Source organism: Juglans regia, chromosome 3 (genome assembly GCF_001411555.2).
Source record: "Juglans regia cultivar Chandler chromosome 3, Walnut 2.0, whole genome shotgun sequence".
Classification (NCBI taxonomy): Eukaryota; Viridiplantae; Streptophyta; class Magnoliopsida; order Fagales; family Juglandaceae; genus Juglans; species Juglans regia.
In genome coordinates this window covers 6,385,645-6,457,733 of record NC_049903.1, presented here as the reverse complement: position 1 = coordinate 6,457,733, position 72,089 = coordinate 6,385,645, and the positions used below count along the sequence as shown (strand labels likewise).

Below are 72,089 nucleotides of genomic sequence, written 5' to 3'. Positions count from 1 at the left end.
TGGGTATTTTGAAACCTAGATATTTCAGAATTTTTATGGAGATTTTATTAAAATATTTATTTGGTGTCCCTGTGGAGGAACAGATAGTTTGGATATTTTGAGACATAGATATTTTAGAGTCTTTATGAAGATTTTAGTTTATTTTATTAAGGTATTTCTTTGGTACCTCTGTGGAGGAATAGATAAAGTAATATTTTATGGAGTCTTTGAAGTATATATAATTATGTTATGGTAGATGATTTTAGATAACAAGAACTAACTTCCTGAACTTCTGAGACCGGGACATTACATGAATAAAATCCATACCTTTCTTATCATAAAACCGGGAGAGGGGGGGTTGGGGGGGATGGTCTGGGAGGGAAGGAGTAGCCATTCCTCAAGAACTATTAAACGGGCAATGCTAGATTTTGTAATGAACCCAGTAAATCTATACTGTGTTGTAATAAGAAATGGTAGAGTAATGAAGTAAGGGCTGCTGTTGGATAAAATGAATAAGATAATCACAAAGAAGATGAAGATGGAAATGGTTACGCCTTGGGGTATTCGAGATCCCCAATTCCTCCCAAATGAAAATACAAATTGTTTCAACAATAATCGATTCCAGATACCCCTCCCGCAAGGACGACTCAGTACATATACTTAGAGCACCTCTAATCGACTCTAACCAAAATGGACTGATTTCCTTCTCCACTACCTAAGCCCCACGGGCCACTAACAAATTAACAACTCAAATACAATAAAATGGTAACAACTAATTTGGAGGCCCATCAAGTTCGGCCCAACTTAATTGGGTTCATTACATTATCCACCCCTTCAAAGAACCTTGTCCTCAAGGTTGAAATATTGATGCAACTTTATAGCATTGGTTCCAGTTTAGCCCTTCATACTCAGCTTGCTCTTCTCCACCCCTTGCCAAGTGCCAACAGCTACCCTAGTCTTCATTGCCATGGAGGATCATAACATCCTCCCCCCTCAAAAGAACCTTGTCCTCAAGGTTAATAGCAATGACACAATTGTCACCCACACTCCAAACATTTACACCACGCAATTTAGCAGCCAACTCTTTCAAATATTTCACTTCCTCCATAAGTTTGAAAGGAGTAGACTCTATTGGAAGAGGCTTTACAGGATTGACATTCGCAATATCTTTATCCACAAAATCCAAAACAAAAAGATTTTCCAGGGAAGGAATAAACCTCTGACCATCCTCACTCCTCTGCAACCAAACGTGCACCAATGGCTGGTTTGAATTGTTCACCATAATACTAAACTCTTCTTGCGGCCTCCATATCGACGATATATAAAAAGGCACCTTAGATTTCGAATTTATTTTCCCTCCTCTATCAAAGGGCTTAAACACCACTTTAAGTGGCAATATATCAAACAGATAATGAACAAAACGTTTCTTACCGATTTGTAATATTGAAGGTACAGCCCATAGCCATGGCACTTGCCCAAACATTGGTATTTCAACGGGTCTGGTACACAATAAGACCAATGTGGCAGCAACCATAAGCTTGTCAGCTACTGGATCTGGAAATGCACCAAATGCCAATCCTAGCATCATCTTCCGAGCAAGATAGCCCTCAAGCCAATCACTGATATGATTGAGTATAGGGTCCAGAAAAATGGGATAGCGTTCTAGTATCCCTTCTTCAAGGGCTAAAGGATCTAAGATTCCCCACAATGATTTGATTCCATTCAATCCACCGAGATACACATTATAGCAGGTCCTGACTACATGCACCAAGGAATCGCCCCAGATCAAGACTCTGGGGAATCGAACGGCGGAAAGGAAAACATGGAGCACACCCAGCTCAATGGCTTCCTCTCCGAGACCAGCCGACCTGCACAAGCCGTCAATCATCTTGTAAACAGAGGATGTGTTGTTGCTACTAGGACTGGGGCGGTCAATCTTGGCACAGATGGGGTTGAGGGAGAATAAGTTGAAGGTGCAATCGAGGACAGACTCAACGACCTTGGCGTAGGTGGAATCGAGGGCCAGAATGAAGGGTTGGAGGAGGGAATCGGCATGGGAGGAGGAGTAGAGATAATAAAAATAGACCCCACCAGGATCAAACTCCCATCTGGTGCCGCGATCCATCCTGATGGTTGGGCCATCTTCTGTCATTGTATGGTTACTGCAAAGTATGACTGACGAAAATGAAGGAAAGAGGAAGTACTTTCTGAGAGGAAATGAAGGGAAAGACAATCGGAGATGGAAATCCGAGATTTTAGAATTTAATTTTGGGTTTGGATTTTTAAGAATGGATGGAGTGATTTCTTTGGGATCAGTCTCTGTTGGCATCGCTACAATTTTCTCCTTCACTGGTGCCTTTTCTATTCTTTCTTCCACGATCTCATCTACATTCGTCGTTCCCTTTTTTTCCTGCACTATCCATTTTTGTGAATATTCGATTGAAGCCATAGCTCCCTTTTCAACTCCCTCCTCTGCAGCTTGGTCTTCCCAGGCCAAGAAGGATTCCTCAACTTGTTGCTTGTAAACCTTGCAATTTGCGTGCATTCGATCAAATAATTCTGTGATGTGTAACATTTTTTCAAGAGCTTTTTCCATCAGTGGCAGCAAGTTTATTGGCTGGTTGTTGAAGGTTATTCCATCCATGGAAGAATCGATGGCTCTAGATACCAATTGTAATGAACCCAGTAAATCTATACTGTGTTGTAATAAGAAATGGTAGAGTAATGAAGTAAGGGCTGCTGTTGGATAAAATGAATAAGATAATCACAAAGAAGATGAAGATGGAAATGGTTACGCCTTGGGGTATTCGAGATCCCCAATTCCTCCCAAATGAAAATACAAACTGTTTCAACAATAATCGATTCCAGATACCCCTCCCGCAAGGACGACTCAGTACATATACTTAGAGCACCTCTAATCGACTCTAACCAAAATGGACTGATTTCCTTCTCCACTACCTAAGCCCCACGGGCCACTAACAAATTAACAACTCAAATACAATAAAATGGTAACAACTAATTTGGAGGCCCATCAAGTTCGGCCCAACTTAATTGGGTTCATTACATTATCCACCCCTTCAAAGAACCTTGTCCTCAAGGTTGAAATATTGATGCAACTTTATAGTATTGGTTCCAGTTTAGCCCTTCATACTCAGCTTGCTCTTCTCCACCCCTTGCCAAGTGCCAACAGCTACCCTGGTCTTCATTGCCATGGAGGGTCATAACAGATTTTCATTGCAGGTTCTACTGTGCATACCATTTATTTCCGAAGCATTACATTGAAACAACCGGACCCGGCTTGAATCCTCAAGTTCCAACCTAATGTTTAATTAGAAAGCCATTGAATATCACAAGGCATACCATTAGTTGTAAAAGCATTTATTATATTGAATGAATAATTTAAGTAGATGAAGCCTGCCAACTAAATTTAAGAGATTGGTAATAAAAGCCTACAAGCCAGTTCTTAAAAATGACGCCTAATTCCAATTGACTTTAACTTTTCGCATGAATTAGTTGGAGGTTGATCCTTATGAATATTATTCTATTCTTCTTTTGAGATTATAGCAGGTGTCTTCAGTTTCAGGTATCTCAGCAATATCTCTCCCATAGACCATCCTCTATGTTTGACAAATCGAGACTATAGCACTATGCCAGAATAATGGAAAGCTAGATACACAGGAAAGGCCAAACCACTTTTAACTCAGAAGAACCTGAAAACCAAAGGAATCACCTAGGACCAACCTAAAGAGTTAAAGATGGGATAATTCAATTAAGCCCAGGCGGCAACATTACAACAAGATTTCATAAACACAAGAAGACATCTTATACTTCAGTAAGCATGAATTCCAAAACACAAAGCTAAGGTCACTTAGAAAGCCTTCCAAATACCATGGGAGGCAATAAATTATTAAGAGTAAATAAAATTAAGCACGAGTAAAATAGGATTAGATTAAAAGTAAAAGAAAATATACATGAAAGTCTTATACCAAACACTTCTACTTAATCAACATATGATTTATCATTTTTACTCTTCTATATTAATACTTAAATATGTGTTTGTTTAAATAGAATGATAAAAATGACAAATCACATGTTGATTAGGTAGAATTGTGCGGTGTAAGGCTTTGTTATACATTTCTTGAAGTAAAATCTTTAATTCAATAAAATGAACTTATGAAGTTAAATATGATTAGCTCATGTTTAATATTTTAACCTCATGAGATTTCATGAAGAAGAAAAAAAAAAAAAAGGCCCAGTACTTCAGACTTCACTAGGATACGCATAATGGACATTCCTAGTATTTGTTTGATGGCAGTATATGACGCCTTCATTTAAATTATATTAAAATTTCTAAAATACCTAAACCCCTATTTTTTTTTTCCAACGAAGTTTACTAATTTAATCTAATAAAAAAGCGGTGGCGGCCAACCACCCACAGCCCATGCCACCCCGTGGCCTTTGGGATGGCTTTTGAAAACCCATTTCGGGTTGGTTTGACCACCTCTAGAGTTTGGTAGCCGCCCCCAATAATTTTTAATTAAAAAAAATTATTTTAACAAAATGAGTGATTTTTTTAATATTTCCTAATCTAACTTTCAATGCCTCAATGATAGCTCTTCTTATTTTTAGAGGAATAGATATTCTTTATTTCAAGGAAGGTGTATTCTTATGGAATAATTATTCCCCCTTATAAAATGGTAAATAAATGAGAAAAATATTATAGAAACAAAGATATTTTACAAAAACAAACTTAGAAACTGACATGACTTCATATAACATGCTAGATTTACTTTAGAATAAACTTTACAATTTGATTTACCATATTAACTCATATCAGTTTGTGAGTTTATTTTATAAGATTCGGCTAAAACATTTCTCAAACAGATTTAAGGGATAATTAATTCCGTGTACCAAAAGAATGCGGACCTCATATGATAGTTACACCTGTGTGATAGAAAATGACAGGATATCCCCACACCATCCACTTCCTCCATATATATATATATATATATATATATATACACACACACATATATATATATATACACACACACATATATATTTTATTTTCTTACTTATTTCTAGGCACGGAGATTGATACAAATCATTTTTCGTTGTCCAGTCTTTATGGCCAAACCGTCCCATTTCAGAAAGAAATTCTGGAAATGCATAATAGTATATATGGGTATAAGATCAGACTTCGTATATGATTTGTGCCTCTGCTCTCTGGCCAAAAGCCAGTAATTAAGTTTATAAACTGCCAGCTTAGCTGGGATTAAAAACGTGTGCATAGGCTCTGCCTATTATTTTCATCAATAATTCTTGATTACATACATGTACACAAATATATAAAGAGTGACAGAGAAACTAGAGAAGGTTTCTTTTATATATATATATATATATATTGCTACGAAAATAGAGAAGGTTTCACAGTCATAAATTCATAATGCAGGCACTTTGTAGTTCGAAATAAAGAAAACTGATAACCTACAGTGTAGAGAAGGAAATAAAACTGAAACCATTAAACAGAAGGTGTACCTAGAGCTTTGAAACAGAACTGGAAAGAAGAGAAGCTGAAATCCAATGATAAGTGGGGGATCGTGGGGATCAATTGACTGTTCTGCAGTGGGGGGAGCATATCACAAAGAGTCAAATAAATCTTCGTTAGGGAAAACTTACAATTGAAACTTATTTTGTTGCAAGAGACACCAAATAGCTTTCACTTCTGTTTCTTGGCTCTTCAGGTGGTACTATGATGCCCCTTCCCTGACACACTACACAATTGACAATTGAAAGCTTTTTGCAGTAATCACATTTTGTTGTAAAAGAAGAATTGTTACTTGCACAAAGAGGTTTTACAAAGTAATATTACAAAGTACAAACTTACCTTACTTTTGTAAAATTTCTCTGTGGCCAAGGCTTTTAGTTCTGTTTCTACCAAGAAGTTCCTTGACTAAACATTATTATTTTTACTATTTCGTAAGCAAATGTTATTATAATTGAGAAGACAAATGAGTTTTACACACATACAAACTTAATACGTTTCGAAAATGAAAAATGTTCTTCATCTTGAGTGCTAACATCTTCAAACTTACAAAACATTGTATCATTTTCAGTCATGCCAATTGAGATGCATTATATTTTAAGTGATTTTTCATTTAAGTAATTCACATATGAATTTTTTTTTTTTCCTTTTTTTTTGATAAGTTAATTCACATATGAAATTAAAGTCCAAGAATAGCATTTGTATTTGAAAATTTTCCAAGCAATGCAATATAGTGCAGCCCATCTATTAATGAACATGATTGTTTGTCAACCCTCCTCACCCCCAAGATGAAGGGGAAAAAAAAGAACTAAACAGAAAGATTTTATAAGAATTAAAAAATCCAAACATATTATACAAACGCCTGTATACAATATGAACTTCAAAATATACTAAACGAGTCATTGCATTCTGTGAAAGCCAATGTGCAAGAAATATACTTCATAAACGAGCACGCATCCCATGGATTTAATAAAAAAACCAAAGAACTTGAACCTGTTATTTTTTTTTTCAAAAAAATAAAAATAACAACTATCATACAGGAGAATGTTTACTCGGGGCATTCATCAACGTGCACAGAAAAATGAATGTTAAAATCAATCCGTGAACAGAAATAACAACATCTCCACCAGAGGTGGAACTGTATAGAAGGTAGAGGGGCGGTATTTTCTCCAAAACTTTTACTGAAATTGCACCCCAATACTCACGTAGCCCCCAAATTTTAAAAAAAAAATTAATATAATATAGATGACTTTCACTTCACTTGACACCCTAGACTCTTAACACCAGACACCCTAGACTCTAACATCCTACAATACTCACACACTCTCACTCTAACTCTAGTGATTTGACATGCTACTAACTGAACACAATTTTTTATTTGAACACAGCCTTCGGCGTGGGATTAATCTAATATTTTGACTTTATATTCTGACACACTTGCACTGTTACTCAATCCATCACATATATGATACCGTGTATCTCTCTTTCTCTACTACACAACCTGTCTCTTTTAACCTTTCTTCTCATTCTCTACAACATTAACACTAGAGCCAAAACACAGCTGCACAAACCATAGTTTCCGGTTGGTTTTCTCCTAAAGCAGTCCCCACCAATAATACTAGATTTACAGTTCCGGGTATGGTAATCTAAACAGACGTATATTATTATTATTTAGTTGCAAGAACAACTCTATTTTATTTCCTTTCATCTTCATTTTTAATGCTCTAAATCCATGGATCTAGAAGTTTATGAATCATGATGATTATAATTTATCTTGAGCATGAGCCATTGATGAGCCACAGGTTTTTTTTATTTGTGATGAACCAGTGATTGTAAATTTATTTGTGAGGGACTCACATAATCACATGTTTTTTTTTTTTTGTTCACTTACTTTTGTGAAATTTATTTGTTATTCACATGTTTTTTTTTCACTTATTAAAAGTGTAATACAAACTATACAAAAAAAAAAAAAAACTAACTTTATATCATTACTTATTAGATACTTCTCAAATTTATTATTGATCTATAAATTTTTCTTAAAGTAAAGAAAAATATGAGCAAGCCGAGAACAGTTGATTCTTTTTTTAAAAAGACGCGGACAATTTGGAGAGTAATAGACGTTTAGATAGTTCGGTAACAACGGAACGTGATGCTTCTATCACTGATGAGCGTCCCTCTAAAACTTCAAGAATTCAACCTGAAGAGATGGATGCTACCTCTTTGGAACATGATCCAGGATTACATTCACAAATATGGAAATTTCCTACTAACCTACAAGATGAGATCTGGTGTGCCTATCTTAAAGCTGGTCCATATCAACCTAAACTTTTAGAATATCCATTTTTAGGAATAGGCAATCAACATCGCCGATTCCAATTTTCTTGGTTTCAAAGATATTCAAATTGATTGGAGTACTCACCATCGAAAAATGTTGTATTTTGTCTTCCAAATCGGGGATGCCAAATTTTGTATTCTCATTGACGAAGCTCGGGATGAGTCCAAAAGAGAACAGATAGTTATCATTTTGAGGTTTGTTGATAAAGATTATTTTATTAGAGAGCGATTTTTTCATATTATGCATGTCAAAGATACTATGACACTAACTCTAAAAAATTATATATGTGTTCTTTCTCGTTACGACCTTCAAATTGAGAATATTCGAGGTCGGGGATATTATGGAGGAAATAATATGCATGGTGAATGGAATGGAGTACAAGCTTTATTTCTTAAATATTGTCTCTGCATATTATATGCATTATTGGGCTCATAAACTACAATAAGTGCTAAAAATAATATGTTGTTTGCCTCCAAGAAACCAAACTAGATTTTATTGACAGGAGTATAATTTGTAGTTTGTGGAGAGGTTCATTTGTAGGTTGGACATATTTAGCTTCTTCAGGTGCTTCTGGTGGAGTTTTAGTAATGTGAGATAGTAGGGTTGTCGAGATGGTCGAAGATTGTATTGGTGCTTTCTCGGTGGCCTGTGTTTTAAGAAATTTGGAAGATGGGTGGACATGGGCATTCGCAAGTGTATATGGACCCAATAGGGATCGGGATAGATAATTGCTGTGGGATGAAGTGTCAGGATTTTATTCTGTATGAGATCTGCCTTGGTGTATTTGTGGAGATTTTAATATAATCCGTTTTTCAAGTGAAAGGGAGGGTTTATCTTCTATGAACACAGCTATGGAGGATTTCTCTCAGCTGATTTTTGACTTGGAACTGCTGGATTTGCCACTGGTGGGGGGTGAATATACGTGGTCTAATTCTAGAGGTGGTTCAACACTGGACAGATTCTTAGTCTCTTCTTCGTGGGAGGCTCACTATCTGAAGTTATGCCAAAAAAGATTGTCAAGGGTATGTTCTGATCATTTTCCCATTGTACTTGATTGTTGTGGTATTCATGAGAGTAAACGGTATTTTAAGTTCGAAAATATGTGGCTTGAAGCAGAGGGCTTCGTTGATAAGGTGAGAAGCTGGTGACTTTCTTATCATTTTGAGGGGACCCCTGGTTTTGTTTTGGCAAGTAAACTTAAAGTTTTGAAAACTAATTTGAAGAAATGGAATAAGAAAGTTTTTGGGAATGTAGAGCTGCAGAAAAAATCCCTTTGGGATGAGCTTTAATCCTTGGAGGTTGAAGGAGAAAGTGAGGTGACTTCGACTAGGAAAAAATATCATGGAGGCAAAAATCGAGAGTTCTATGAGGGGGACAAGTGTACTAGCTTTTCCATAATTTGCTATCCACACCTGACGAGATTCAAGAGCATCTTGTGCAATTTTATAGTTCTCTCCTAAGTGAGACGGAAGCTTCGAGACCCAAAATTGATGGCTTGAACTTCAAAGTTGTGGATGCTTTTTCAGCAAACTGGCTAGAGAGGCCTTTTGAAGAGCTTGAGGTGTATGAGGGTGGTTTGTGGGATGAGGAGAGACAAAGTTCCGGGTCCGAATGGGTTTTCTATGGCATTTTTTCAAGATTGTTGGTAGATTGTGCAGGAGGAGGTGATGAAGGTACTGCATGAATTTTATGAGTTTCAAAAGTTTGAGAAGTCATTGAATGCCACTTTTATTGCCTTAATCCCAAAGAGAGTGGGTGCTTCGGAGTTGAAGGATTTCCATCCTATTAGTTTGGTGAGTGGTGTTTACAAGATTATTTCGAAGGTGTTAGCAAATCGAATGAACAAAGTGATGGAGAATATCATTTCTAAACCTCAAAATGCTTTGGTTAGAGGTCGAAAAATTTTAGATTCGGTGCTGATTGCAAATGAGTGTTTTGATAGTCATATGCGACAAAGTGTTCTCGGAGTTCTTTGTAAGCTGAACATGGAAAAGGCATATGATCATGTAAACTATAATTTTCTTTTATACATGCTTAGAATATGCGATTTTGGTGATAAGTGGTGCAGTTGGATAAGACATTGTATCTCAGCTGTTCGGTTTTCTGTTTTAGTTAATGGGCAGCCTTATGGTTATTTTTAGAGTTCAAGAGGCTTGAGGCAAGAGATTCCATTATCTCCTTTTTATTTATTCTTTTTATGGAGGCTTTGAGCCATATGGTGGAAGCAGTGGTAGGAGAAGGTTTTATTTCAGGTTTTTCGATGGGATATAATTCTAATGGCTTCATTTCCATATCACACTTGCTTTTTGCTAATGATACTCTTATTTTTTGTGATGTTGTTGGGGAACAGATTCAAGCATTGAGGGCTATATTGTTATGTTTTCAAGCAATCTCCGGACTAATAGTTAACTTTAAGTATATCGAAGATGGTCCCGGTTGGAGTTATGCATAATATTCATAACTTGGCAAAATTACTGGAGTGTAAAGTTGCTAATCTGCCCATGAAATATTTGGGACTACCGTTGGGGGCGTCATTCAAGGCTAAGCATATTTGATGGGGTGGTTGAAAAGATAGAGAAGAGGTTGGCGTCGTGGAAAAGAGTTTATTTATCTAAAGGGGTAGAATCACCCTTATAAAGAGTACCCTTTCTAATAAGGCATTGCTGGAAAAAAGTTTGTTGCCCAATTGTTGATAGAGGATTGGGCGTTCACAGCTTGTGTAGTTTTAATAAGGAGTTTTTGGGGAAGTGGTTATGGAGATATTATGGGGAAGAAAAAGCATTGTGGAGGGGGGTGATCGCTCGGAAATATGGAAGTGATTGGAGGGTTAGTGCACCAAGGAGTGTAGGGGTTCTTTTGGAGTGAGTTTATGGAAGTTTATTAGGAAATGATTGGATTTTTTCTTGAAACAAGTCAACTTTGTGGTTAGTGATGGTTCAAAAGTTAGATTCTGGTTTGATGTTTGGTGCAGAGAAATCGAATTGTTTAGAGCCTTCCTAGTAGTTTTCAGATTGGCTATTAATCAGCAGGCTTCAATTTCAGAGATGATGTGATACCCCATATGATAAGGATAAGGGTAGATGGTAAATGAGACCCTACATTGCATGGGAATGAAAAGTTTTTGCTCTTTATAAGGATCCAATTATATCATTTACTAATTCTTTTGGAGTATAGACCATGTGGTTTGAGCCTTCCATTTGGACGTTACAAATGATATCAGAGTCTATCCCAACCAGAAATGTGGGACTTGAGCCGTGCCACCCACAACGGACAGGCTCGATGAGAATGTCGGGAATTTAAGTGGGAAGAATTTGATACCCAATATGATAAGGATAAGGGTAGGTGGTGAATGGGATCCCACAATATTTGGGAATGAAAAATTCTTACTCTTTATAAGATTTCAATGAGACTCCAATTGTATCATTCCTTTTAGAGTATAAGCCATATTGTTTGGGTCTTTAATTGAAGCGTTACAAATGACGAGCTATTCTAATGGAAAGGTGTTTTGGGATGTTAGTTTTTCCAGACCTGTTCAGGATTGGGAAATTGAGGAGGTTACTATTTTTTCAGATTGTTGTACACAATGGATACTAGAAGACATGGCAGGGATCAATTGTGCTTGAGACATACAACTTCTAACAAGTTCACAGTTAGTTCATTTTATTAGTTATTGATCAATCAGCAACACATTTGTTTTCCTTGGAAGAGTATATGGAAGGCTCATGTTCCGTCAAAGGTGGTTTTCTTTGTATGGACAGCTGCAATAGCAAATATTCAGACAATAGATAACTTGAGAAAGCGTGGAATGATTGTTTTGGATTGGTGCTTTATGTGTAGCAAAGACGCGGAATTAGTGAATCATTTATTTCTACATTGTGATATGGCTAAAGTGTTGTGGGATGGTGTTTTTAGAAGCGTTGGACTGATCTGAGTTATGCCCAAAACAGTGGTCGATTTACTACCAAGCTAGACCAGTCTTCATACTTGCTCCCAAGTGGCAGCAGCATGAAAGATAATTCCTATGTGTATTATGTGGTGCATTTGGTTGAAAAGGAATGAGAGGTGTTTTAAAGATAGGGAACGCAATGTAGAAGAACTCTTGAAATCTTTTACAAGTTCTTTACTTAATTGGTTTTCTGCTATTGTACTCAATAGAGGGGCTGTCAATGAGTTTTTGTTGTTACTTTTTTAGTTTTAAAATGTAACTAAGTGTTTCTTTTATATACTTCATGTGTACATGGGTTTTGCCTACTTCTATTTTGATGAATAAAATTTTTACTAATAAAAAAAAAAAAAAAAACTACAATTAGTTTTAGTTGCAACCTCTAGAGAAGCCAAACATGTTCATCAGTTTTTTATCCATTTGACATTCATTATCAATATTGTTGTTGGTTCTTCTAAACATAATCATGAATTACAATATGCTCAAACTGCTGAAATTAAAAGTTTGATCACTTTCAATGAGATTGAGACTGGAAAAGAAGTATATCAAATTAGTATGCTACAACGAGCTAGAGATACTAGATGGGGATCTCATTTTCAATCTGTTTGTAGCTTGATGAGGATGTTCGGTGCTACTTGCTCAGTTATCGATACTATCTCAAATGAGGGATCAAATTATTCTCAATGTGGTGATGCTGAAGCGACTTACATGGTATTAACATCTTTTGAATTTATTTTGATATTACATATAATGAAAAAAATCATAGGAATCACTAATGCACTTGGAAAATCTTTGCAACAAAAATCCCAATATATTGTGAATGTCATGAGCATAGTTTCAACTACAAAAGTACTCATTCAAAAGCTGAGAGATAATGGGTGGGAGTCTTTGCTTACTGATGTTAAATCATTTTGTGAAAAACACAAAATTTATATTCCTGATATGAATTATCAATATACTAGAGCTCGAGGCAAATCTTGTCGTCAAGTTAACATCAATGGAGCATCATTTTAGAATTGATATATTTACTGCTACAATAGACTTCCAATTGCAAGAATTGAACAATAGATTTAATGACCATACAATGGAACATTTTATTCTTAGTGTTGCTTTAAACCCTAAAGGTACATACAAATCATTTAGGACTCGTTTGGATAGTGAGATGAGATGGAATTATTTTAGATGAGTTGAATAAAATATTGTTAGACTATTATTTTTTAATATTATTATTGTTTTGAGATTTGACAAAATTGAATTGTTTTTATATTTTTTGTGAAAATTTGAAAAAATTATAAAGATGAGATAAGATGAAACTATTTATGTATCCACACAGAGCCTTAAAATTGATAATATATGTAAATTGGTTGAGAAGTTTTATCTACGGGATTTTACTGAGCAAGAAAAAATCTTTTTGAGAATTCAATTGCAGCATTATGAGCTTGATGTGCTGACGCATCCAGATTTTCAAGATGAGAAAACCTTTAAACCGGTCTTGTTGTTCTGATTTAATAAACAGCCCTCCAATAATAGACATCCACGTAGTTCTTTCACTTTATATCACACATTGGACTAAAACCCATAACAAATGAAAAAAGCTTCCTACGAATTCGAAACGCCTCCCCTGCAAAAAGTCATTGCAAAATAACGACTCTCACATGAGCAAGAGAGATACAAAATTAACATGAGCCACTTGTGGAGAGACCAAGGGGTGGCAGAGGGAGTGAGACCCTGGGAGGGAGCATTGACAAGAAATACTCTAGTAACAAGGAACCTCCTAAAGAGTTTTGATGCTTGGAGCTAGATGGAACAAAAAAGAGGTAAAATTGAGATCAGCTTGGGCATGAGCGCGCTGGGAGAAGGAGACGCTCCTCCACAAAAAAGGTCATAGTTCTGAACTAGTTGCCTCAAAATTTCACAGAAACACCAAACTTCAAGATTTTTTTATTTTTTTTTCCCTCCACTCAAAGTTTTCACGAACTCTCTCTCTCTCTCCCTCTCTCTCTCTTGTGGTGATTGTTATTTACTGTAAATCATAAAGTTGCGTCTAGGCGAGAGGGAGGGAGGGGTGAGGTATCTGATATGGGCGAGAGGCTTCCATGGGTGTTCTCTTTCTCTCTCTTTCTGTTTTCATTTGTTTGGGTTTTAATCATGTGTGTGTTTCAGTAGTGTATATTTCTCCATTTTCCAACGTGTCTAATTGTTATTGGTGGGCTGTTTTTCTCCTATAATCAATTGGGTTGTTCTGAAGAGGAACTCTTTCAATCCTACGTGTCTAATTGTTATTGGTGGGCTGTTTTTCTCCTATAATCAATTGGGTTGTTCTGAAGAGGAACTCTTTCAAGATATGTCTACATTATCTAAGCTATGTAGAGGACTAGCAATTTCAGAAAAGTCAAAAATTTATTATTTGATTGACAGGTTAATTCGTCTAGTATTAACTCTTCATGTTTCTACTGCTAATACGGAGTGAGCATTTTCTGCCATAAAACTTATAAAAATTAGATTGCATACTCAAATGGAATATAAGTTTCTTCCAGATCATTTGCTAGTTTGTATTAAGAAATAAATTGTCAATAATTTCACTTCATGAAAAATCGTCGTCGAGCTTAATTTGAAAGAAAAATCATATTTTAGTTTCTTTACTTTTTGTAATAGTCTCTAACAAACTACGAAAATCTTAAAAAAATTATCTTATAAAATGATTTATAGACATGTATTTTTTTATACAATTTTACGACGTATGATTATTATGTTTTATATAACCACTTGCAAAAAACAAATATTACTTATACTCAAACATACCGCACTTTGTCAATCACCTACCAAACACCAAATCCTAGTTTCACCCCTCATCTCCACCAAATACCCCAACAACCATCACACTCGTCACTTTTCACTACCTAAACCACTGCTTTCACCTAAAATTTTTAAAGATCAATAATAAAAAACTCAGATATAAAGGAAGAAAAGAAGAACTTTCCTTCTAGACCGCTTTCGGGTCGGCTCCGTGCTGCCAAACATAGACGGGTTCGTCCCAGCCGGTAGTGGCGAGCAACCCCTCCACAAGCAAGGCGAACTCCGAGTGGTGATCCTGCCACCCCAAGACCGCGTCTTCCACCAAACGGTAGAGCCTGTGCAGCGAGAACATCACCTCCCTCACCGCGTAGCCGTGCCCATTCAGAACAGGTGCCGGGGACCCTGTAGCTCCTCACGTCCCAGACCTTGATCGTCTTGTCCACTGCGGCCCTGAACACGCAAACTCGTCGTACTTGTTCCAATCGCAGGACGGGACATCGAACTCGTGGGCGGGAGCGATCGTAATGGAACTAGGCACGCGCACGTCGCGGGAGGAGTTGCGGGGATATAGGATTTTGATGTGAGATTCTTGCTTATCCGCTTGGAAGTTGTGCACGACTGGAAAAGTAAACTATTTGGTATTGACCGATGATTCTGATCATAACACAAGGGGGAATGCCACTCTCGAGAAAAAGCTACCGAATTTTTTTTATTATTTATTTAACGATTAACGGAGTCTAATTGACCAAAAAAATTATTTTATATTAAAAGAAAATAATACATCTAATCGAATGTATAAAAATATATATATAAATAATTACATATAGATTTTTTAATTTTTTAATGACTTTATACATTTTTTAAAAATATTTAAAAAAAAAAGAAAAATACATTGAGTGAGAATTCTCGATAAAGATTATTCGTGAGTATAGATGGCATTGCCCAGACACAAGACAGTCTTTTTTTTCTATAAGATAATATAATTATGTGAATAATAATAAAATAATTTATAAATAGTAATGAAAGAATTTAAATTGAGATATTTTATTAAATTTTATGAAATGAGAAATAAAAAATTAAATAAAAATATAATATAATTAATATAATTTTTTAATATAATTATGATTTTAAAATTTGAAAATTTTGTAATATTTTTTTTATGTTTTGTTTAAACTTTAAAAAAATTATAATAATTAGATAATAAAAATTTGAAATTAAAAGATATTTTATATTTAAATAATACTTGAAGAGAAAATTATAACAAATTTTGAAATCGTCTCATCTAGATGCCCAAAGGTCCCAAACATTTATTGCTCACGTGACTTTATCATTTCTGATTAAGGGCTGGTTTGGATGTTGTAACTTGTAAGTCTCATATCTCATTTCGTTTTATCTGAATATTCAAATACTATAAATATAAATATTTTTTTAATTTTAAATTTTTAACTTTTATTTTAATCATTACATAATCATTATAACTTTTCAAAATTTCTACACAAAATATAAAAAATAATTTAACATTTTTAAATTAAAAAATAAAAATTATATTAGAAAATTATATTCTAACAATATTTTAACTTTTTAATATTTTTAATTTAACTTTTTTCTCTCATTTTCCAAAACTCTATAAAAACATCTCAATTCAAATATTTCACTATCATTCACAAATTATTTTACTATTATCACATATCATCTTATCTCATCTTACTATCTAAATCAAGCCTAAAAAGAATTTCCCTTACATAAAAAAGGATGGGAATAATTGATCTTGAAATAACGGATTATTTCAACAAAACATATTTTCACCTATTTGTTACCTTTCTAATTTTTGAGTAGAAAATCAGAATCCCAATTTGACATTTCTATTTGCCAAGAAACTCTAAACATATAAAAATAATATTCGTAATTATTTTAATGGTTATCTTTTTATCACAATCTTGTGTGACATTAAATTGATTGAATGTGAAATAATAAATAATTTAATATCAAATTAAGATTTGATAATTCGATTAAAGAATTTGAAAATACTATCTATACTTATAATTTTATACACATAATTATACGTGCGTATCAATTATTAAAGTTGTAAAACTTTTAACATTCGAAATTTAAAAAAAAAAATGATAAAATGGTGTGGATATCTAATATGTATAATATTGTAAGTAAAATTGTATATATATATATATATATATATAACATTAATCTAAAAAATTTATGAATAGTACTTTTTGACGACCTTTTAGATCTGAGTGCATGAAACAAGTGTCGTTCAAAGTTCAAACTGATGAGCTATTTGCTTGGGAAAAATAAAAATAAAAAGATGTACTATTTTCTGCAACTGTTGAATGGGCCATGGACTAAGTCACTAAACTAGTTACGGGGCCAAGAGTGGAACAAGATATCGGGAACTATATGCAGGCCTTATAACAAGCAGAGTCCATTTTCTAAAACGTGCCACCCAAGTTTGTAAGCCATCTAGGTCTGAGATCTATAATCCTTATTATCCGGCCCTAAGCGAAGACTTTGGACTTGAGCATTTGAGCTCAAATGGCGTTCCTTTGTTTAAATGAGTATCCAAAGTAATTTCACTAATAATAGAACCATATTCGTAAGAAAAAAAGGGTCTAGTTCATATGCCAATGACATGTCGGTCTAGTGGCACCAACATGGCCGACCGTCTAAAGTTGCCGGCCTCATCACTAGCATGAAGGATTGAATAATAATGGATCCTTCAATCGATCTTAGTCAATTTGCCTAGAATGCGTTCAAAAATTAATCGCTATTTAGATTTTTATGGTAATGCAAAGTATTCCTTGAATTGTTTCTTGGTAATGGAGTTGATGAGGGCATGACACTCGATCCTCGGACATCCCACGTGAATAAATAAGATAATTAATCATTAATTTTGTAATAAAAATGACTGAATCATGTCTTGTCATGTCAATTAACGTCACGCATTTGGAAGATATTTTTCAAAGTTTGTAATTGTAGCAACCCTCGTCTCAATTAGGACAGCAGAGATGTGTTACAAGTCATTGAAGATCAGCAACTCATGGAGCCCGGCGGAAAATCCCATAAGCTAAAACTTGTATGGATGGAGATGAGAGAGAGAGAGAGAGAGAGAGAGATGTAGAGTTGCAATGACAAGGGGCTTTCTTCAGGGGCTGCGAGTGGGGTACCAAACATATTTCCCTAACTTTAGAATGTGGTTAAAATTTAGGTGGACAGAGTTGGAACCTTCCCAAAACAGCCTCATTAAATATGTCTGTATTTTTGTGGACTCCATTATTGTGGCATAGTGCCCACGCATTCATTTAAAATCTAATCAGAAACTTGGGATAATAAACCCTTCTTCTCTCTTCAAGTGGATGACAAATCATTTTTGTGACAACTTTGAAAAGAGACTCAACTTTTCCACTTAAAATAAAATTAAATTGCAATTTGCCTTTTCTGAAACATGATCATATGGCTAATTAATGACAATCTTACCTTCTTTTGATTGGATAAATATTGAAATCATAAAGTACATTTGTTGCTAAAATTGAGATCCATAACTACCTATTACTTAAAAGCGTCTATAACGTTACTGTTCATTAATGTTCATCATGAATAGTAAATCTAAATCAGCCTTTTTTTTTTTTTGGTCCGTATGAATGCCAATGTGCAACGTAATACCGCAATCGTGTGTAGGAAATGAGAGATAGGAAGAAAGAAAAAGTAGAAAAAATATTGATTTTTGAGTTATAAATGATCAACAAAGAAGCTATTTTTTTTTTCTTCGCATATTTTCTTTGCATATCCTATTACTGTTTATTATATCATACGCTAAAAATCAACTTTAATTTATAAAATACTAATTTTTTATCATTAAATAAATGATAAAATTTTACTGTACATTTTTAAGAGAAAAAAACTATCTAATTAATTTAAATTTTTAATATAATTTAAATTTCATAATAAATGATGAACATAAATAAATAATAATTTTATTCTTATACATTAGACTATTTTAATATTTGAAATTACACTTTATTTTTTTCTTCAATTTGACAGATGTGGCAAACATGCTTTTTTTTATCAATTAGAAAATCTTACGTCATACAGGATTTTACACAAGTACCACTAATTTTAAAATAACCTAGCCATTTATAAAATACTAATATTTCATCATTAAATAAATAATGAAATTTTGTTAAATATTTTTAAAAAAGTATAACTATATAAATAATTAGAGTTTTAACATAATTTAAATATGATAATATTCTTAATTAACTAAAGAGAACTGCTACAACTAATAAAAAATAACCTGAAAATATGTCATGAATGTGTATTTCATTTTTTTATTTTTCTTTTCTTTTTTTCATGTATTTTTTTAATCATCATAAACATTTTTAAAAAAATAAAAAATTTACAACATCATTGGGTCAGGAGGGAATTGACAATCTATCTCTTCCCAAACAAAATTATTGAATTCGAGGAAGAGATTAATAGATTCGTAGGTTTTCAGAAACTTTTATATATTTTTTAAAATATTATTTAAATATAAAATATTTTTTAATTTGTTAATCTAATCATTACAATTTTCTTAAATATAAATTTTTTAAATTTTAAAACAAAAACTACATTAAAAAATTATATTCCAATAATATTTTAACTTTTATAATATTTTTATTTTAACTTTTTTTGTCTCATTTTCTAAAATCAAATAAGACATCTTAATCCAAATAATTTTATATATTACTATTCACAAACCATGTCACTACTATTAATACATCGATCCAAATCATATCTAATGATATGATGTCTACGTGTGTTGTTTTTTGAAGGACGAGGCTGCTGCTGGTATAAAATTTTTAAGATTTAAATCCAACCCTTCATTTTACCACTTCTAATTTTTTTTTCTTCGGTTGGATTGCTTCGATTTATGCAGTGAAGTACTATCACTATCACAAAAATTCTCCACATCTCTTAATTTTTTTCAAATTCTTGCACAAAATATAATAAACAATTCAATTTTTTTAAATATCAAAATAATAATAATAATAAAATAATGTTTTAACAATATTTTTTTTAATTTTTATTTAAAACCATCTTATTTTATCTTATCTTTAAATCCAAACCAATCTTAATCACAAAAAGAGTCGTGAAAATTATTATGTATCTATTATTACTCTTTGGTTCTATTTCAAAGTAGATGTCGTGGATCTGCTGAGAACGTGCATAACTTGGGAGCCAGCTAAGTGCACTTGGAATGCTATAAGGTGGAGTAAGGTCGATACAATGTATTTGGTACATCCCATAAGTGAGGATTTTGAGACCATTCACTTTACAATTATAGTTTGTCCATGGGAAATTGCTTTCAAATGTTCGAAAGCGGCAGCGATGATTTTTTACTGTTTTCAAAGTGGTTTGCAAAAGAAGGGGCTAAGAGTATTGGTAGTGGTTTATGCATCTTCATATGCAAAATCATCATTTTTGAAGAATGATTTTGTATATGAAAAAAAACTCTCACATTGGTTTATGCATCTTTGAACCAAATAATAATAAAATATTATTTTTTTTATTTTTTATTTGTTTTCTAAAATTATTTTTTTATATATATTTTACAATTAACATCCACTTTGTATTATCAACTTAATACAAATTTTATGTATCAAAATCATCTTAATATAAATTCTACAAAATTGATTTTAAGGGTAGGAGAGAGAAAAAAATAGTAAACTAATGTTTGAAGAATGAACAGTGCTTCTTCAAATTTGAAGAAGTGCTATTTATAACTATGCAAAAAATTAGAGATGCATAAGCTAATATAGATGAATTTAAAGACATATTCTTTAAATTTGAAGATGAAGATGAAGATAGAGAAACCATTATCAATGCTCTAAGGGTGTATCGATCAAAGGTTTATTCTGATAGCCTTTAGCTTGAGTAAAGGCTGCTTAGTGGTTAAAAGTGGATCAGAAATTTTCGAATCATCTCTGTTAAAATCTGAAATTGGGGATAGGTTAAGGTGCATCATTAGAGCTCAAAAACCAACAATTTTCTGCTTAAGGTTTTCATCGGAGGGCTATAGCCTATAGATTTATTGACTTCAAGGCAAGCTAATATAGCCAGATGGATTCTAGGATAGAAAGCAGTTTCCATATCAGAACCCTTTTTATGGGCCCTGCCCTCCATTTCTGCTCACATGTTACCCACTACCATCTATCTACATCTGAACCTATTTAATTGGTGGGCCACATTATGGATGAGACATAACTAAAAATAAATAGGCAATCAAAGTACTTAAAAACAGTGTTAACTACCTTGTTTTCTTGTGGGAAATCTTTATGGTAGCTGACAAGTAAAATAGTCCAAGGTCAATATGAAATTATAGTCATCAAATCAAATCATATGAACACTTATCTTGAGAGATTAGCATGAAGAATTTTTCTTGGTGTCATTACCTTACTTTTGAATTCCATGGTTTACTTCCAAAAGAATCTCCTAACTTCTGCAACTGAAGAAGAAAAGAAAACAAACATGTAACAACCACCCCATTCAAAGTTTTTAGTCTTTTTTTTTTTTTTTTGTCAAATCAAATGTTAGTGCTTTTATTTGGTGATATTTTTAATTACCAGGAAGTAAATATTTGGTTGCATATATGGGAATAAAAACATTAAGGACTCAACTTTTGCATGTTAAGAAACTGGGAGAATCTCTCTCTCTCTCTCTCAATTGGGATACTAACTCAACTAATTAGTAAAAAAAAAAAAAATTGACACGAGCTCTGAGAATTTAGGATATGTTTAAAAAATGAGTTGAAATAAAAACTTTATGAATAATAATAAGATGATTTATAAATAATAATGAGATCGTTTGAATTAAATATTTATTAGGTTTTGAGGAAAGAGAGATAAAAAAATTGAATAAAAAATATTATAAAAATATAATATTATTAGAATATAATATTTTAATATTATTTTTATTTTGAAAATATTATATTGTGTTTATTATTTGAAAAATTATAATGTTTAATTTGAAAGTATTTGTATTTAAATATTATTTATAAAAAAAAAATGGGATAAGACCAAACATATTTCCAAACATTACCTTAGTATTTACCTTGTAAATTGGCTAGTAGAGACAGCTTCACTGAAGTCAAAGCACCTCATGCACAGACCTAAAACCAGAAGAGATAAAAGTAAAAGACGTCTTTCAGACCTCACTTTCCAAAGAAATCTACAACCCGCATGATCTTGCTTGGGGTATTGAAAGATCACAAACCCTTCTCAAAAGAAGATTTTCTCCATGCCCCCATTTCCCACCCTCCCTTCTCCCGATTCAATCCAAACAAAGCCATCTCTCCCTCGTTGACCCTACACTATAGTAGCCACCACACCAACTATTAGCAGCTCTTTCATTAATCACGTTTGGCCAGATGTTGCATTCTGATTGAAACACGCAGGCCGGATCACCCCTGGCAAAAGGGTCTTGTTTTAGCTTACTTGGCCGTCCAATCGTACACCCACATGTGTCACCCATGAGTCCCCCCCAACCTTTCAAACCCAACCCCAAATTATTGAACTTGGTGAAGGGAAGAGAGGAAGGGGCCGGGGCCTAAATGATGAATCCAAAAGGCAAAGCTGAGTGAGATGAGATGCAATTATTCATGCCATAGATTTCATCCTAAGCAATTCCGAAACAAAATTCTCCCCCACAAAAGCAGAAAAAGAGAATGGAGAGAAAGAAAGCATAATATAAACATCATTTGCTTAAAAAAAAATTTAGGTGACTGATTCCCACTCTCATTGGGATAGGCATAAAGGAAAAGACCCTTCCCCCTCATTTTCTTTCCTTCTCTCTCTCTTTAGTCTCTTTTATCCTTCTTCCACTTCTCTTCCTTTCTCTCTCCATGAGACACCTATAGAGGGGAGAGAGTGTGAGAGATAGAAAGAGGAGCCATGAAAAACACCATAAGATGCTGTATCTCTTGCATTCTACCATGTGGAGTTCTCGACGTAATTCGCATAGTTCACACCAATGGCCGCGTGGAAGAGATCAGTGGGACAATCCGAGCTAGCGAGATCATGAAGGCTTACCCTAAGCACGTCCTCAAGAAACCCTCTTCTTCCTCGGACGATGGCTGCGTCCCAAAGATTGTGATAGTCCCTCCTGACGCAGAGCTTCAACGTGGAAAAATATACTTCCTCATGCCTGTGCCTTCAAACCCAGAAAAAACTCGATCAAGATCATCAACGAGAAAGAAAAGAAGAGAGCCCGATAGCAACGCCAACAACGCTATGGCCATGACGAACCTATTGATATCAGATCAATACTTGACTGAAATACTCTCGGAGAAGATTTCCACGCAAAGAGATCGTAGGCGAGGTCGTGTTGGCGTGTGGAGGCCTCACTTAGAGAGCATTTGTGAGTCACCAAGTGATGTCTAATGGCGGATTTTGGTTCTTCTTGTGATTCATATTTTAAGGTTCATCCATTAGGGTACTTCATAATTCCCATTTGTTTCTTTCACTTCTTTTTTTTTATCGTTCTTCTGCTTCTGCTGCTGCTTCTTCAACCTGTTTTTGCACTTTTGTTTATGGCTGTATATATAGGCATATAAAAGAAAAATAATGCAATATTCTATCAGAGTTCAGAAATTATGGTTAGTACTACGAGCAGTTTTGGTAGGATTTCGGCATCCGATAAGGCCATAATCAGGTCACCGTTACCGGAATTCGGATTGTGATGTAATGAAAGTGAGATCAGAGGGAAGTCCAAAGCATTGTGGGGTTTGTGTTTTGATATTGAAAGAGAGTTATCAAAGGTATAAACACTGTTTTTGAGAGAGACCCACTTTTACTGTTCACTAGTGTACATTTATTCATCACATATATCAGCATATGAATAAAAATTAACGGATGGTGATTGCGCTATATATGATCATTGAGATAATCTTGTTGAGCATTCAACAAGCAGATTAATGCGGTAGTTTATTTGCAATATAATATATTATTGTTGTATCCACGGACATGGCCTGGCTACATTCAATTCAATAAGCAGATTAAAATGGTAGTTTGCAAGTACTGGTCATCCTGGTTGTATCTGCAAATTAATGATGCAATCCTGTGATCATCAACTCCATGATTAATGGAAGAATATAACTCTTTCCAGTAGTAATATAAAATAAACATATCATATTTGTAATGGGGAAAAGAGAGAGAGTTGAGGGAGATCATATAAAATGCCATAGGATCACTGGTGATGGTTTTGATCATTAATTTTCATCCAGTCATTGGTTTCTGTGAAACTAAATTCAGCCGATTTTCTTCCGTGAATCCTGGCATGATTCCTGTTAGAAAAATACCCCATATCACAGAGATGATTAGATGAGGAGGAGGGCAGGAATTAGCATGCATCAATTGCTGTGTTCTCTCTAGACTCTATGAAATCAAGAGTCAAGACAGACAGGATCATACCCATATCATATGATGTGATTACCAAACCATATCAAAGAGATCAGACCAATCGACTGCATATGGATTTTGATAGAGTGCAACCCCATGAGGCAGTTCTCCATAATATTAATAATCAAATAATATTTATTTATTAGGATAAACAAAGTCACTTTCGGGTGGGATGAAATGAGAGTCCCCACATTGCTTTTTTCCACCATAGAATAATGCAACTCTAGCCTTGCACTAACAAGTGGGCATGTCTTTAAGCATTTTGTTCTCTCAGAGATGATTAGATGGTGCCAATGGCATCCTGTAAAGCTTAGGTAATTACAGTAGAGTTTGACCCCCTGCATTGGCTGGCTGGCTGATGGTTGAGCCTTGGATAAGCCCATACGTGCATACATACATTTTGCCGAGCAGTTTTCTCGAGTCCCACCATCTGGGCCAACAAAAGGTGTTACTCATCGGCTTCAGATATCATTGCAAAGTGATCAAATAAAATGATCTATGGCATGTCAGATGTACCTCTAGCAGTGGGTCACTTCAATACAGATACTCCAGCAGACTGAAGAACCCTCTCTCTCTCTCTCCAAAATATACATGTACACAAATTTTTCAAAAGCAAAATGACTTTATATGATTTTCCGAATTATTTAGAACATTAGTATTAGATTGATCATTTTATTCTTTAAATTTTAATTAATATATAATTTTTTTATTTTTAACTAATCATTCAAAATTTAAAATCTACATTAAATTAATCGTCACACTCTCTATAATAATAAAATTTTATTATTTTTTATTATTTATATTTTTTAATTAATTTTTATTTTATTTTCATAATTTTCAATAACCTCCAACAAATCATATTCATTTTTATTTTAACAATCTATAATATAATAATCTTATATGTATATAGATGGTAAAATCTCGTATAAATAAAAATCTCATATTTATAATATAATAATCTCAAAAAATACTTTTAGATTTACTATAGTTATTTTCATATTCGAAAATAAGAATGAATTTACTATAGCTTATAGTTTGGATGAAAACAATTTATCTAATTCAATGTGAAACAAATATAAATGATATTTGCTAAATTTGAAGATGAAAATGTATTTGGCTAATCTAATGTCAATGCTCTTAGAGAAATCCATTCTTATTTTCGAATATGAAAAAAACTATAGTAAATCTAAAAGTATTTTTTAAGATTATTATATTATAAATATGATATTTTTATTCATATAAGATTTTACTATCTATATATATATGAGATTATTATAAATATGAAAAGAACTATAGTAAATCTAAAAGTATTTTTTAAGATTATTATATTATAAATATGATATTTTTATTCATATAAGATTTTACTATCTATATATATATATATGAGATTATTATATTATAGATTGTTAGATTGTGAAAATAAAAATGAATATGATTTGTTGAAGGTTATTAAAGATTATGAAAATAAAATAAAAATTAATAAAAAATATAAATAATAAAAAATAATAATATTTTATTATTATAAAGAGTGTGATGACTAATCCAATGTAGACTTCAAGTTTTGAATGATTAGTTAAAGGTGAAAAAATTACATATTAGTCAAAATTTGAAGAATAGGATAGCCAATCCAATACTAATGCTCTTAAAAAAGCTGAGAAGTTTTCGAGAAAGGAATATGCATGGAAATCAAGTTTTTCATGAAAGGAAAACTATAAACTGAGATGGCAGATGAATGTAGTGAGTTTTTGTAAAACTTATCTTTAATTTTGATTTAACTTTTAATTGATGATTCATCATTTTATAATGCTTTAAATCTTAGAATATCTCCATCAATATTACTCTCTCATTGCTAAACTCTACATTTGTTGATTAGAGTGTGTAGCTCAACTCTAAATTATTTCGATGGTTTAAATAATAGAATTAACAAGTAAACATTTTTTCTTTTTTTTTTTTTTACCATAAAGCCGAATTAAAGCTCATTTAAAATTTTTTAAATAAACATAGGTCTATACCAAAAAAAAAAACAAAAAAAATAAAAAAATAAAAAAATAAAGAAAGAAAGAAGATATTTTTTTTTCATTGAAATTGACCCGTACCGAGGTTGGCCCAAAGGTCTATTGTAAATGTAGGTCCCAAGTTTTCAGGCGGTACTGCCTCCCACTTTGGCCCTTTGCATCGATTGTAAGCCTTCATTTGTTTGCTGAAATCAGTTAAATTTAATCTAATTTTAAGTTAAATTTAATATCTAAATATTCAATTCTCAAATTATTAAATTTATCTCAATTCAAAATCTCTTTACACATAAGATCTATAACTTTTTTCAATTTAAAACATCTTTATACATAAGACACGCAATCTTTTTCAAGTTTTCATTAAAAGTATTAAACTCATCTCAACATCTAAACACATTTTAAACTCAGTTTAGATATACCTCACATAACTCCCTCTACTATTCAACTCACTACTATTCATAAAGAGCTGAGTTTAACTCAACATCTAAACACAGTCTAAGGGTTGTTGTCCTCTGCCTTTTTTCCTTATGAATGAGAAATAATATTTAAGTTTTGGGCACTTTAAATTTTACAAATTAAAAAATGTTGGAGAAATATGATAAAATTATTTTTTTAATAGTGAATCTCACTTTTTTTTAAAATAAATATATATAGCTTGAATATATTAAGTCTCCGTTTGAAACTTGGACTTCTTAGTTCCATTTAATTTTAAATTGAGTCTAATATCTAAACATTAAACTCTGAAATTACTAAACTCATCTCAATTCAAAACTTTTTTATATGTGAGACTCGCAATATTTTTCAACTCAACACCTATTTACACTCAGAACCCATAACATTTTTCAATTTTTAATATCTAAATACATCTAATGATCTAAACTTATTTTAAGTAAGTTTTACAAAATTTATTATATCATTTTAAATTACTATTTTTCATGAAAAAACTCAATTCTTCTTAATATCAAATGGAGCATAAGACTGTATATCAATTTTGTCCACCCTACAATACTATCTTATTAGACTTATTTTGTCCCAATTTTATATATTTTCGTTACTCGTATTATTTATTAACTTCTCACCATATATATTATCCTATTACCGTGTGCATACTTTCTCTACGTCACGGCCTTATCTTGGAAATTCTTTTTTCTTTTTAAATACCAAAGATAATTGGCCCCGTACTACTGCCACGAGCCTCATAATACCCTTTGGAAAACCTTTCTTCTATTGTTTTTTCTTTAAAGTTTGATTTTTAAGTTGATGTATAGAACCTTAATGAGATGTTTAGATTTTAAATTTTAAAAATATATTTTAAATTTTAAATTTTATAAATCAATTCATTAAGAAAATGATACACATGATGTAACCATTCACACAAGTCTATTTTAAATAAAAAATATTTTTTTAAAATATTTTATAAAAATTAATAACATTCTATAAAAATATGGTCGATTTAACATATAATTTTGCTATAAATTATAAATATGAAGTCTGTCTGTGAAACTGAAAAAACAGTTTGATAAACTGTCGCTCAAGTTTCAACGTGACAGGCAAGGTAAAAGCGGAAGAAAACATAGTAAATTTGGTATCGAGTTTGTTGAAGTTTATTTAGTAAATTCCGAAAAGAGAAACTAAAAGGAAAAAAAAAAAAAAAAACAAGAGATTGAAGTTGACGTGGATGTGGATGTGGTCCACACAACAGTGGCACACTACCTGTTCCCCACACGCAATACGGAACCTCGTGTTTAGGATAGGAGGGAGGGTTTTCAAACTCCAAAACAAAAAGCAAAATTCTCCTATGATGAATGCCTCAACATTAGTCAATATTTCACCAACCCTCTGCCAACCAATACAAAGTCGAAACATTACTAATTTACTTTTTTTTAAAATTATATTGGATAAGTGAGAATATTTCAAATATTCTTATTATTATTTTTTATTTTATTATTATTTTTATTTATTTATTTATTATTTATTATTTTTTACTTAATTTTTATTATTATTCAATATTTTATTATTACTATTTACAAACATTCTCAATATTTTTTAATACTTCTCACTATTCAAACGTAACCTAAATTATGTATGACAGGTTATTTTCATTGTCTGAAAAAAATAATAGATATTACTCGTTAAATGGTTTGGTTGATTTTTTTTTATTATTGTTTATATATAATAATATTATCGTTTTTATATTTTAATTTCAATCCACTTTTATTAGTTTACAATAACAAAATTATTTAATTTTTTTTTTGTATTTTATTTAATTTTATTTATTTAAGTTTCTAAAATAAATATTTTTAGTAATTTGAAAAATTGACAAATAAAAAAATACCAGTTATGTAACAAAATTAAATGAATAACATTAATTTGTTAGTCTATAAAAAATAAAAAAAAATGCGGTGAGAGAAGTAGCCTACTTCAAGTACGAAATCAAAACGGAACAAGCAACAGCGGAGAGAGATCAGAGGCCCACTTGAACCGACAAGCCAACGTACATGAGTTAAAAACCGCACTTCTGAAAAGATTGTACACACGGTAATTGCCAGCTCGACGGGATCTGAGCCGAGCCGAAACTGTACAACAGCCCAAGCCGCTAGCGCAATGCTCGACACCCAAACGTCACGCGCCCACCCCCGGCGACCCCTCAACGGCTCGACTGTACCGTATGACCCCCACCCCCCCTTCCCCTACACTTACGGCTCATGCGCCCGGCACTTCATCGCCGACCGAAACCCCACTTTTCCCTCTTTTCTCCTTTATTCCCTGACCCAACAAACCCCATCCCCCCATCCGAGAATATCTTCCACAACCACCACCAGAGCTCCGCGATGGGCGACCTTACGGACACCCTAACGACGCCGCCCACCACCCATTCACGCCCTTTGCCCGTACGCGAGGACTGCTGGAGCGAGGACGCCACATCCACTCTGATCGACGCCTGGGGCCGCCGTTACCTCGAGCTCAACCGGGGGAACCTCCGTCAGAAGGACTGGCAGGACGTGGCGGACGCCGTCAACGCCCTCCATGGCCACACCAAGAAAACGCACCGTACCGACGTCCAGTGCAAGAACCGAATCGACACCATCAAGAAGAAGTACAAGATTGAGAAGGCCAGGGTTTCGTCGTCCGACGGAAACATTGTCTCCTCTTGGACTTTCTTCGAACGTCTCGACTCACTCATCGGATCCAACGTGTCCGCCAAGAAGCTGCCCCCTCAACCGTCTCCGTCCTTGTCTCCATCTCCGCCGGTGGCAGTTCCTATTTATTACAAGAAAACGACGCCGCCGCCTTCTACTGCGATCGTGGCGTTGCCGCAGAAGAGGCCGGCTCCGGCTATGGACGAGGGTTTTTTCAGGAGGAACTACTCGGCTATGGCGGCTGCGGCCGCTGCTTCGGCGGAGGATGACGTGGAGGATGAGGATGAGGAGGAGGAGGAGGAGGAGGAAAGAGAGAGCGAGGAGGTGGAGGAGAGAGAGGGGATGAGGAGGTTGGCGAGGGCGATAGAGAGGTTCGGAGAGGTGTACGAGAGGGTGGAGAGGGAGAAGGTGAGGCAGATGGTGGAGTTGGAGAAGCAGAGGATGCAGTTCGCTAAGGATTTGGAGGTGCAGAGGATGAATATGTTCATGGACACGCAGGTTCAGCTCGAGAGGATCAAGCATGGCAAGCGTTCCAGATCCAACGGTGCGGGAAATTTAACATCTTTCTACTATTTCTTTTCGTTTTAATTAATAGATTTGGGGCTTTGGTGCTTATTGATATAGATTTATTAAGGAATTCTATTGAATCGTGCGCACAGTATGGTATTCAACATCATCTTGTTAAAACTCATTGCCTAGTGTATCTCGATGATGCTGTTTTGTGGAAGCTTTATATCATGTTGATGGTTTTTGGGTACAAGGGGACTGTCCCCGTAATTGTTTTTGTTGGTGTGTAAAGGAGGTATTTTATAGGAGTTCTTAAATGCTCTAAAAGTGACAATCGCAGTGAGATGGTGGTTATACTTTTATCAAAGAGGTTAATTGAATGAAAAGTTGTTAATAAATTATTATCAAAGAGGTTAACTATGAGCTGTCACTGTACTTAAAAAAAATCAAGCGAATTTTGAAGGTGGCATTGTATTTCATCAATCGCTCAAGCATTTCGGATGTCAGGATGACAGTAAGTGAAGGTCTTTGTTTTAGTTGCATTTGTTCTCTTTGAGGTTCTGGACTCACCACGATAGGGTATCAGTGAGGTCCTGACATTGTTTGTGAATTAGTGGTGATCTTTTGGGCCATGAAGCATTGCAGGTGCTTAATGGTTGCATGTTTGAAATTATATATGGCTGTTTGTGTGGGCAAATGTTCATTTTTCCTATGCATTGGCAGGATGGTGTCATTTGTTCTTAGAATTCTATATTATCTAACTATTCAGTTAGTTGTTCTCATGTTATTGTGGACGGATCCTTTCAGTTAAATGTCTTTTGTAGGTTGGGTATTTGTCCTGGATTCATGCATCAGTTCTTGACAATGAAACCTGCTTCTCTGAGCTTTGAAATGATGGTGTTAATCATATATGTGATTGCCTTGTCAGGATGGGGTTTTGCTTTAAGGCTTGTTCAGTGTATGGGATTAGACAAATGTACTTAACCTCTTAGAAGTGCTTTCTTGTTATGTATGTTTTGGTGACAGTCCTTGTGAATCTTGGTATTGGCTGTCAGCTATGTCTTTGACTGGTCTGCTTGTGTTGTATTCAGATTAGGTGGAATTATGAAAGATGGTTTCTTTTATCTATCAGATAAAGGGTCATGGCTTCGTTTTTTGTCCCCATAGTTGCATTGATTGGTCTACTTTTGTTTCTTACTTGCCTGATTGTGCACTCATCCTACTTACTACTTCTATTTAAATTGTATTAGTTTGATGCCAGAGCCATATGGTTTTAGTGTTAATGTTATCGAAACTTGAAGATTCAGATGAGCAAGGGCTGTGTAGGTTACGAGAACTTAAAGAGCAAGATTATTCTATCCTTCTGTTGAATATTTTGGTGTTGTATGTTTGTTTAATGAGATGTGTCAGCAGGTTCACTCTGCATAAAGTAATGGCACCGAAAATATACAAAACTCTTGACTCCTTTTGAAGAAGCATACCCGAGTGTTTTTTTTTATAAGTGAAGTAAATTGGGGCCAAACTTAATAAAATTCTAATTAATTGTTGTGGATGACCGACCCCCAATGTACAACTATATTTTGGGAGATTCTGTTTTTTGAGAAGTGTGAAATAGATAATGGTTGTGTGATTTGAGTCAATCAGTAAACCTGTTGGGATGGTTGGAGGTGTGTTTTCAGATGGAATTTTCTTTTTTGGGTTTTGGGGCCTTCTCTCTCTCTCTGGCTGGGGAAGAGAGACCGGGGGGGCGGGGGAGCTGAGCTTGTTTTACAGTTGGCTGTCCAATACATGATGGTTGATGGTGTATGCAATTTACTGGCATTTCAAATTGCTTGGAAAATCTCATTCAACATTGTTGTTTTCATTCAATCTGTTCGAGCTACTCATTATTCCTTGGGAGAGAGAGAGCAAGCTTAATTCCTGTCTTGGGGTAATCCTTGTTTAGTTCATCTACTTTGTTATCCAAAGCTGGTGCCAGCAGTAGAGAATGGCAAAAATATAATAGCTGTATTCATATTGGCATGAGTTTGAATGTGAAAATGCCAATTGACAATCATACCTTGCAGTTTTCTTAGAGATGTTGCTGGTTTTCTATGGGTCTCTTGTCGGTATTTCTTGATTTGGTATTGTTGAATTAGAAACCTGTACATACCAAAAAAAAAATATTATAGGAGTGACTAAACAAACAAAAAATTATGTGTATCTAAAGTAACAAGTTGCTTCTGGAGTCCTTCCTGATCGTGCCATCGCATAGTTTCTTTCTTTTCATTTTCTGTGTGTAATCAGTTTTAGTTCTGCATTGATTTTTGTCACAGATATGTATAGCTAGCCATGGGAGAGACAGCTTTGCGTGGGAAGCATGTGTAACATCTCTCGTATTTGACAATTGTTGCAACGAAAGTACATATTGTTCCAGCTGATACTGGCATCTGAAAATCTCCCGCAGATGATGAGGTTAATGTTAGAGCTATCTCATGTCCTCTTTTATCTGAGCCAACCTTTTTATTTTCTTTTTTGCCCACTCCTAATTATAACTTAGTCGGCCTAAGTATGGCCCATTAATGTATTTGACTCTTAACTGTAATATACCCTCTTGATTTGAAAACTACTGCAATTTTTAGCTTGATTTGTCTTTATTATTTATATATATTTAGGGTCGTTCATAAATCTTTTCCAGAGGAATGTTTATTAACGGTTGAATCTTAGTATTTCTGAGATTTACATTTCCATAGCATAGTATATAGATCGGTTATAAAGCCCTATAGGACCACCTTGCCGAAGTGTGTTCTCTTATCGGATAGACATCATCAATATCATCGTCTTTAGGATATTTGTTGCTTTTGCAGTTGTCAATATTTACTAGGTGTCTTAATTAGGGGCCCTGTTTTATAAAACTGGAACTAGGCGAAGTACACAAAAAGGTCAGTCAGGAGAGGGAGGAAGTAAATAAAACTATTTTCAGATATTCTCCAACTATTTTATCATTATTCATAAACTATTTATAAATTATTTCTTAATATTTTTACTACTATTCACAAATCATATGAGATACTTTTAAGGTTGTGTTTGGATGCTGAGGTAATCTCAGATGATTTGAATTGATCTGTGAATAATAATTTTTGTGGATTCCATTGAGAATAATAGTTTTTGTGGATCCTATTGATATGTGTTTGAATGTAAGTAAGTTGAGATATATGTTTGAATGTATGAAATAGGTTGAGATGAGTTTAACTTTTTTATAAAAAATTAAAAAAATAGTAAGTCTCATCAATAATTGGATTGAAATGGATTGAGCTCCCTCTAACAACCAAAATATTTTATGTGCTTGCAAGTCTCTAGACAGTTCTTGCTAGTAATCGTATGGAGTTTATACGTTCATTTATCACGCTCTCTCTCGTCTATTGAGCTCATATATATGTTTTGTTGATACAATGATTTGTATATCTATTATCTATTACTGAACTAAATATTCTCAGCAAACTAAGTTTCTCTGAGGGTTTTTGTTTTGGCTCGCTTAATTACCTTCACGATGATCAGTACAAAGCCCTGAGTGGATCTACCAAAGAGATTGGGAAGTGAAATGTTTTCGTAACCAGATCAGCAACCAAGAAGCAGTAATATTAAGCAATTTGCGGAGGGTTTAGGGAGCCCTAGGACGTTACCCAGGTTCCAGATCGGATATCCGGATAAACCCGGCCAGAGTATGCCCGATTTAAGATCTGGGTTGAAATCCGAATGAATGCGGTTTTTTTCGGGTTTTACCAGGGTTTTTTTTATTTTTTTAACAAAAAGATTTTATGTTATTAATTTATTTCAGGAAAAAATGTTGATTTTTTTTTTTAATTATCAAAAGTCCTTTATTTTATTACAATTTTTTCACGAAACAATGTTGAAAAGCAAAAAGTTTTTATTATATAAAAGCCTATATTTTTATCATTGTCCATAATGATAAAAAAACATCAAAATGAAAAACTAGATTTATGTTAAGAATAGCTAAGGCTATAAACAACTAATTAACTTGTTAACTAAATGCATGTAAAAAAAAAATCTATATGTATATAGAGGATAAATTAACTAAAGTCTACCATAGGAATAATTTAATCGAACATTAGTTTACATTATATTATACTATATAATTAATCAGCACGTACGTACGTACATATAACACCGCGTGATTTCAGTTGGCTTGGGGACGACCTGCCAAAATGGATGAGTTCAATGGCTCATAAATACTGAAAAAGCTCCGACTATAGGTGGCAAATCCTGTTTTCGGGTTGTATTAGTATCATATTAAATTATGAATATTCGACTATATAAATCAATCCGAACTCAATCCGTTAAGTTAAATGTATCAAACTTTCAAATCTTAACTCAACTCATTTAGATAACGTGTCGTGTTGTGTCACATGTTTTGACTTGTTTAATAATTAATTATAAATATATTAACACAACTAGATGTGTAAATTCAAACCAGAAAACCGGTCTGAACCCGACCGGACCAATTTTACCGATTTTGAACCGGTCCGGTCCGGGACCGGTTATCTAAATTATATATAAAAAATAATATTTGTATTATTATATATATAAGTTTTATACAAAATATTATATATATTAATATATATATAGAAGTTTTATATATTATGTATAATCATAAATTTTTATGTGAAATTTTTATATTTATTCATATATGAAATAATTTCTTATTATAATTTATAAATTATTACATAAAATGTTAATACTAAATCACTAAAAGTTTATAACTAATAGTCTAATACTAATAATCTAATATAGACTAATGATTATAGTTATACTTATAATTAATACAACAAATTTTTACTAAAAGTTTATAAGTTTATAACTAGTACTGATATTAAATATATAGTTTATAACTAATATTAATATATAACTTATAACTATACCAATAGTTTAATATTAATACTATTATATAGTCTAATATACTATTTAGCTATACTAATATACAAGTCTATAACTAATAGTTATAGACTATTTAACTAATACTAATAGTCTAATATAAACTATAGACTATAGTTATACTTATAATTAATACTAAAAGTTTTTACTAAAAGTTTATAACTAATAATAATATTAAATATATATTTTATAACTAATACTAATATATAACTATACCAATAGTCTAATATAGACTATAATTATACTTATACTAATATAGCTATACTAAATAACCAAAAGTTTATAACTAATACTAATATATAGTTTATAACTAATACTAATATATAACTATACTAATATGCTAATATTAATACTATTATATAGTCTAATATATTATTCAGCTATACTAATATACAAGTCTATAACTATTTAACTAGTAGTCTAATACTAATAGTTTAATATAGACTATAGACTATAGTTATACTTATACAAATATAGTTATATTAAATCACTATAACTAATACTAATATATAACTATACTAATAGGCTAATATTAATACTATTAGACTATGGTATATTAAATGCATTACAAATATATATATAGTTATATTAAATCAGTATAATCACTATAGTCTATTAAATGTATTACAAATATATAAATTTTAATTATCATTAAAAAAAAACACATTGAAAAGATTTTTTTTTTTTTTGATGAAAAACATTGAAAAGAATTAAACTTTAATTAAATAGTAATGGCGCCGTTTTCAGCTACAACTAAACCCTAAAATTAAATCGTCTCTTTCGTGAATATTGAATCGTCTTTCCGCCTCTCGTCTCTCACTTCTTACTTCTCAGACTTAGACTACATAGCACTCTGCTCTCGTCTCTCACGTTCTCGTCTCTCGCTTTTAGTCTCAACTCTCCTGTCTCTCACTCTCAACTCTCCCGCCTCTCAATCTCTCTTCTCTCAACTCTCTCGGCCTCTGTCACAGTCTTTCTACCAATCTGCCCTCACGGTAAGTTTTTTTTTTTGAAATTACATACTAGCCTACTATGATTTTTGTGATATTGAGATTTTTGTGAATCTGTGATTGTCGATTGGGTTGATTGAGTTTTGTGATATTAGGGTAGGGTTTTTGAATCCGAAATTTAGGATTTTTTGTGATTGTATTTATTATTGTGTTTGTAATATTAGAGTTTTGCGATTGGGTCTCATGGATGTCAATCAGTGATTCTACTGGTTTGGTTTTCTTGTGTGTTCTTGAATCATTACAATGTTTTCTTGCATTGTGTGTATTCTCTATTTGAATTTCTGTATGTGTGTATTCTGTACGTGTGATGAACCCATGTTTTAGCGTGCTCGGTCTATCACAAGCTCAAGTCCCTGGCTGAACTAATAGCCAACCAAAAACAAAAGTTAGAATCTACTTAAGAGGTTCAAACCCAGGAACTATCAATCTGCGAGAAAATGAATTGGACCTAAATATCCTACGTCTGAGCCTTATGATAACTCATACACTATCTTGGTATCATTCAACTCATATTAATTGGACCTAAATATCAATCTTTGAAACTTACATTTTAAAAAAATCGAAAAATCGAATCGGACCGAAAATCGATAAAACCAGAAGTACCGATTTAGGAGGGTAACCGGTGCGTAATCAGTTTTGAAAAATACAAAACCGGTACATACCGGTTCGGTCCTAGATTTTGTCTAAAATTGGACCGGACCGGACCGGTTACACCCTTAAACAACACATGACTCATCTAAACCCGTTTGTTTCATGTAAATGAATAGAATTAAAACGCATAACTCATTTTACCTGATTAACATAATTTCTCATAAAAGTTAAAATCTACATTTATTAATAATTACAATATCTTAAAAAATATATATCAATATTTTTTAAGTTTTAACATATAATAAAACCAATATTATAAACCATACAATAAAAAATATGAATATAGGTTAAAAATTATAATCCTAACAATAAAAACATAAGTATACTGAGAAATATCGATATTACAACTTAATAATAATAAAATTTAATTTTGAAATAAATTCTAAACGGGATTAAAACATATTGATTTCGTATTAAGCGAGTTGACCCGTTTATAAATCGTGTCTTAACGAGTCAACCCGTTTTGACCCGAACTTGTTAACATCAAAATTACTAATTTCATATCGTGTTCGTGTTGGGTTCACAGGTCATATCACATATTGCCACTTGTAGCTCCGACGTTCTTCGATCTTGGGCTAGCTGTTTAAGCGGTAATGTGAAATTATACTTCTAATATTAAGTTATGTTTAGGTAGTAGAGCGATCCATTACTTTTCACATACTTTTTATTATTATTTATTATTATTTAATATTTTATTATTAAGTTTTTATCATTTTTTTTATTATTCATAAATTATTTAAGATCATCTCACTACTCATACATTGCTAAACTAAGAAAACACTCTCGATCAAACATAGAAAATTATAAGTAACATTACTCGTCAAACGATTACCTTGCATGGGATGGGATGGCACACGTAAGTGCGGATTGTCTCCTTAGTTTGAACTAATTGCCTAGATTTGTTGGGATAGCGAGATTTGTTGGCTACATATATATTGAAAATCATCTCATTCTCACGCTATAGGGTAAATAAAAGGAAAAAATTATTTTGCCTTCCAATTATAACGTTCAATTTGATCGCTTGTTAACTATTATTATTATTATTATTATTTTTACTTAGTGATTATTAAGAAAGTAATTTTAAATATATTAAAATATTTTTTTAAAATATTTAAATATATTAAAAAAATATAAAAAAAATAAAAAACGATCAATTTGAAATGACTACTCTGAACGGCAGAATAATTCAACTCTGAATAAAAATCCTAAATGATTGTTTTGCACACTCCATTAATTGTTTTAATATAAAATAAATATATAAAAAATAAGTACAAATGATTGTATGTTATAAAATTTTTATTTTTTTTACCGTCACAATCAAATAAAATAACTGTGCACTAACGTCACAAAAGGTTTACAGCTTTTTCAATATCCAAGGTTCGGTCTATCGTTCAAACCTAACATAAACTAATAGAGTTTATAATTAACTAATTTTAACAATATTATTCAAGTTGTAAAATGCTTTACCCTACGGCCAGTATAAGAGGGTATTTTAATAAATGTATATTCATTGCCAAAATAATAATAATAATAATAAATACTCAAGTCGCATAAGAAAAAAATTAGAGTAAATCACACTCCACACGATTTCAAAATTCTTGAAATTGCTTTATTTGTTTTTACAACTATTCTGATATTATCTAATTATTATAATTTTTTTAAATTTTCATATAAAATAAAATAAAAAAATTCAATTTTTTTAAAATTTTAAAATAAAAATAATATTAAAAAATATATTATAATAATATTAATTTATTTAACTTTTAAATTTTATTTTAATTCATCTAATTTCATCTGATTGTGAAATAAACGAGCCAGAGGAATCGTGATGTATTAGAAGGAAGGACGGTGGGTATCGATCGACTTGCACGAGTGAACGAGTATGAAGTACTGTAGAACATGCGAATCTCATAGCAAACAATTAGTTCTGATCGATCTGTTCATGGCAATTACATACACATTTCTATTTATTTGATTTGGGATGAATTAGTAAATTTTTCATGTAGATACCTTTATTTTTTGTATATGATCTATTGATCAGGACATGATCAAAATTTGAGTTCACAATTCATCAAAAAAGGCCAATATATATATATATACACACACACACACAAGCACTCTTTAATGCATGCCGATCGAAGAAGTGATATATATATTTAGGCTTACTGACTAGTGCTAGTACGTACTAGTGTTTTAAAAAAAGTCTACAACATATATATAATAAGAACTAATTATAACAAGCTGGTACGTGCATTTGTAGTTAATTAAATAGGGTTTGCCCTTTGAGACTAGCTTACACTTAATTATAACAAGATTAGTCAGAATTGACTGTGACTGCATAACAGTACTTTTTTAAACAGGAGAACCATGTCTTGAAGCGCAGACGAGCTAGCTATATATATATATATATATATATATAGACTCTTCAATATTAATATTTGTAAACCTTCCCGTGCATGCATATATGATCATGATCTTCGACCTCTTCACGTCTGACCCCTGCAAAATAATATTATTATTTTTTTGGATTCATCTGCAAAAGTATATATCTTCAATAACACAATGCTACACATGAAAAACTTCAAGAAAATTCGAAAGCTGATCTAGATGCATTTCGCTACGTACTCTAGCTGTAACCCTTTTATCATGAGCATCCATTTAATGGTCAGGATAAAGAACATTAATAAATGCAAATTACATATATATCACATGCATGTGAACTAGCTTGACCTACTATCTATATATGACGTTTCATATACAATACAAGGGGCACTTGACAATGCCGATGATCATCCACTGCCAGATCTGCTAGCTAGCTAGGCTAGGTAGATTATTCAACCTAGCTAGTAATTAAAGTAAAGGGGCGTCTCCAACAGTAAGGAAAAGCAGCTTTTCTAGGGCTCATGAGGATTGTGCCTAGCTATGTCCACAGATTAGCTCAGAATAATTTACTCAGGGATTTAGGGTTACATCCACTTATTTGTTCTGCTATCGATCTCAAAGTGATCATAATCAAAATCTCCAAAAGAAGCTTAGCTAGCTAGCTATTAATTACCTAATTTGGAATCCAAACATATCCTAATTGTCAGTATATAAAAAGATGATCAAGTACTGAAAAATGCAACCAGAGCTACTTTCATCCTTATTTTTTGACCTTTTTTGGGTCCTCGATCTGTCTGAAACCTTATTCCTCTCCTAGACTCTTAACCATAGTACTACTCAATCAGAGGATACGTTTTCTCGTTAATTAAACTCAAATATAATCACTATATATATATATATATATAATGTATGTATAACCGATCATCTCGACAAACAAAATCTTAAGCTCTCACAACGTCACTGACGACTATAACGAGTAATGCTATTAATGTTCATGATTTTGATGAACAAGATCAAAATCACACAACGTTGCAATCTTAGATCTATAATTAATACGTGAATCAAATAGCATTTCCTCTAGAAAATGATATAAAAGATCAGTGATCAAATCTTTTAAGTTTAATCTTGTACATATACATACATATATATATATATATATATATATATAGCATTTCCAAATTTCCCCAGCTTGGACCTCATGACTAGGAATATGAATTTTCTTGTTTCTTTAAATAATTCCGCATTCAACCATATATATATATATATTTAGCCTTCCATGGGAGGGCTCCCCGGACCACACCCCGGCGCGTCTCAAATTTTTCCTGCAGTCTTAAACAGGTACCTCTGATCATGTATTGGTTTTTTCATGGAGTCCTGAACAGGTACTGAGGAGAAAAAAATGAGTGCGTACGGACAATACGGTCAGATATATGTTGGAGTCTTGGAGAGCAGATGGATACAAAAAAGACACATTTCGGGGAAAAAAATAACTGACCTATATATATATATATATGAATATACGCAATACATATACATTCACATGCTCATTATACAGTTCAATTAATGCATGAATATCACATATACCTGACCCCTAGCTAGCTTAACTTAAAAAAGAGTAGTACTACTACTTGTACTACATTTTTTTTTTTTTTTTGCCTCAATATTCAATTACCAGCTAATTGATCATTTGATTTGGATAACATCAATTGTATTGCATATGTACGTAGTCATGTTCATCGGTTGCGTGCCCTACACCTCAAATAAATGGGAGAATGAATAAAAAATAAGGATTTCATACCTAATCATTTGTGCTTAGAAAAGTAAGGATGAAGATCAAATTCCAAGGCTTTAATCCTGGCCTCTTGTTAATCCTTATTTTTGCTGAAAAATATAAATTGAAATCGTATTTAAAACTCATTACATTAATTCCTTTTTTAAGGCTCTTGAAAATACTATAAATATATATATGAATAGTGTATATATATAATATATGTATGATTAGTGCTATTTAAAGGCCTACTTGACACCATACACTATTTACATGATATAATTTAATTTGTAGGATTCAGATTTTAAAATTTTATTTTCCAAATTAGATTATCCCACTTGGATGGAAGTGTGGTGTAAAAGTTTCAAATATAATTATTATATATATATATATATATATATATAATTAGCAAACATTTTTTGCATCATATTACCATGCACGTTTGATCAGAAATACAATCCAAAATTTTTAAACACATTTTTTTTATTTTTAGATTTTGGTACAAAACAAAAATACTTGCATTGAACATTAATATGCATGATATATCGAGATGCATCTAAGATTTATGTGTTTAAAAACTTGTCGACACGGTCGGTCCTCGATCCATCTATTAATTAATTAAGGACTGTCAGTACTTATGAAGATCAGGGTGTAAATTGAACTGTAATTTATTCATATTAGGTACTGCAAATTAAACGGCCGAGAAATACATGATGATGATCAAGCTGGCAGTATTTGCTTGGCTGAGAGCCTCATGATTATAGTTCCATTTACTTAATTAATATATATAATTAACTACTGCAAAATAAAATATTGTCTTCTGGCCTGATCTCATTTTAAACTTGGAAATATAGTCACAAAAGTAATTTCAGATATAGATCAGAATCATCAAGTACTACGCGTAGTACTAAGAATAATGAAGAATTAATGACAGATCAAATGCATGATGATTAAGATCAGACACTAAAACACATTAATAACCGGAAAAAAGAAAAACCTGGGGGACAATCAACAAGAAAGAGAGTGATCCAGGGCAAACACTCGGACATGATATATGGTACTTAAACTAGCAGGCCGGCCAGTACAAGTAGTACTACTAGTGGCTTGCAATTTGTACGCATTATTTATTCTTTTTGTTTAAGCAATCTAACTAATTAGAAGGAAGTAAATTCTTTAAAACTAGACAAAGGATGAAGGAAATGCTTATATAGTACTATATATATATATATATATATATATATGGAAGTGCATGCATGTATTAATGATTTGATTATATGCTCATGAGCATTCCTATGTACGTAAATACGTATATAAATCACATGCAACGTATGACATATCGTACGGTACTCATCCATGGGGAACACAAAAATCTCTCTGGATCAGAGAAGAGACAAAACGAGTAATTAAAAAGTGAGAGAGTGATCAAAGAGATCATATAATTAGCTAGGAAGCTTACAAGAACAGAGTTTTTGCATGATTAGAGAGAGAGGGTCGGGGGTGGGGGGGAGCATAGTTGCCCACTCTAATTATAGCATCTAATATTAGTCATGAGATAGGGTCGGTAAAGTTCATGATTAGCACAACTTTCCAGTACCCTTATTTACTCTTTGCCTAAGATTAAGCAAATTAGGGTTTCGGGATCTGCGTCTAGGGTTATATAAGAAGAAATTGAACCTAGGAGCGGGGTGTCTGGTTTCCAGGTCGTAGGATTAATGTCCAGTACTGAGCTAAACTCTTCCTATTCTTTCCGGCCGAGATCCGATCTAGAAGTACTATTATTCAATTTTCATGAAAGATGAATTAAGGTGACTCGATCTTATATAATATGCTTTAATTTATTACCCTTATTTCCTAATTAACCCGCCCATTAATCAATTATTCAGTTTGTAAACTTGTAGTATTATTTTGACGAAATTTACCATTAATCCGAAGAGGCCAGGGGAATTAAGCTGCTTGCTTCAAAGGCCTTTGCCTCGTCGTTGGCCTTAATTTGAATCCTCTTCTTCTTTTTCTTCTTATACGGAATGCCTCTTGCTTTAGCTTGACACTCCTTAATTTCACGCAAATACACCCGAATAGCTCCGTTTCCGAACGGGTTCATCTCCGGTGAGCCGCCATGCTCCTCATAGGCAGCTCTGAGCCTTCCGATTAGAGCATCGAGGCTACCCCAAGCCTGCTTGAGAGGACATGTGCAGGGAGCAGGCGGGTCAGGTTGGCCGAAGAAGACGCAGCTATTTAAATGAACCTTAGTCTTTCCAAACTGGTCGAGGTACCTAAGGAAGTCCAGCACATGGTTGAAGTTGCACTGAGAGAGAGAAACCGGGGGCGTTTGATTCCTCAAGTACTGCCCAAAAGTGTTCCAGTCTCTCCTTTTCTGAGACTCATATCGGCTCAAAGGAGCTGGTTGCTGCTGGAGCTGATGGTTATCGCCGGTGGCGCCGCTGGATCGTGAGGACCCTTCCGCGGAATCTTTTCGTCTATCGCTGGACATGATTACTGTGGAGAGGATCCAAGTGTGTTTTGTGTATTTTTGGCAAGAAATGGGAAGGGAAAAGGGGTAATTCAGGTGGTGGAAGAATGGGATGTAGTAGTAGTGGAGAAAGACGAAAATCACATCTTGGGAGGAGACATTTCGTGGGTCCTATGATGGTGCTTTTGCTCCTCTTTTTCTTCCTTTCTCATTTTATCAAGAATTAATGGCACTATAATATATATATATATATATATATAAATATATATGCACTAACCATATTTTCTATTTTAAATTAATCTACAACTATCGTATGCTATCATCAATATAATCATAGCGTCATTATTTTCATTTTGCTACTCCCCTTCCAACTCGGTGCATGACTCGGAAGTCGGTGCAAATATATAGTATCTTCATCAAATCATGATCAGCTAGTGCAGCAAGGGAACTCGTCCTTTCAAACCATAATTAAACTACTTTAGCTTTAATTAATTTATTACTAGACTTAATATATAATTAACCAAGCTCTACAATATTCTGGAGTAGTCTTAATATTACACTTATCCTTGTTAATTAACTCGGTGAGTTTGACTCAAAGCTGCAATTAGATAAAATCATATTCTGCAAGAAACTATTTATATAGATCATTACGCGCGGGTTAAAAATTAATTACCACCACGATCGATCGATTCATGATCACTCATCACCACTAATTAAAAAAGTAATGATCATGGCCATTAATTATACATGAGAATAATACATATATTAATTAAAGCTATATATTAATTGCTCATGACTTTAATTTCCTTAGTTTTTGTCATTATCGTGTTTTTTTTTTTTGCAGTATTAATAATGCAAGATTATTATTAACACTTGATGTGTTCGATCGTCGGTGTCCCTTTTCTCAAGATTTACTTTGAATGAGCATGAAAGGTGGGGAATATATCAGAAGTATCCTTAAATCCTGCTTGGAAATTCTAAGCTTTGTGTCAGTTTTTCGAGTGCAAGTACATGCAAGAAACGACAACATTTCATGATCAATATCCATCCAATGCAAGCCAAGAAACTAGAAAGGGCCTATACATGCAACAAACTACTTTGGTATTTTTAATCAAGAACTATTAATTAAGCAGCTAGCTTGTACTTCATGGTTAAACTTTGAAAACTGTAGAATCTTTAAGTAATTAAATTACTTACCTGAAATTGTCTGAACTCGCTGTTGCTGCAGTTGGAAGGGATTTTTTCCTTCCAAAGTATGGCAAAGAATTTATGCTGTTGCTGCAGTGGATGTGGGGTCCTAAATATTTTTAATTAGTTTGTTGAATTGACATCATGTTTATAATAAACTATACACGTTTAAGTTACTGTATACCTGTGATGATCTTCTTCTTTTTTTCCTTATGATCATACTTATAAGAAAAATGGAAATATGGACGAAGGACATCAACTTGATTCCCGATAATTGAGCCGCCTGACAGTTGAAATTAATTGATCCAGTAGTACTGTCAGTAAAAATAAGTAAATTGTATACTATAAATTAAAAAATAAAGATAAATTCCAAACTCTTACGCCAAAGAAATTAAAGAAACAAAAAGGAATAGTTCCCTTAATAATGATGGTTATATAATATATATATATATATATGTATGAGTAATTTTATATATATGTTAATATAATCATAAAATGTATAAATATCGTGTAATTATTTTAAAAAATAATTGAGTTTATTATTAAAAAATTAATTTTTTTTTTCATACGAAAAAAATTTTAAATTTTTTTTTCATACGAATCTCATATTTTATTTATTTATTTTAAATCGAATACATGACGATTATACAATTTACAATTGTGAATATCTTTTATATATATATATATTATCGGAGTTGAAGAATACAAGAAACTGAGAGGAGAGTATTGATGCAAATACGAGGGACATCTTTATAAGATGCATGGTTACAATAAGTTAATAACACTCGAATATCGTACTGATCGTGTTTGGAGTTTAGAGTGATGATGTCCCTGTCGTATGGCAGTACTACTGTATCTGTATTACCTCTTGGAGAGTTTCCATTGTCAATTATTCATGAGAATCTTGAAAAGGGATCATGCGTATAATTAATATATAACTATATGATAACTTCTTGCTAATTAAGTTACATAGAAACTTAATGTATAATTTCCTCGATCTTGTACTACCTTAGTATCATAAAAAATGAAACTGAAAAATATATATTTGAGTGATATATGTTAAAATATACTGAGATGAGATAAAATAAAATTTGATCGATACGAATCCATTGAACAATTTTACCATTAGAACGATCCCAAAGTAAATGCATGTATTACCTGATCATCAAGCATGACAGACCTCTTTCGCAGTCACTAGTGATATGTTCATCGGTACGTTACTACGTTCCTTTCAATTTTCCAGTACTACCGAGAGTACCAATCTGCTTTTATGAAGAGACACTTCAGTAGTATCAATGTATCATTGAACGTACTACTCTAGAGCCTAGATAGAGGTACAACAACTACAACAAAAGGAAGAACCTAGCTAGACCAAAAGGAAGAAGCCACCAAGACCGATGGTCTAGCGATGGTTCCTATTTTTTTAAAAATATATTTCTTAATATTTATAATAAATAAATTATTATAGATACAAAATGATCTAATTTATTGATGAATATGTCATGTTTTTTTTTTTTTTTTTTCTTCTTCCTCCCTCTCCTATGCATCTCCCTTCCCCTCCTCCCCCTTTCCCTCTATCTCTATCTTCCCATGCCCGTCATGGTGGTCGAGAATCACCTCAAAATTGGCAGAAGCCATCGACGATCCATGCAAATGATGATATTGTTATACTTTGCTTGATATTTTTTTACTTAATAATTAAAGAATTATTTTTTAATAATATTATAAATTTTTAAAAAAAAATTATTTAAAATAATTAAAAAATACATGAAGAAACAAAAAAAAAAAACAACCAAATGCACTTGTCGGGAATTCTCGGTGGTTGTAGTATTGCCGCCCTATTATTAATTCACTCTCTAAAGATAAACTAGTTTTTGGATACTTAACTGTATAGATGCTATTATGCGAACGTACAAGTTACGTTCTCCTCCTTTTTTTTTTTTTTTTAATACAAGTTACGTATGTTCTTACGTACACTATACACAAGCATATTTCTTGGGAGAAAATCTTCTAACCGGTCATTCCAATGGTACTTAAAAAACAGCCTCTAATGAGATATTACCACGTAGACCTCATCGGAAACTTATCTTGAACCACAAAACATAGCATACCGCCCAAACACCCCTTCATCTTCCAACCCCGCGGACTTGTCAGAGCACCTTTCCTCCCTCACCGAACAATGACGACCTCGAACGCCCAGACCCACCCTCCCAAATCCGACCCTCTCTCCCAAGCCCATCAAACCCGTGACCCCAGAAGCCGACGACTAGAACTGGTGTGGTGAACCTCTCAATTGACGACGGGACTTCGAGCGGCAACCCTCTAGGCATCAAGATCCACCACCTCCAAAGGTCAAATCCCTATTTTGTTCTCAACTATTTTAAGGGAAGTCTGAATGCTCTTCGGCTTATGTAGAAAAAATCTCATGAAATTAAACAAATATTTAGCGATCAACGAAGAACTAATTTCACAATGCTTCAGAAATTCAATATCAGGCATCACAGTCTTATCCAAATTATACTTCAAAAACAACTCTAAAGACTTTAAGACCCTAACGATGTCTTCATTGGAACCCAGAATACTCTTCAACACTAGCATTGAAGGTCCAATATGATTACCGGCACTTCGAGTAAGAATCCACAGATCATCGTGTATAATCTTGGCAATGTCATCGAGTGCAAAGTCCAAGTCCTGGAAAACTTTGATTTTGGGTTGATGGTAGCGGCAAGATTAGCATACAAAACCCTTAATTTTCAACCAGCTTCAGTTCATCATTAACCCAAATCCACAATAACCATTTTATATGAAAGGTGTCCTTTTCTGTAATGGTTTCGTTTCCTACTATTTTTCAGTAAGCAAATAGAAATGTGGTCCCAACGGCGATGGAGATAGACAGAGAACAACGACAGTCTGGTTGCGATGGCGAAATGGTTGACGGTGGTGGGAAGAAAAAAATGTAGCGTCTGTGGAGAAGAAGTCGTGGGAGTGAGTTGAGAGAGAAAAATGTAGCGGCTCAGACACAGAATGCAGGGTTCTCTTTCTCTAGATCTCCTGTGATGCAGCTCAGGAGCTTATTATGTGGAATGCTTACGTGTTTATATGCTATTGGTGTTCGTTACTCTCAATAGAATAGCAAATCCGCTCCAAAGCAAAACTCATTTCATGGACATCATAAACTTCTAGTGACTTTCTTGATCAGGTAGATAAATAATGTCATAAATTGCTGATTCGTGGGTACGTTGAGTCAATTTTTGTATCTGTACTAAAAATTTGCATCCAAATGTCCATTTGGTTTTATATATAGTCTCAACTCATTTCATCTTATCTCAACATCTAAATATCATTTAAATACAATTAATTTTCAATTTTAAATTTTTAACTTTTCAAATTTTTCATCTAATTACATTATCTAATAATTACAATTTTTCTAAACTTCTAAAAAAACACAAAAAATAATTCAACTTTTCAAATTTTAAAATAAAAATAATATTAAAAAGTAATATTAAAAAATAATATTTTTAACTTTATAATATTTTTATTCAACCTTCTCTCTTTTCTTTTTCAAAATTTTATAAAATATCTTAACTCAAACCATTTCATTAATATTCACAGATCTCTCATATCATTTCATCTGCATGTATACCAAACCACGCAATACTACGTCAATTTTTTTAAGAGTACTGCTGCTACTACAGAAAACTCAATACTTTTTTTTTTTTAAACTATTAAGTAAAAAAAATTTAAAAAAATCAATACAGGATATATATATAATTTTTCGATGGTCCTATCATTTTTCTTTTTTGTAATATAAACTTCCATCGAAAGATTGATGAGACAAACTCCGATCCACATGGATCAACACCGGTAGTCTCGATCTGTTCACGTAAGTTAGCTAGCTGCATCAATAAAACCTGATCAAGGACAAGGTTTTTTTTTTTTTTTTTCTCTCGGGGATTATTTGTCAGCTTAAAAGTCGTGTTCAGGCTCCTCAAAAAAGTTCAAATCTCATCGATAAGTCATAAGAGGTCAGCCCAAGGAAAGTTCGTGGTCTGATCATCTAGTATTGGAGAACTTTTTTAAAATAAATTTTTGTGGCTATCTAATTATTGTAAAAAAATTATTTATAATCAAAATATATTCATTTTAATTATAAATAATCATTTTATTAGAATTAAATAACCATAAATAAATAATTTTTTTTATAGTGTCTGCATGCATATAGTTATAGAATAGCCTTGGAATCCTTGTTTAATTTTAATTTCTAGGTAATTAGGAAAAGTGTGGCGACATTATATGAGCCATTAAGTACCCTCCAGCTAGCTAGCAACCATATATATATATATATATAGGAGCGTACGTGGTGGGGGCAGCATTAATAGGATTGGGTTAGGGCTAGATCATGATTACCAATATCAAATACTAAATACAATTAATTATATAATTAATTTTCCAAAAGAATTCAATATATATATATATTAATATATAGCATTAAGGTTCAATAATATTATATGTTATCTAAATATATGTGGAACTTTAAGATCGGGATTTTGTGACCTTTTGATGAGTGATAAAAAAATGCGTAGAAAAACTCGATCCTTATAAGCTGCTACTCATAATTAAAAGCCCTCTACATTAATGCACCATTGTTTACATGATGACCAAAGGTACTACTTCACGCGCGTGTGTGTATATATATATATATATATATATATATATATGTGCGATTAGCAAGCATTTGTTTCGATCGTTTCCCCCAAAGTAATTATATTTTTTGTGTCTTTGTTTCATCAATAGAGTATATTTTCCGGTCAAGGTATAATCGGTGAAGACAATTTTTTTATATCTTTAGTAATTTTCAGTAAAAATAATAATGAATTTGATCTCGTTATTGCTTGCAATAGTCTTTTCTATATATTCCGGTCAATATTGAGCATCAACTTTAATACTCGATCAATGTCAGGATCAAATCCTTTTAGGCCATATCTTTTCAAATTAACGTATATATCTTTTTAGGCGACACGAATTGTGAATTAAACACGAATATAATATGAAATTAGTGGATTTTATTTTAATGTTAACGGGTTCAATTCAAAACGGATCGATCTGTTAAAACACGATTTATAAACAAGTCAAAAACGAGTTAACCCGAAATCAATCTATTTTGACTCGTTTAGTTTTATTTCAAAATTACAATTTTATTATTATTGAGTTATTAGCATTGGTACATATTTATCAGTATGCTTATATTTTTATTGTTGAGATTGTAATTTTGGACCTATACTTATTCTAGGGTTTGTAATTAATATTGATTTTATTATATGTTAAGATTGTAAAAATATTGATATTTTTTATGTTATTAGGTAGTCTTATTTTTTTAAGATATTGTGACTATTAATAAATGTAGATTTTAAATTTGATGTAAAATTATATTAATCATATCAAATAAGTTTTGCGTGTTAGTTAAATTCATTTACATGAAATTAGTTTAAATGAGTCGTGTCGTGTTAAATTTTTTTTCTAATTAATTATTAGACAGGTCAAAATGAGTGACACAGCACGACCCATTATCTATATGAGTTGGATTAGAGTTTGAAAGTTTGACACATTTAACTTATATAACAGGTTGGACTCAAGTTAATTCATATAATCGAATGTTCATGACTTGATACAATACGCATACAACCTAAAAACGCGACTTGCCACTCCTACCAGACACCACGTATATATATATATATATATATATGCGATTAATAAGTAATTATTTACCTGCAGGCTGCTTATAAAATCATACGCAATATGTTTTAAGAAATCCTTATGTGAATAACGGGCCCCTTAGGGATTCTCTACTGCACTTCGATGATCTATTTGGAAATCCATGAATCAGGTCTTGAAAAACTGCATGCCGACAAGTCTTATATAATTCAACTCGAGCGAACCCATTTATTTCCGGAAAAAAACAAAGACTATGGAAATTTGTTTTTGTATTTTTTTTCAAACAATCAAGTAGAGTTTGAAATTTGCACCGCTACCAAATTAAGGGGGCTCGGAATGTTCACACCAAAATTTTGGAGCCTGGCGATATTAACACAGTATATTATATATATATATATATATATATATATATATATATGCACAGCCATAGTAATATATTGAGCAGATCTTGTGTGGGACACAATTCCCTATACCTTTGTGATCATGTATTATTCCACCACCACATCCACACGTACGTGGGCAATGGGACCATATGTTGCTGATCGTGATCATGAAAAGAAGAATCACCTCAATATGATATATCCTCTACAGTACTGGTGTTTCAATTCATGTAGTACTTGAAATATTCTAACTAGATTACTTCTGCGTTAAGCCCTTTTGTTTGCCATGGTTAATTAATTTGTGCAAATACATATAGATCAATAGTTTCGTTTGTTTTCAAAAAACATCTCATCTCATCTAATCATTACAACTTTCCTAACTTCCAATACAAAATAAAATAAACAATTCAACTTTTTCAAATCTCAAAATAAAAATAATATTAAAAAATATATTCTAACAATATTTTATTCAACTTTTTAATTTTAATCTCAATTCATCTCATCTCCGAATACAAAGGCTGCAGGATTTTATTGGTTAAGCAAGCTAGCTAGTTGCAATACTTATTCTTGCCTTCTAATTATCTTACTCGATCTGAATAAGTGGATCAATCCTTTTTTTAGTTGCAAAAACTCAAAGCAATTAACTTAAAAGACAAAAAGGATCGGGACGAAATCAGATTATATGGAATTCCAAGTCAGGCTAATTGAGACAAGATCATTCTTTAATTGTCTGACTGAATTGATCAAAGGTGTATTAATATAGAAATTAAGAGATAAACATATATAGTACTATTAAATACTCACACGTACGTATACGTAATTCCAAAATTCTATACGATCGAGCAGTATTAATAAATGTTTTAAACTATCAAATTAATTTGATCCAATTAAGCAAATTAAGTAAGTAATTAAACTCAAATTAGATGCTTCAGATCAATGAATTCATTATGTCCATTATTGTTATTAGTACAAATAGCTGCGGACCGATACATGACTTGTTTAAGGCCGAGTGGTAACTTATACTTAGTAGATGGCATGGACAGAATTTTCTAGCCTCAGCAACCCTCGTGCTAAATGAGGCAAATTTAACGTTCAAAAGATTCATATCGTCCAAGAAATTAATAAGTAATCTCACCAAACCAAAGCTGGTACATTAATCTGGTCTTCTGTACAATGAATTCAATATATTATTGGCCGGTGAGGGTTTGAATTTGTGTCGAATAATTATTAATAAAGAAAACATGCAACCCCACAAACCGTGTATAGACTCGATCGAAGATCATCTAATTTGCATTTGAAAAAAGTGAAAATTAAAGCATATATCATTCAGTCACGTACGCAGCCCTTTATATAAATATAAATATAAATAAATATATATATATATATATATAATATCTATGGGGGGTAAAACATTTCTGAAATTCATCCAGTACGTACGAAGAAAACTAAAAAAATTCACGAATGAACAGTTTTAAACTTTAGGTGGCAGTAGTTTCTTTTTGCCAATTTCAATGCTTCAAACAATCAGAACCCAAATGTAAAGACAACCCTAGCTAGCTTGTTTTCTTTCTTCCAAAAGTAAAATGCTTGCTCCTTATTTATAGTACTTTGTCCAGAAAGATGCTTGTTTCTTTGGCCCCAACATTGTTTTGCAGTACTATATTTGGTCTTGGCCTGTATGATATAAGTAGGTATGAGGAGGAGGTCCTACCAATGATTCTCTTTAAGTGGACACAATTGGTCCGTGATGCCTTACTCCACGCTCATGTCTATATTATACTAAACGATAATGCAAGCAAGCATTTCTTCCCATGCATGCTTTCAAATGATAATCATGATCGATGTCGCGCCTCTTCACATCGTTATTCGAGCCCGTATATATATATCTATATATATATATATACACACTCTTACTAGATCGATCTATAGCAATCATGAAATGGCAATATATATAATTTATATGCTTGCTTTGTATAATTAACCAGCAGCTTTATTAATTTATATGGATTTTCATTAGCAAGCGCGCGGCTTTGAGAAATGATTGATGATCATTTCTTTCTATATAGGGTGCTTAATTTTAACCTTCAAGTACTGGCACTCTATGTTAACTCATGCTTCAAATTATTAGGATCAGGGAAAGAGGCATGCGTTAATTCATACTCTGTACATGCAGGATTGAGCTGCTAGATGGAGTGTCATGATGAATATTAGCATATTGAGTAGTATTGAACTTTTCTGCATTAAATGAATATATATATATATATATATATATATAATAATGTTGTTGAAACAAGTTGGTCATGCATATTCTAATTGATCTATACAAGGATTATTGATGACAATAATATTGAAGTTTTAAAGTACTAAAGGCCGCTTGCTGAAGCATAGCAGAACGAAGTGATCAGCGGACAAATTAAAGTGATGAAGACAACCATGCATCCAATCTTGGATGTAATTAATTGCTTGTTTAATTACCAAGGGGCGGGCAATAATTGGTTCGGGGGTGGGTACTAAAGGCTCCCCCACAAAATAGTATATTAGTTATACGGATTCTTTAAATTTTGACTAATATATAATTTTTTTACTTTTAATTAATCATTCAAAACTTGAAATTTATATTGAATTAATTCTCGCACTCTCTATAATAATAAAATATTATTATTATTTATTATTTATATTATTTTAATTAATTTTTATTTTATTTTCATAATCTTCAATAACCTCGCTTTAACAATCATATTCATTTTTATTTTCACAATCTAATAATCTATAATATATTAATCTCATATGTATATAGATGGTAAAATCTCATATGAATAAAAATCTCATATCTATAATATAATAATATTAAAAAATACTTTTAAACTTGTTATAATTCTTTTTATATTTGAAAAAAAGATTGAATTTAATGTAACTTAGATTTTGGATGAAAATAATTTAATTAATTCAATGTGGAGTAAATATGAATGATAATTATTAAATTTAAAGATAAAAATGTATTTGATTAATTCAATACCAATATTCTGATCAGTATGTATTGAAAAAAGATTTTTTTTATTATATCAAGAAATAAAGGGTTATGTATATATATACACGTGTGCGCATCTGATGCGGGCTTGGGCTTGTGTGATTATGCGTACCATGTAGCTCCCACGAGAAATGACACAATGAAAGTTGTCGATTCTGCATTGATGTGGATCGATCCAGTAGGCATGCATGCACACTGACGAATCACATTAATTAATTTCTTGCCTTCTTTTTCTCTTTTAACTTTTCTCTACTTTTCATAAGACAACGCGGCATGGCAAGATATAATACAAACAGTATAAAAACTACGCCCATTGTTTTGCAAAGATTTTGTGGATGTACGTAGCACGTTTATCTCTTCCCTTTGATGACATATAAAAAACAATGTCTAAAACGATGGAACACTACTCTTTATTAGGTTAATTCTGATAAGGCAACAGCTTGATGGATGCGACATGCTTGTGATCAAAATAGATCTTATTCAAATTAGTTTAATTATTCTTATAAACAACTGGGGCCGCTTTAAAGGCAAATTGGCTGTGATTGGTCATTCGAATAGAAAGTAAAAAGTATTATAGTTAGTGATGCACTGTGTTAGTCGCAATGTGTCAAAAACAAATATCAAGTAATTAGAGTGCATATATATATAGAGAGAGATATCATAGCAAACTTCCTGTTGAGAGGTGGCTTGAATCCTTACAGATTGTTCGCTCGAGTGGTGTCTCTGCCGCTCAAGCAAAGCCTCATCCAGAGAGTTCGCTCATCAGCTACTCGACAATGAGCTCGAGTTGGACACAACTAAAGAGTTTGCTCGACACCCGCTTCACACTTAGCTCGAACAGGATGTCATATAGAGAGTTCGCTCATCAGTTGCTCGACACTCAGCTCGAGCGGCATGGCAACCAAAGAGTTCGCTTGACACCCGCTCGACACTTAGCTCGAGCGGGATGACAACTCTAATGTTCGCTCGAACTCCGCTTGAGTGAATGTTCGTAATTAAGGTCCGCACCGTTTCAATATAAATATGAATGTTGAAACATTCATTGATGACTTTTTACCTTTTGTGGCTGCCAAAAACTTGTATAGTGAGAGAGTGGTACTCTTGTGATATTCCCAACAGTGTTTTGACACTTTGGAAAGCAGATTTTGTAATTAATTTCTTGTACTCCATCTTTGTTGATAGTGAATTCATTGAGACCGACCTCGCCAGTGGACGTAGGCTCACATTGAACTGAACCACTTAAATCTTGGCGTATTGTATGTGATTGTCGTAATTTCTTTTGTTTACTTCTGCGATTATTTATTTCAAACTAGCATTTGATAACTGGTTTATCTCAACAAACTGGTATCAGAGAGAAGGTATCAACTTCAATAAAGTTTTCTTTTCAATTGTGAAACACAGTTCAACCAGGGTGTTGCTTGCTATGGTGGCAGCGTATGACCTAGAGTTTCAGCAACTTGATGTTAAAACAACATTCCTGCATGGTGAGCTTGAGGAGATCATTTACATGCATCAGCCGGAGGGGTTCATTGTTCAAGGAAATGAAGATCATGTGTGCAGATTGAAGAAATCATTGTATAGTTTAAAGCAATCTCTGAGGCAATGGTATAAACGTTTTGATTCTTTTATGATAGATCATGATTATTTTAGGAATATCTATAATAGTTACGTTTATCACAGGCAATTATCTAATTGGTTTTTCATTTATTTGCTACTTTATGTTGATGATATGTTTATTGCTGCTAAAAACATATCTAACATTAGCTTGTTGAAAACCTAACTAAAAAATGAGTTTGAAATGAAAGACTTAGGTACTGCAAAGAATATCTTGGGGATGGAAATCCACAGAGATAAGAAAGTTGGAAAGTTGTACTTGTCCTAAGAAAAGTATATTGAGAAAATTCTTTAGAGATTTGGAATGTCAAATTCTAAATCAGTAAGTACATCACTTGCTACACATTTTAAACATTTAGCATCTCTATCTCCTTAGACAGACGAGAAGGAACGGTTCATGGCTAGTGTCTCTTGTTCCAGTGTAGTTGGCAGTATTATGTATGCAGTGGTTTGTACTTGTTCAAATGTTTCACAGGCAGTGAGTGTTGTTAGTAGGTACATGACTAATCCGGGTAGAGCTCATTAGTAGGCTGTGAAATAGATACTCAAGTATTTGAGAGGTACTTTGAACCTTGGTTTAACTTTTGATAGAGAAACTAACTACAATTCGAGGGTGGTTGGTTATATTGATTCTGATAATACTGGAGACTTATATAAGAGAAGATCATTGACAGGGTATGTTTTCACTTTGTGTGGCTCTGATATTAGTTGGAAAGCAAAAACACTACAATCTACTTTTGTTTTATCAACTACAGAAGAAGAGTATATGGTAGCAGCCAAGCCTATTAAGGAAGCCATTTGGTTGAAAGGTCTAATCAGTGATTTGAGACTACAACAAGATGTAATTTTAGTGTTTTGTGACAACCAGAGTGCAATACATTTGACTAAAAATCAAATGTGTCATGAGAGAACAAAGCATATTGATGTCAGATATCATTTTCTTCAAGAAATTGTTACAGAGGGCGTGTTAGAAATTCAGAAGATTGCTACTACTGAAAACCCAACGGATATGATGACAAAGCCAGCTCCAGTATACAAGTTCAAATTTTGTTTGGACTTGATTGGTGTTCAGGGTATGCAATTCCCTTAGGGGATTTTGGTGGATGGGGTCGGTTCATTGGTTAATGGATTCTTGTTAGGCTTGTTAGAATTCAAGCTAAGGTGGAGATTTGTTGAGAGGTGGCTTGAATCCTATTGAAAAAGTGCCTCTACAGATTATTCGCTTGAGCGGTATCTCTATTGCTCAAGCAAAGCCTCACCTAGAGAGTTTGCTCATCAACTGCTCGACAATGAGCTCGAGTTGGATACAACCAGAGAGTTCGTTCGACACTCAGCTCAAGAGGCACTTTTTCAATAGGATTCAAGCCACCTCTTAATAAATCTCCACCTCAGCTCAAGAGGGATGCCATCCAGAGAGTTTACTCATCCGTTGCTCGACACTCAACTTGAGCAGTATGGCAACCAAAGAGTTCACTCGACATTCACTCAACACTCAATTTGAGCGGGATGGCAACCCTAATTTAGGGTCTGCCCGGTTTCATTATAAATACGAATGTTTCAACATTTATTGATTACTTTTTACCTTTTATGGCTACCAAAAACTTGTATAGTGAGATAGTGGTCCTCTTGTGATATTCCCAAGAGTATTTTGACACTTTGAAAATACGATTTTGTATTTAGTCTCTTGTACTCCATCTTTGTTGATAATGAATTCATTGAGACCAATCTCGCCAATGGACGTAGTTTCACATTGAGTTGAACTACTTAAATCTTAATGTACTGTGATTGTCGTAATTTCTTTTGTTTAATTCCGCTATTATTTATTTCAAACCAACTTTTGATAACCGGTTTATCCCAACACTTCACCCTCTTTATTACAATGCTTTAATTAAACTCCCAGCTTAAACTGAAAGGCTACCAATCGGCCACGTACTACTGAATGACCCCCACAGATGTAGTAGTACTCTTCTCCAATTGTCTTAACACGCGGTATTCTACCTTGATTCCGAGTACATATATATAATCTTCTTTGATATTATTTATTAATTTTTGAATTCATCATTTTAAAAAATAAGATTGAATGAAATTAGTAGAGTCTATAGTATAACCGGAGCGCGGGTACAGTCAATTGACTAGCTCAAAACTAAACGCGAAACTCCCCCTTCCAAGTTGGATTAATGTAAAAGGTATCTAATCTAGCAAAATAAAAATACGAAACTGTTAGCAATAGTTCAGACCATTTTATCATTCGTTTTTATTTGAGATTGGATTAGAAATGAGGCATGTCACGTTGGCTTAGAGGTGTAAGAATCGTGCCTGAAAATGACTTCAATTTGGATTTGCATGTTGTGCACATGGTTCGTGTCTAGCCCACCGTTTGAAAGGTCTGTTTGATCATTCAAAAAGGGCCCAAGCCTATCTCAAAAGGACCTTCTCTTCTTTGTTATCCCTGCTGATTTGGGCCTTCTGAACAAACAAAAAGACCTACAGATAAGGCCTGATTACCCAAAAATAAAAATAAAAAGTATGTGTTAATACAGAAATGAATACCTGCACTAAGAACCGTTTGATTTGCAACCACAGTATTCTTGTGTTATAAGTGTGAATTATTAATAAAGTGATGGTACCTTGGGTAACAAATTAATATCACCTTCAAATTTTTGTCATAATTTTAAGTTTACAGTTGAAGAAATAGATATATTAAGTGAATCTTATAATGTTAATAATTGTTAGAGACAGCATTAAATGTTCAATAAATTTGTTGAGGACGTGTTTCACCACTTATCACCCACGATCTCCTGCAACCAAAAGATAAAAGGCATCGGGGCGGAGAAGGGGAGTCTCCGATACTTAAGTCAGTAATAATAGGAGTAATCTCTAGGCCAAATCATCTCTTGAATTTTTTATGGAGTATTTTATGTACTTGGTCCCTTTAAATAGACATTTTATTTTCTTCTCATCCTTTGAATTTAACTAGGGGTGTAAACTCAAACCGGAAAACCGGAAAACCGAACCGGACCGGTTTTACCGGTTTTGAACCGGTCCGGTCCGGAACCGGTTTTTAAAACGTAAAAACCGGCCGGTTCCGGTCCGGTTCCGGTTCCGGAATTTTTTGGACCGGACCGAACTGGACCAGACCGGTTGATTAAAAAAAATAAAAAATAATATTTTTATATATAAATTTTATACAAAATATTTTATATATATTAAATATTAATATATATAAGTTTTATATATAATGTATAATTATAAATTTTTATGTAAAATTTTATATATAACATATATATTCATATATGAAATAATTTCTTATTATAATTTATAAATTATTACATAAAATGTTAATACTAAATCACTAAAAGCTTATAACTAATACTAATATATAACTTATAACTATACTAATAGTCTAATATTAATACTATTATATAGTCTAATATATTAATAAAAGTATAAAACAGTTTTTTTTAAATCAATTTTTTTTTTTTTATAAACAAATTTTTAATGACAAATTGTGAAATTTATATTTTTAAAAAACCGGAAAACCGGACCGGACCGGACCGGAAACCGGTAAAACCGGAAGTACCGGTTTAGGAGGGTAACCGGTGCGTAATCGGTTTTGAAAAATATAAAACCGGTACATACCGGTTCGGTCCTAGATTTTATCCAAAACCGGACCGGACCAGACCGGTTACACCCCTAAATTTAACCACCTTATTTGTCATTTGAAACTTGAATCTCAGTCTCTCAGAGTTATCTGTCTGTTTCGAGTAGATAAACATCTTTAACCATGCCGGGGTAATGGGCGGAAACTTTCCTTATCAGTTTAGCTCAAACCCTATCGGGTTAGATGGGTATTTAGGCCTCATACGTCTTGCTGGGCTGCATAGGGCCGAGCCCATGTCGGCACTCCGCAATTCGTTGGGAGTATTTAGATCCTTCCAAAATTATATATGAATTATTTTATACGTATCTCTCTCGTACTTTAAGCTGTGAGATTGGTAAAAACTTTCACAAAATATAAATCCATGACAACAAATTACATTCCATTACTCTATTTATTTCACACGAAGTAGGAACAGAAATAAACTAACCCAATCCATATTTAGGTTAGATCTGTAGTTTTGCACCTCATTGGCTGAATATCCAAAATCAAGCATGTGGAGATAATGTGAACCCCATTTGTATATCTGAATCCCGTTGTTCTCTATTCTTGTCTTCTACTTTTTGTATATGGAGATTGTAGGGACTTCTCTTCTCTTGTTTTTCCTGGGAAACAGTCGCACAGCTCATAATGGAACTTTTGGGGTTACAGCCTTAGTAGTCGGTCCCAAGCATCACTGGTTTTGGTACACAAATGTCTGCTACAGAGCATCGGCAACATCAGATAAACTTATCATCCTCCCTCGGGTTTTCGTTAAGCTTAGTTAAGGATGTAAGACAATGATGTTCTGTTCGTGTAACGCTGACTATTCAAACTTGGCCTGCAACTAGCAAATTTAATACCATCTAAGCAAGAAAAAGATGCACTAAAATAAGAGTTACTGTACTTTGAGTCATGTGCTGCCTATCTTGATTTCCGGAATGGAAGAGATTCTGGCTTCGCTGTATTGGGGCCTGTTTCTGTTTTATGTTTGTTTATAGAAGTAGGCATTTAATGTCAAGATAGATAAACATACAAGTACTCCTCTGTTTTAGTTAAAAGATAGCTCCGTTTAACGACTTCTAGGAGTCTCATTCAATAAATATTAAATTTTTAATTGATAACTGTTATTATTTCGAAACGATTATAATAATAAATCAACAAATTATTAATATATAGTCCTTCAAATGCATGGAGATTAGAGATTTAGAAACTGTTGTATGGATCTATGTTATCATGGAGTTTAGTTGGTCTGGCACGGTTTTTGTTTTCTTCACTGTTGTCACACCACAACAGCTAAGAGAAGCTTTAATAATGGAAGTGTATATATATATATATATATGTCCAAACGACATATAGTATGGAAAAAAAAATAAATCAATGATGTCTAAAGACATAGTACTATATAGCATGTTAATTTTGTCCAATTTATTGTCCTTCTTCCCTGCTCTTTTGGCTTTTCCTTCTCATGTTCTTCCTTGTTGGCCTATAACCATTGTCCAGCAAAATATTCCTCAAAACAGAAGAAAAAGTGGTTCTTTTGATAATAATGTTAGATTATACAACTACTTTTATTATAAAGTAGATCTGACGTATCATATGAACTCATATCAGTTTGTAAATTTATTTTTTTAAAGCAAACTAACACTGCTTTTATTAGGAAAATAATCATCAATCATTACAAAATTTCTCTTTCAAAACTGCATAGGACACTCCTCCATCCATATGTGCTCCATATGGCTAAGTTGTGTGCAGCCGAATTGTTTCCCGATCGTTGAAGGAAACCTTCCAATTCAATATGTTCTTCATCATACTTTTTATATCATGAATCAGAGGACTGCCTTCTGCCTAATTATCCAGATGATTATTTGTAGCCTTGACTATCTCCTACCAGTCTCCTTCAAATATAACCTTCGAGAAGTCTAGATCAGAACATAGATTCATAGCTCTCCTTAATGCCCTTGTCTCATCAATTACATGTTGTGGTTATAATACTTATCGTTACAAATTGAGGCATAAATATTAGATTTATTGTAATTATATAAAGTTAAGCATAAATATTATTTTATAATAAATGATATGATAAAAGAGAATTATTACAGATATAAAAAAATTATACAAAATAAATCTACAAACTAATGCGGATTTATAGAATCTATTAGATCTATTTTATAATAAAAATAATTTTACAATCTGACGTACTACATCAAGTCACATCAATTTATAAATTTATTTTTATTTAATCATTTTGTAACTAAGTATTTTTCATGACAAAATTGTTCATATCAATATATAAATAAGATTAGAGAGGTTTTTTTTTTTTTTAAAAAAAATTTGACACCACGGTGGCTTGAAACACGCAACGTGATTGAACAACCACGCAGCTTTGCTGGCATTGGAGACAGTGGGAGAGCGCCGTGATGATGGTATCACAACTCCTCGAGAAAAAAACAAAAAAAACAAAAAACAAAATTATTGGATAATTATTTAATTTAATATCTCAGTAATGTCATAAGCTTGTATCTTTGTTTTTGGGTGAAGTGAAAGCTAACTTAAGATTCTGGATTTTGTAAACGCAAGTCAAACAAAACACTCAAACCTACGCCAATATATATAACGTAGGATTCAGTAGTCAACTTGACTGGCTGACAATGATGTGGAACTTGTCCTTTTTATTTCCTTGCCATCGAAGTGAGTGTGTAGAATTACCGATGGATGGATTATGCAAATTCTAGATTCACATACAATTTTTTAATTATTTTTTCTTTTTCTTTAAATAAAATAGAGAAGAAATTTGATAAGGGGATGATATTCTTAAAATGATAACTTGAATTAGAATAAATAAATAAATTTTAGATAGAAACTTAGATAAATAAATGAGAATGCCCAGGTTGTTGGGTGTCTAACTAAAATTTAATTTAATTTAATTTAATATATATATATATTTAAATTTCTTATTTGTATTGTGATTGCGGTAATGAACTGTTTGATAGATCCACATTCCCTCCTTTAATTGTGATGGAAACTTGTTTAGAATAATAATACAATTATATTAATAGGTTAAGTTCTCCATTAGCTGAAAGCTATGAAAACCCACCCACTTAAGGATCTAACAGTAAATTCACAAGGGGTACATTCATATTATATTATGTTATACATTAATAATTCTATCACTTCTCTTCCAATAATTTCAATGAGCAATGCTAGGTACAGTTCCCAAGTGGAGACTGCATGTGCAGGCCTAGGCTATTTTAACTTTAAATTTTTATAAAATTACAAAATTATCCCTCTTAAAATAATATTTTCTTTCATTTAAGCATGTGCCTGCACATACAGTCCCCACTTCAGGACTGCAAATAAAATTTCTCAATTTCAATTCCTTGTTTTATTTGCATTCCCGTTTTGTTTTTGTATTTTAACCAAAAATGGAAGCCAAAAAAAAAAAAAAAAACCAAAGACAACTGTCTGAATCCCCGAAATATCCTCGGATGAAGTGGGAAATAACACCAAGGCACAAAAACCAACCCCACACTACACTTCAATTCAAAGGTCAACGTCAACCTGCCATTTCATCGGAACCAAAAGGCCATTTTAGTATTTTCAGGTAAGAATGGCTTGCAGAGTTGGCAATGTCCGAGTGTCAGCGTGTATATTTTGGGGGAGGCAGTTAAGCTGCTCCAATCTCTCCCACCTAATTCTCTCTCTCTCTCTCTCTGAGTATTTTCTTTTAATAATTCCTTCTCAGTGATTTATTGCATTCTGCATTCATTTCTCCATTCGCGTACTTGTGAGGATTTACTGAGGAAAAAAGAGATGAATGGATAGAGAGAGAAAGAGAGACGGAAATGCCGCTGGCGAGGTTCGAGGTGAGGAACGAGTACGGCCTAGGCCTTCCTGAGCTTTACAAACACGTCGATAGAGACGATCCTAAGGCCGTCCTCGATGCTACTTCCGTCGCTGGCCTCGTCGGGATCTTGCGTCAGCTTGGCGATCTTGCCGAGTATGATTATCTTGTCTCCCCTCGTCTATTTTTGCTGCACTAAATCACTGCCTTTGTTTATTCAAATCTTTTTAGGAGCGTTTGTCCGTGTTTGAAACTGTTCGTTAATTTCTTTGAGCTCCCTTGCTTGCTTGCTTGCTTTAAGACCGTAAACCTTCATTTGGGAGGTGTTAGAAAATTTTGAATCTCCGTGATAAATTGCATTCTCTGCGTTTCGCTTTTATTTGTTTCCCCTAAGCGTGCGAATTCGTTTCCCTTGCTGATTTTTGTTTTTGAGTAATTTTCAAAAGCTAACGGTTAGAAAATTAGTCTGCTCGGAAAATTTTCGTTGATGGAAAAGTAGTATAGACTTGTTAGAAAAATTTTGTAGTCTGTTAATTAGTTTCCTCAATTAACTAGACCTAGACGTCACTGGACGGAGCGCCATGATTCATGAAAATTTTCATTGCGGTGCATAACATGTGAATTGGGAGCTTGTAGGTCTTGGTCAAGCGTTAAGGTGGGGGTGCACACATAGACATGTTATAAATTCTAACTGAATAAGACATACCTTGGGTCTGGATGGGTTTTTACTTTTTGCTGATGAAAGCTCAGGACTCCTAAAGTTTTAGGTGCTTGATTGTGCAAGGAGCAGCATGTACTTTAACTTCAGTGGACTCCTTAAGCTGAGTGGAGGGCCAACAACTGTGGGAGTGTTCAGTGGACTCCTTTAGCTATTAGACGTTAACTTAGCACTCAGAACACGATCCAATACTGACACCTTTCAGTGTCCACACCATTTGCTTCTCCTGAAATTTGATCCTGGAATTTCACTGGTTATTTAAATGTGCTTTATCTGAGTTGTGAAATACAGAAACTATAGAACTTGGACTTATTTTTAATACTTCTCCTTTCACTCCCCATTCCTTTTTGTCGAGGGTATGGAGGAGGTGCTGTTATCTTCATTCAAGATAATCACTGTTCTTTATCCCAAATTATTTGTTTCATGTAAAATTTTGCTCTACGACAAAGAGTTCAACATAAGTACATAATATTCTCTAGGACAAGTTCAAATGGATCAATCAATCAGTTAAGCTTGATTATATTCTCTATGACAATTGCTCTTATATAGTGCAAATACTGAGCACCCGTGATTAAACTTGATCAAGATACCCTTTCAAATTGTGCATTCTTTATTTCTGGTTTAACTGTAATGCCACAATTGCAACTGAGACTTGATCTGTGAAATGTTGCAGATTTGCAGCAGAGGTATTTCATGGCTTGCAGGAGCAAGTGATGGCTACAGCTTGTAGAAGCCATAAACTGAAGCTCCGTGTACAGCGCATTGAAGTTGCACTTCCTCCCCTTGAGAAGGCTGTACTGAGCCAAACAAGCCACATACATTTTGCTTATACTGCCGGTATGGCTCTTTACCTGTGCTTTAGCCTGATGTCTTAGGATTTTTTTCATATTCCATCAATTCTCGAGAATATGGCATCATGTATCAAGTGCTATCTGCCCATAAAAATTATATTCACAGAAGGCCATTTCAGCAGAATTAATTGCTTCTTTCATACCTTGTCGAGACTTAAAAAAAAAATTGGCATTTCAAGTTTTTCATTTATCTAGAAACTACTGTGAGAAGGTAATTCCCCAAATTTATTCTTATCTGATCACTTATTTCATAGGATATATCTGCAATATCAAGGACACTGTGTAACAGTCACTCTTTAAGTCTTAGTGTACAAAATTGCTGAAGGCCAAGTCAGTGAAGCAATATCGCACTTAATAAAGGGCTTGCATGGTGTTCATAGATGGCCTGGTTCAGCCATAATTTTCATCTTAACTTCTTTATTTTATTGGGAGTTCTTTGTAGTGACTTTTGCTACTTGTCAATGATCTTTTAGTAGTATATGAACTTTTCAAACATTCAAATCCTTTATGTAAAGCAGTTCCTTTGCAGGTTCTGAATGGCATCCTCGTATTCGAAATGAACAAAATCACTTCATCTACAATGACTTGCCACGATTTATTATGGATTCCTATGAAGAATGCCGCGATCCTCCACGCTTGCACCTGCTTGACAAGTATAATTAACTTTTTCTTAACTCTACAACTTTTTCTTAAAAATAAAAATTTAAAATTCAAAATTATCTTCTTTATCTGTTAAAACATTATGACGTAGGGAAGTCTAAGGTTTATCCTGACTATTGCATATTGGAACCTTCTGCTTTCCCATTCAGATTTGATACTGGTGGTCCAGGATCTTGTTTAAAGAGATATTCAGATCCAACCTTCTTTAAAAAAGCATCAGCTACCTCTGATGAAGCGACTACTGAAAGAATTCAAATCGATAAGAAGGCTCGTAGAAGCAAGGTCTGTACTAGCATGATGAAGAAACTCAATGGAACTTATTAATTATTATAAGAACCATCTATCTAATAATGTACTCTAAATTCATTTCAATTGTGCAATTTGTCTCCATACTCCATAGTCATGTCGTAAAAACAAAATTTCTATTAGTTTCCAGCTTAGGGGATGAATTTGCTTCCGAGTTTTCTTAATATTAATTTACATCGGTGTGCTGATTGACTTGCAACATAGGATGCAATGACCTTTGAAATTTATTTTGTTAGGCTGAGTATAAGATTTCTAACTATTGTTCCCATGCAACATATGCTTAGAGTTGCACAGACTCATTTACCTTAAGACTGCTGTTATTTAGAATTTCTACTAATTAAAAGGTTAAATGGACAGAAAAAAAGGTCATCACGGGGGAATGGAAAACTATTGCGTGGTTCATCAATATCCAATCGCAGTAGCAGGTAACGTACCTTTACGAATACAATTGATTAAGCATATCACAATTTAATTTTGACAAATTGAAAAGGTCTGGAGCATTTGACTATGCAGATTGCAGTTTGGTTCACCTACTGGCAATGGGCAAAATTCTTTGAAAACTGCCTCAGTTGTAGATATGAAGACAAACTCTGACCTAGGAGACTGCTCATATTCTTTTGATTCAAGAAATGGTCAGCAGTTTAAATCTCATGGCCGGACATCTCCTTCACATACAGCATCCACAGTTGACATGACGCTGAAATCTGATCCTGGAGATCGTTCAAATTCTTTTGATTCAAGAACGGGCTCAGGATATATTGAGTGTGTTTTCCGTCCAAGTTCTTCCATGCAACCTGAACAGCCAGAATCGCCCTCATCTCGGTTGATACAGCATAATGGTACCCTTGATTCAATTTTTCCTGATGAACAAACCAAGGCTGTGGATGATAACTTTGCACACAGTTCATTACAAGAGCAAATTGCCTCCGGTTCTTCTTGTGTTACATGGGATGAAAAGGCAGAGATAGTGGAGCCTAGTGATCAGCAGAGTGATAGAGATGAAGCTCCAGAGATGCTCTCAACAAAGTCTGACATAGATACACATGGAGAGATAGCGGTTAGCCTTACAAATATTGATCAAATGGATAGCCTGTTTGATCATGAAAACAGTCTTGAGTCAATCTCCAGCGATAATCAGATCGATGACATCGAAAGTGAACCAGACGATTACATGGATGCACTCAACACCATTGAATCAGAATCTGAAAATGATCTCGACTTTCAAACAAAAAGAGAAGTTGAGCAGTATGCCTCCAAGATCAATGATGAAGTAATAAATGAAATCCACCAGCTTCCTGTGAATAGTTCAGACCATAAACGTTCAGAGTCAGAATCTGATACTGCTTCCTGCGTTTCCTCAAATGAAGGAATGCCATCAAATATACCCAACTCAGTTTCCCCAGAGAGTGTTGTGCTTGAACAGATTCCACAGATCTCTTCTAATTTAGACTGTCCAGTAGACGATGATTTCGATGGAAGCTCCGATACTCTTGATGGTTCCAATTTGGAATCTGTTGTTAATAATTCATTATCCTCAACCTCCCAAATTTCTGATTTCAAGGATCTATCGACGGATGAGATCTTTAGCAGTTTTTGCAAGTCTCAAGAAACTCCTGCTGACTTTTCTGGTGTTCATTCAATTACATTCTGGACTAATGGTGGCCTTTTAGGACTTGAGCCATCAAAACCTCCTGATTATGCTATGTCAAATGCTGTGGGTCAGGATTTAGCTAACAGAAGTAAAGATGAGACAGTTTGCCCTTCAGCACATGGGTTTATGCTTAAAGGTAATGAGCATGAAGGGAAGCAAGATATGTTGGATGAGAAAGCTGGAGACATTGAAAAGCATCCAAGTTTTGTATCCTCCACTTCATGCCAAGACGAACAAGAAGATGGTGTCTCAACTAAGAAGACAACTGGGCCATCTGATACAGATGCCAAATGTGAAAATTTCAGTGTAATGGCACCTAAAACTGCGGTGCAATCCATATCCTCTGAATCCAATCAGGAGAATGATGAAAACTCATCTCTGGTGTTTGGACTCAGCCGAAGGTTACTAGCAAATGGTTTGTATAAAAAAGTTTCACATTTCCATGATGAGAATACAGAACCTGCTAGTTCTATGAACGCCGGTGAATTGGAGCAATTTAGTGGGCAACATAGGGTTGTGAATGAAACAATTCCTGAGACAACTTTTGAAGACCAGCTTGGACATTGCTCTTCCGTATATTCACTTACTTCTTCACCGCCACTAGAACATATGAAAATATCTTTCCATCCTCTAAATGGCTTAGAGACTTCCAAACTGAAACTAAAATTTCCAGACAGAAATCAAGGTTTTGAAGGCATGAGAGACATATTTCAATCATTCCAGTTGGTCCCTGAGCCTAATATTCCTATGAATGACTTTGGTTTTGAGTCTGATGATGACACATTTTGTAGATCATCTCCTTATATTTCAGATGATTGCCACAGCCTTCACTCTGAGTCAAATTCAGAGCGGTGGGAATCTGGTGAAACCCCCAAATGCAAGGATCTTGAACTATATGATTCCTTTTGTGGAATCTCATCAACTGAATCTGTATATAGCTCTCTGGAGCTTGGGGGAGCGACCAATAATGGCATCCACATTGATGGTGGAATTAGAAGTGCAAAAATGGGGAATGACGTTGAACCTTCTCTGTCTGGTGGTTCTCTACTTGATCTTCCCAACTTTGATACTGTGAACCCTATGCTTCAGCAAGTAACAGATGAAGGTTCTAATCTCCTCAAGTTGGAATGTTCTGGACAGCCTACCCCTCAACTGCCACCTCTCCCTCCAGTGCAATGGCGGGTATCAAAACCCCATTTGGATGAAATAGAAGGCAAACAAGATGATGTATCTGAAGCCCTTACACATGCATCTGATCCGAAATATTTTGGATCTTCTGTGTCTCAGCAGCCTAAGCCATCCCCTGAAAAACAACAACAAACTGTTAAGGAGGCTGTTGCTATAGAACAACTGGGCAAGGTACCATGGTAGTGTGTAGTCCATTTCCATTTCTCATTTAGTAATATTATGTCTTCAATTAAGCATATCATAGAATTTTATTTTTTAGCAGCAAGACCAGCAGAAGTTAAATGAGCAGAAGGAAGCTAATCAAGCTACGAATGTCAAGGAGATGGATGAAAGAGAAGATTTTCTACATCAAATCAGGTCAAAAGTGAGTAGCTATTTCCATTTGTGATTTGGCTGCTTCTAAAATTCCCAGCGAATATGAAATATATCTCTGTACGGGACTGATTTGGATGGGAATGGAAATAAGCAAAAAATAGAGAGAAAAGCAGTCATGTAAATTAAACAGTTCGGGTTTCTTAAGGTTTGAGATTTTTTCATTGCTGAGACTCTGAGAGTTAGCTGCCTGTTAATCTGCCGTGCCCCCTTTTTGTGAGAATGATGAGTTCTACTTCATTAGTTCTGCTTGATAGGAATGTGAAGGGAGTTTCTAAATAGTTCTTGATAATTTTTGTTTCTTATCCAGGAAAACAAAAAACAAAAAAAGAACGGAATAAAAACATGATTCTGAATATGGATTACGGGATAAATTCTGAATATAGCATTATAAGCATTAATCTGCATGCGGATTACTTGGAGTGTATCACCACTCTGGAAGCACTTTCATACTAAGAAATGTCCTGTTTTGAAGTCACAAGAGCAGGGAAATCTAAGATTCACCTTGTATGTCTACTTTGCCAGTATAAAAACATTCACGGCTATACATTTTCTTTCTACAAATTGCCAGTTCACTGAATGAAGTACATGTGGCTTTGAATTTTCATCATCATCATTGGTATCCCTGACTACTTTAGTGCTGATCTCAGATTTTCCTCCTTCATTGTGTCAGTCCCTTCTCTTTCTCTCTCATCTATTTTAAAGTAACGTGTATTATATGAATTATTTGTCAGCACAATGAAGCCATGAGAAATGTGACAACGGTAAAAATCATACTTCTTTACAGCATGTAATTTACATGCTAAATTCCAGCAGGAATGACTGGGGCGTCCATAGGCCTGAAGTTAATGTTTATTTTATGCATGTTTATGTGTCTGATTGTATATAATATCCAAACTTTGTAGTTTACATATTAAATCCAATCGAGAGAGTTCGCTCTGCCTAACTTGTGCTATTTCTATACTATCCCAGTCGTTTAGCTTGAGACGCACAATGACACCAAAGCCAACTTATGCACCAGGACCCGCTACAAATGTCAAAGTCACTGCAATTTTGGAGAAAGCAAATGCTATTCGCCAGGTTTTCTATTGTCCTACTTCCCTCTCTTTTCCTTTATTTTCATTCTACTGCCATGAATAATGTTATTAAACTCACAGTTGAGAAACTTTTCAGGCTGTTGGGAGTGATGATGGAGGTGACGATGATGATACCTGGAGTGATGCTTGATTTATTCCTCTCAAGACGTGGTTGGGTCCATGACAAACAACTCACCTGTAGCTTTGAGTTCACAAAGTCTTTCCGACGCGGCGTTATATATATGTGAATACTCTTTAGTTTCCTTCTGTAATTAATTGTAGGAGTTTCTTTGTATCTTACTGTGATCATTTAATTGATTCCTTGTTAAATCTACGTCTTAAACAATTAGATGAATTTTCGAGGTGGAGCACAATGTATTGTTCATATTTGAGGCAGTAATTTATGCATAATGCCTGAAAATATGATTATCTTAATGGGTTTTATTCGTCTGTTTGCTTCTCATTGCCATCTTTCAGTGTTGCAATGAATCACATCTTGAACTTTTGGTCACATAAACACTTGTATGCTGGAATTGATCTCGGAGGTTTTCCATATTGATGAACTCAATGAAATCTAAAGCCGCAGATCATTAACTGTAGGGCCCAGGCACGATCAGTTGCTGTGGAAAAGGTACATAAATCTCAATTGTTCCGTAAATGATTTGTAAAAGTCTCAAATAGACAAGTTTTGTACAGTTTTTTTTTTTTTTTTTGTAAAAATGTAGATCCTATCATGACAAATGTGAAAAATCAAATCTATTCTTTTTTAATGGGACTCACCTTTTTACAAAGAGATTACACGAAATTTGTATATTTGAGACTTATATCTTAAATAATTACTTATTTAAGGGTGATAAAACCTTTACTATATTTGACTTTGGAAAATACAGAATACTCCAATGACTATATCTCCTCTTTTTCACGTGCTTCTCTTTATTTATTCATTTTCAAAGTTCTCATAATGTAGACCAACAAGCTCTTAAGAATCTTCATTCCCCCGACTGTGCTTAGCGGTCTGCTTAATCTGCCGGCCGCAATATTATAAATAATACATATACAACATTTATAGAACTTGCTAATATTTTGAACTGTATAATTTATAATTTACTACAAGGCTTCTATACTTTGTAAGGAAATCATGATTAAAAATGAAGTATTCATATCTTATATAATCCACCCACTTTTTTGTATGAGGGAAATCTTTCGAATTCCTAGGTATTGCCTTTGGATGACTGTATTTTAAGAGAAAATTTTAGGCTTTGATCTTTAATATTAATTTTCTTTTTTGTTTGGATCATATATTAGAAGTTTATATTATAATCAACTTCAAATTTATTTTTGAAAGGAAAATTTTTTAAACTTTCAAAATCTTGACTTTAAAATGAAAGGAGTTTTTCGGCTCCATTTGGACAGTGAAAATGTTTCATCTTATCTTATATAATCATTACAACTTTCTAAAATTCTCACACAAAATATAATAAACAATTTAATTTTTTTAAATATCAAAATAATAATAATATTAAAAATAATATTTTAACAATATTTTATTCAACTTTTATCTAAAATTATCTCATTTTATCTTACTATCCAAACAATACTAAAATATAAATTTTTCTATCTAAAAACAATCTAAATCTTTTATTTTAAATAGAGGGAGGGATTGATGTGTCAAATGTGCTTTTACATTTTAAGGGAGCTTTTGTGACAATTAGGATAAATAAAGCTGGGGCTGTTGGGCCACTATTTTTGTTATTTCAGTGCTGGACTTTCCTTTCATCTGTCAAAAAAGTACCAAACTAAATTTGTTGGCCTGTCAATTTCAACAAAGAAAAGAATAAAGTATCGACCTTTTCCCCTTTTACAATCTGCTTTTTGTTTGGTATTTTTGAGTCTCTTTGCATGGAATCAGGAATTAATAATGTTTCTCTCTGTTTTTTTCCCCTTCCTTTTTCCTCCTCCTTTTGCAATGTGGGAAACCTTTTACTCCGAACCTTTTCACATGGAAATTGGAAAGTGATGCATGAACCTGCGCTTTTTTGGGCAATTGGCTAACCTTCCCATTGAAACGTTTCAATTACAAAGTAAAAGCACAGTCCAGTTTTAGCTTTTGATTTTGATGCCCACCAATACCGTCATTTTTATCACCATCCTCTCACCGTCTCATTATGTAATATTAAATTATTAGAGATTATTTATTATATTTAAATTATGGATCAATCATTTAATACCAAATTATAGAATATTGAGAGGATCATGATAAAATGAACGATAAATTGTGTTTTTTTTCGTCTTTGTCATAGGACTTTGTCGACATGTTTGGAAAGTGAGGTAAGATAAGAATTCTGTGAATAATAGTGAAATTATTTAAATTAAGATAGTTTATTAGACTTTGAGAAATGAGAGAAAAAATTAAATAAAAATATAATAAAGTTTAAATATTATTAAATATATTTTTTAATGTTATTATTTGTGTTTTGATTGGATGTTTAGAAAAGTTGTAATGATTAGATGAAAAAGTTAAAAATTTAAAATTGAAAAGTATTTATATTTGAATGACGTTTGAAAAAAGAAATTATAAAAAATTTTGAGATGAGACGAGAGCATCCTACTTCCCAAACAAGTCCTAATCATGTGTAGTAAAATATTCTGTTCTACTGAATTAATTCATCAGTAAGATATTAATTATGAAGTGATGAAAGTTGAAACTCCTCATTTTCCTCAAGGAGAACAGAATAAATGATCTAGAATTCGTGTAAGGACCGGCTCTATTATTCATTTAAAATATTTGTTGTTTATTAAAGAATACAGAGTTGATTCCAAAAATAAAGAAAAAAAAGGACAAGAAAAGTAATCCAGAAAAAATAAAAAAAGAAAGGAAAAGAAGACTTTAGTGCCTGATTTGATAAAAGCAACTTGGAGATGAAGAACCATAACAGGAAGCAACA

The 72,089-nt window shown here is 33.3% G+C and overlaps 4 protein-coding genes and 2 long non-coding RNA genes across 8 annotated transcripts; 4 read left to right on the top strand and 2 right to left on the bottom strand.

The window, feature by feature from the left end:
- Nucleotides 1-2,767: 2,767 nt before the first annotated feature.
- Nucleotides 2,768-7,373, bottom strand: LOC118348063. Its single transcript, XR_004801201.1, has 2 exons — nt 5,518-7,373; nt 2,768-3,297 (listed from the first exon to the last, which is right to left on the bottom strand). It is a non-coding gene; the product is annotated as an uncharacterized LOC118348063 (long non-coding RNA).
- A 14,803-nt stretch (nt 7,374-22,176) lies between these two features.
- On the top strand, nt 22,177-23,229 carry LOC108980949. Its single transcript, XM_018952007.2, has one exon. It carries the CDS (start codon nt 22,542-22,544, stop codon nt 23,028-23,030), a length of 489 nt encoding a protein of 162 aa, XP_018807552.1. The 5' UTR covers nt 22,177-22,541; the 3' UTR covers nt 23,031-23,229.
- A 5,236-nt stretch (nt 23,230-28,465) lies between these two features.
- Nucleotides 28,466-32,338, top strand: LOC108980950 (trihelix transcription factor ASIL2-like). Its single transcript, XM_018952008.2, has 2 exons — nt 28,466-29,743; nt 32,022-32,338. The coding sequence occupies exons 1-2, from the start codon at nt 28,765-28,767 to the stop codon at nt 32,033-32,035; spliced, it is 993 nt and encodes a 330-aa protein (XP_018807553.2). The 5' UTR covers nt 28,466-28,764; the 3' UTR covers nt 32,036-32,338.
- A 6,189-nt stretch (nt 32,339-38,527) lies between these two features.
- Nucleotides 38,528-43,101, bottom strand: LOC108980952 (protein LIGHT-DEPENDENT SHORT HYPOCOTYLS 10-like). The gene is made up of 2 exons (XM_018952009.2): nt 42,369-43,101; nt 38,528-38,798 (listed from the first exon to the last, which is right to left on the bottom strand). Exon 1 carries the CDS (start codon nt 42,938-42,940, stop codon nt 42,371-42,373), a length of 570 nt encoding a protein of 189 aa, XP_018807554.1. The 5' UTR covers nt 42,941-43,101; the 3' UTR covers nt 38,528-38,798; nt 42,369-42,370.
- Nucleotides 43,102-46,190: 3,089 nt separating this feature from the next.
- LOC108980953 lies at nt 46,191-47,402 on the top strand. Its single transcript, XR_001994478.2, has 2 exons — nt 46,191-46,458; nt 46,960-47,402. It is a non-coding gene; the product is annotated as an uncharacterized LOC108980953 (long non-coding RNA).
- A 14,753-nt stretch (nt 47,403-62,155) lies between these two features.
- Nucleotides 62,156-69,607, top strand: LOC108988683 (protein SCAR1-like). 3 transcript variants are annotated; one of them, XM_018962007.2, is made up of 9 exons: nt 62,156-62,478; nt 63,714-63,877; nt 64,421-64,544; nt 64,701-64,833; nt 65,215-65,282; nt 65,371-67,867; nt 67,959-68,060; nt 69,041-69,148; nt 69,242-69,607. In XM_018962007.2, the coding sequence occupies exons 1-9, from the start codon at nt 62,324-62,326 to the stop codon at nt 69,293-69,295; spliced, it is 3,405 nt and encodes a 1,134-aa protein (XP_018817552.2). In that variant the 5' UTR covers nt 62,156-62,323; the 3' UTR covers nt 69,296-69,607. The 3 variants fall into 3 exon arrangements, with proteins under 3 accessions (XP_018817552.2, XP_018817551.2, XP_018817553.2); XM_018962006.2 differs by having other exon boundaries at nt 67,956-68,060; XM_018962008.2 differs by lacking the exon at nt 62,156-62,478 and having other exon boundaries at nt 63,781-63,877; nt 64,410-64,544; nt 67,956-68,060.
- Nucleotides 69,608-72,089: the final 2,482 nt, after the last annotated feature.

Bases quoted from the DNA above. Each gene is read 5' to 3' on its own strand.
- LOC108980950 (XM_018952008.2), top strand. From the start codon at position 28,765: ATGCGCCCGGCACTTCATCGCCGACCGAAACCCCACTTTTCCCTCTTT.
- LOC108980949 (XM_018952007.2), top strand. From the start codon at position 22,542: ATGAAAAACACCATAAGATGCTGTATCTCTTGCATTCTACCATGTGGA.
- LOC108988683 (XM_018962006.2), top strand. From the start codon at position 62,324: ATGCCGCTGGCGAGGTTCGAGGTGAGGAACGAGTACGGCCTAGGCCTT. The intron at 63,878-64,420 runs GTATGGCTCTTT...GTTCCTTTGCAG, and splicing joins ACATTTTGCTTATACTGCCG to GTTCTGAATGGCATCCTCGT. The intron at 69,149-69,241 runs GTTTTCTATTGT...GAAACTTTTCAG, and splicing joins AAGCAAATGCTATTCGCCAG to GCTGTTGGGAGTGATGATGG.
- LOC108980952 (XM_018952009.2), bottom strand. From the start codon at position 42,940: ATGTCCAGCGATAGACGAAAAGATTCCGCGGAAGGGTCCTCACGATCC.